Genomic DNA, 58,983 nt, shown 5'->3' with positions numbered 1-58,983 from the left:
TTGCCCTTCTGTTTTTTATAATAAAATTTTAAAGCCCTGAGGCCAACCATTGATATTACATGCTACCATTGAAAACGTGACCCGGATATAATAGGCACCACAATCTGCAGACATTATTGACAAAGTAAATACATTAATTCCTGCCCTCAGGAAGTCCACATAGAAGTGCTGTCTGTTCTCAAGGCAAAAATAGCAGAAATGGCCACGTGAGGTGTGGTAAGATAAAGCAGGGCGGGTATACACAGAACCCTACTAAAAAGTTGTAAAGGGAGAAAACCAATGAACCAGATAGCTCACTGCTAATTGCTGAAGATAAAAGCTGCTGGACTGCCAGCTGTCCTTTTTTAAAAAAACAGTGCCTACTGTTTATCAATACTGTCAAATCTTGCCTCAGTCCTGAGGAAACAGGTCTGGCTCTGAACTTCACTGAGAATCCCCCTGCCATGACAGCAGCCTCGGCCCATGCAGACTGAGTTCCTGCAGGAAAGCGAGATGTGGAGAGAAAGCATGCACAGGAGTACTGCCTAATTATTGGAAGGAGAAAGTCGTAAACATGGGAAGACTCACTGAGGAGAAACAAAAAAACCAGCAGCTGATAGGGATAAATGCCTGCAGGCAGCATTTTGAGCACATTTATAATATCCAATGTCAGAAAAGAAGCTTAGAGAGACCATAACAGTGATGTGATTAAAAATGAGGATAAAGGAGACTACTATAAGTAAAAAAAGAATTTGGGGACACCGTCTGTTTGCCATGAAGTCCTTTTTACCAGTTATTTTATCTGTGAGCACCAAGGGGATACTGCCCCACCTCTGCCCTCAGCGTAGTGAGATTCCTGTAAGGACTTCTGTGCAAGGAAGCTCAGCACTGCCAGCTGCGTGAAACACCTTGCCTTGCCCTTTTGTTTTCTTGTGGAGTTGCTGTCAGTAGTCTGAATCAGTGCAGGGCTGGTGCTGCACACTCATGCACAAACCTTTTTAAGTGACTGAGGTAAACATGAGACATAATAGCTAAATAATAGCTGATAGAGCTAAAGGCAGCGTCACTGTTTTCTGGTGCAGAACTCCACCTATTTCTGTTCAGATTTTTAAGTAAGACCACTTCTGTCACTTTATCATAGAATCATAGAATGGCCTGGATTGAAAAGGAGCACAATGATCATGTAGTTTCAACTCCCCTGCTATGTGCAGGGTCACCAATCACCAGACCAGGCTGCCCAGAGCCACATCCAGCCTGGCCTTGAATGCCTCCAGGGATGGGGCATCCACAGCCTCCTTGGGCAACCTGTTCCAGTGTGTCACCACCCTCTGCGTGGAAAACTTCCTCCTGGTATCTAACCTAAACCTCCCCTGTCTCAGTTTAAAACCATTCCACCCATTTTTCTATCACTATCCACCCTTGTAAACAGCCATTCCTCCTCCTGCTTATACATTTCCTTCAAGTACTTCTGGTTTCCTCCACTTCTACAGCACAGGTACCTGCCCTGATCCTCCAGCATGCTCCTCCTCTCCCTGCTGCCGCCTGCACACAGATGTTTGAGGGGCCCCTCCATGCAGAAGCACCATTGTGCCTGAATCGCCACCTCCTTGTGCCACACTGGGATGCACATTTTTATGACATCTGCAGTTATTTTAAATATGTCCCATTTGCTTGAAACCAAACAGAAGCCAGGAGTCGTTAGGTAAAAACAGCGTACAATAGCACAAGCCACCTTTTCTTTGGTAGTGGCTTGCCTCCAAAGTCACACTGCACTCAGCAGCTGCCAAGTGGCAGAGCCAAGGAGCTAAAAAGGAAGCTATCAGGAATTTTTTTAATCAACTATTGCACTCTGCAAGAGAAATAAGAAAAGGATATGATGGCTTTTTGGTCACTTCAGTGCTTACTCCTCTAGACTGCTGCAGCAAAGGAACTGTGGTCAGTACTCTTGTAATGCTCAGCTCCTGAAAAAGACAACACTGTGCTCATGACCTGCTAGAGGCTTGAGATCATATTTTAATTGCCTGCACTGGTCCCAGGTGTACCACATCTCTGTGTCTTTTTATTAAAAAGCAACAAAGTCTTTCTATCGACTTTGAAGACTTTTTTGAAACAGATTTTAGTGTTTTCTGCAGGTATGATCAGTAGATAACTATAAGGTCTTCCAAAAAACCCTGACGCTATAAAAAGATACATAAATACATCCTGTGAAAGATTTAGAATGGAATTCTACTTGTTCTTTCATCTTTAAAAAGTTGTCAAGTACATTCCCAGGCAAATGTAACTTATTTGGTAGGGTGCCTAAAACAAATCAATACAGGAAACACAATCTTCCCAATAAATGTCTCCATTAAATTCCCATGTAAATGCCCACTGATTTAGCTCAGCCACATCATTTAAACCTCAAGAGATGTAAACGGTAGCCAAACAATAATTCAACTGATGCAATCTTACATAGCCCCTAGCACATTCTGCCACCAAAGACAGGAACATTTATTGTTCATACTTATGCATTTAAGAGTTGTAAATGCTTTGCAGCATGCGAAAAAGGGGATTACATTTGGAAAAAATATATTGTCATTCTTGCAGGAGAACAGAAAGACATACTAGATCCTATCCTGAAGTCTGGGAATCCAAAAAACAGTGCCTCTAAGGTTAAAATCAAGTGTGAACATCTCTGAGCTCCCATTCCTGTTGTCACCTGGAGGAAGCAAGAGACACAAGTAATCAAGACAAAGCTTCAGTCTTCAAACTCCCTCTGTTCTAAGAGAAGTCAAAAACCATAAAATTTATTGGAAGCACAGCACAGGTCCTATGTTTTCTCCATAAACCAGTACAACATGAGCATTGTCAATGCCAGCATCTCCAGTAAACAGACCAAAGGGTCTTCACCTTTGGCACACACAGACAGCAGTTCAGAGTCGATGACCAGTGCAGGTTGTGGCTTCTTCACAGAAGATGGATGTCCTCTGCTCAGGAGGAGGGCAGAGTGAAATCTGTATGTTCTGCATATTTCCCCTACCCCCAAACACACAGTAATGACTTAAAGGCATCGCTTTTAAAGCCACTTTTGTATTACAAGATTCAAGCATTGACATCCATCCACTACTTGAATAGTTGTCTCAGTCTCTTAACAGTGTAATCCTTTTGGAGGACACTAGAAAAGAAGGTATTCCAGAGAAGTAATCATTTGGAAAAAAGTTCTTGCTGATAAATAAGTAATGTGAATCACATTTTTATACATCCCTGATACTTTCAGCTGAAAGTTTTGTGTTTTTCCCATTAAATAGCTTCACAGAAATTCAGTTAGGTCATCTTGGAATAGTCCATTGTCCTCTGGCTTAGAAGAAGCTTCTGCCTTATGAGGTTTCCTTGCTGTTTTTCAACAGTAAACAGTTACGTTGCACTTAAAAAATAAAAATGTCATACAAAAAATAAAAAATTTTGAAATCTTGAAAATAGTGATTGTTCTTCATATTTTCCATCCAGCTTTCACGTCAAATTGACCACAAAGTTCTTGTCTATAAGCTTCTTCAAGAATTTCTGCTCAGCACTGATGTCATGGTATTCATTCTAAAGAGATGTGAGGGAATAATCATCATTAAAAAATTAAATTCATTATATTATCCGAAATATCACCTCATTGCTCCTTCCTCCTAATTTCCCATGAAGGAAGATGCTAAGAGGCGGACAAAAGACTTCCTAGTATTGGCTGTGGTACAGTCTTCCAAGAAAACAGATGAGTGACCCTAGAGCTCAAAACTGGACTAGACTTTCTATTAGGACACAAACCAAACTGATAAGGAAATGGTCTCATGGACATCCTTCCTTTACCAGCTCTCCCACCTCATCTCTGCGCTCATAGACAACAGCTGCTTAACCACATTCGCAACATAAGCAATCAGAAAACAAGTAGTTCTCAAAGCTCAAACCCAGTTCTCAAAGAGTGCTCATTTGCAGCTTCAATGCATCCTGCCAGTCATCTTTCCAACAAGCCAAAACTAACTCATTTTTAGTGTTCTATCATGCAGGATCCTGAATACGTAAGAGATCACTGAGGTTTAGTGGAGGACAGCACAAGGAAACCCAGAAGGCATCCACTGCAGACAGCAGAGAATGCAAAGAACCTGGTACATCAGGTTAGCTTACTGGAAATCACCTGCAGAGAGGAACCTCAAATTAAAGGTGAGTTCAGTGTCAAAGAAAAATCACTTTTGAGCAGAGAGTACCTAGGACTCCTCAGAGAGATATGATGTCCTATGGACGTTGCCTTATCCTTCCTCTTCAGAAAAGGGAGGAGGAGATAAAATAGGTCCCACATGGAACCAGTGTACCACACTGGGGTGTGCATGTGTAGGAGAAAACTGCTCACACTGAGGTAAAGGGCCGAGATGAAGATGCTTGGAGTACAGAGATGAAGGCAAGAGCAGAGACAAAAAACAGAGACATAGTTGTAGCAAAGCCCTTCTTTGCAGGAGCAAGAGGCTTTGCTGATGTCTGCCAGCCTCCTGCTGCTTCTTCCTCTGGTGAGCTGTGGCTTCTCCCTCCTGGAAATGCTTTCTTCTCCTATCCCTTCTTACGAGCTGCTTTTCTGCTTTTCATTTCTGAAATTCATCTCTCTTCCTTACTGCAAGTTTATGGGTCTTTCACTGCATTCTTTATCCTTCAACTTTTTTTATTAAAGAAACTTTGTAACTATGATCACTTTTGCAAGTAGCTGCCAAAGAAAAAGAATGGAAATGTGAACAGTGCCTACTCATGTTCTAACAGTGCTAGCAAATACGCCTTTATGAACAAGAGCTGTGCAGCCATCATTAAAGGAAAACAGAACACACAAATGGACAAATTAACAGACACACTACAGAATAAAATTTAACTCGAGGGACACAAATACCATTATCCACATTTTTCAGAAGCAACAGCAGAGATTAAGAGACTTTAAGCAATAAAAACCCATGAGCAGCAGAGAAGATGGGAAGCCTTTCTAACCTGCAGTTCCTTTTATCTAACTGCACTGCCAGCTGTATTTCCCTAAGCATGCCCCTCAGCATAAACAAATGCGTGTTACCTGCATCATCTGAGACATTGTCTCGTTGCCATAGTAGTGCAAAGAACTGTTCCTGTCAGTGAAGTCATATTTGAAGCCCGCCAGGTGAACTTCATGACAAATGTGAAATGCTAGTGTAATGGCAATTAGTCCTGTTGTTGGATGCTTGGGTTTCTAAAACGAAACACAAACAACATGCATACATAAACAACCAGCAGCTTCACATGAATAGCAAAGATAAGAAAAGAAGAGCAGATACCAGGGAACCCTACCAGGGAATCCAGCTCTTCTACAGATGTTTGGCTTTATATTTGGACCCCCTCCTGCCTCCTAAGAAGCATGGTGCTGCCTGCAGCAATTCCATGGCAAGTATACTTGTCAGGTCAGCATCACATTAGCTTCTCTGGTTTCTAACAAGGGCTGAGCACACACTGTGGCCTTCCCTCAGTAGAGCAATCAGCAAAGTCTCTCCATCATTCTGCTCAGAAACCTACTTTCATGAAATTGACCTGATCTCAACACATTGCAGAACATGTCTCCTCCATTAACTTTGAATTATCAGATGCGTTTCTAGATGTTGGAGATCCAGACAAACATGATACATCTCAAATCTTCGCACTGCCAAACTAAAGAACATGAATGTTATTGCTGTATTAAGTTGGCTAAATTTCAACTTTTTCAGAGCAGTGAAATTCCTGAGGAACAGCTTTAGACCTTCCCACACTATTTCCATTAGAGGAAAGTAAACTGTAGATAAAACTGCTCGTGTTTCCCTACAGTTGATAGCTCAGAAGTAAATGCAACTTAAAACGTCAAGAGCAGGTGATAAACAAGTGATTCAACTACTGAAAAATAAAAGTATCTAACTGAAAATGTAGACTTCTTGTAAGAGAGCAGAGAACAACTCATTGCAACTGTCTTATTCTGCGATAACGTACATGATTGTTCTAGCAGTAGCTAAAATACTGAGGAATTAAATTAGGCAGGATTTTACAATGAAGTGATCTCTTTCGTTAGATCACAGCTGATGAATTTTAGAGGAGAAATTCCCCAGAAATGGACAAAATGTTCAGGCAGACATGCCTGGTCTGGCTAAAACAAAAGAGACAGTGGCACAGGCTGTCTAAGGAGATGGTGGAATCACCATCCCCAGAGGTGTTCAAGAGCTGTGTAGATGTGATACTGAGGGACATGGTTAGTGGGCATGGTGGGGATGGGCTGACGGTTGGACAAGATGAACCTTGGAGGTCTTTTCCAACCTTAATGATCCTGAATTCTGTGAATTCAGAGACCAAATGAGCTGAACAGTTCCAGTAGTTGCAGTCAAACCCCAGCTGAGAAAGGAAAAAAAAAAAAAAAAAAAAAAAAAAAAAATCACATCCTGTTTTCAACTTTTACTCAAGGCTCAGTTTATTTGCCTCTGAAAACAAAGCACACAAGCCAGAAGTAGGAAATTCTGGGTGGAGAAAGAGTAGACGTATTCTGTGACAAAAAGTATTTATTTCTGTTGTATGATATAGAAACAAAACCCTTGGGAAAAAAACACATTACTAATATCAGTTCTGCAAGCCTAATAAAAATCATAATATTGGACTACCATGTTTTATGTTATTTTGGGGGGGTGCCCTTATTATGACTTCTGGAGTATTCAAAAAACAATAACATCAAATTAAAATACACACCATTGCCCAGGGGTCCTGCCAAACAGAACAACCTTCCAAGAGGGGCCAATAGCATAACATTGTGGTGCACCTATCAGTCCCCAAAATTATCACAGGAATGTTACATGTCAGGAATACTGCTAGTTGGAAATCTTGGGAGTATCACCAGCTGCAAACTAAATCTCTTCACCTCTGGCTACCATAAGCATACAGCTCAGAGGAATATACTAATGAAAAGCAAAACTGCTTTTAAAATATACTGTCATGCTTTAAGCATGCTTTTTTGTCCAACCAAACCTCAGAGAAACCCTTGAACATGGCAAAGGAAGAAGCCTTGATCAAGCAAACTGATTTTCTGTGGATTCTGCTAAGCAGAACTGCTGCCACTTAAGCGTTCCTAGCATGCCCTGGCTTACAATGACACTTGTTCACATCTGATTTCACAGTTGTTTTTCCTGGCTCCGTTAACACCATCATAGTTACTAATAGAGAACTGCTTGCTGGACTAGGAAGAAATGCACAAACAAGGAACATAATTTTGGCTTAATGGAAAATGCAGCAACAGTAGGGAAAGTAACAACTGTTTATGGCATTTCCTCCAGGCAGAGGGGGCTGAAGCACAGGACAGCAAAAGGCAGTACCACACAGACATGCTACACAACACACCTCTGTGAAATAAGAGAATTGAGGACTTGAACTCAGCCATTGCTGCTGCCTGGGATGAGAGGCTCCAAAACCCCAAAGGATGGATCAAGGGGGCTGCGGAGGAGGCGGAAAGGGGAACTACATCCTACCATGGACATGGACTGCTCCAGCTTTGAGCAGGACAGGAGCAGAAAGCATGCCCTTCGTTCAAAGCAACAGAGCAGCCTGCACTTTGTGTTAGCTCTAGGACATTACACACATCTGCTTGGCTCACTGACAGCACCAGTCCTACTTTTACTCACACTGACAGGGGAGCTTTACATAAACTAACAGAATGGATTTCTGAAGCCATGAAAGCCATGGATGCACTGCGGCCCTTGAGGAGACCAATCGACCTCCAGCTTCTGCGTTGCCCTCTTCTTATCCTCAGCTGAAGAACTAAAATGCCAAGGAGCCCTGGCAAGCATCTGGTGGATACTCCACAAACAAGTTGTCAGAAGTTCCCACACGCGTCAGGTAATCATGATGAAGCAGCTCTGTGTAATGACCATGACCCCAGGGAATAGCACTCATACAAGCATCTGCATTACATAGTGCATGGTCAGTCATGACTGCACAAATGAGCTCTCCAACCTGAAGCCTTAACTTTCATCCAAAACACCCTTCAGCCAGATGATAAGAGTTTAAACGTATTTTTTATATCCAAATTCTTGATTTACTCATTACAGTGTTTGGCATCAAATCACTGAGTATAAGAATGCTGTTAGATATATGCCATTAACATGGGGCTGCTTCCCTGCCCACCCACAGCAGAATGAAACTGCAGCAATGTTACAATCACAGGCTCTCCGTGCCTTTTTGTTGGTGATGGTTTCATTCTGTTTTCAAATAAGAAAAACAATCCCTACATTTAGTAACTCAGAACTCTTTAATATTTCTAGAGTCTCTACAGATCCACCATGTTCCAATACCTGCCTGGTTTCCCCTATTTTGAAAAAGGAATTATCTGTCTACGATGTTGTCTCATTTAATACTAGTGACTGAATCTGTAAGAGAGTTTTAGCATACAAGACTAGCTATTTTCTCAACTCAGTCTTTCCGTCTCTGAGCATCACCTAAACCCAAGCTAATGTAATACGATCCTGAAATGATATTCTAATGGTGTGCTATAATGAAGAAATAATTACTTTTTTGGATGCATGCAACTAAAAGGCAAAACCAAAGAAAGCTTACCTCTTTTTTGGGAAATCTTGTTGGGAAACGAAGCCAATCATAAGCTGTTTTTCTGGTGATGCTAGGATCAAGAACCCTGATTTGATTAGATTTGTATATCATGTTCAGTGCTGGTTTCTTCCAAAAGCCTTTAGCACTCTGTAACAGACAAATAAATACGTGTTATTTACTGCTATTTTTAACAGTTGATTTTGTTTTTGTTGCAACTCTGATTCTAATCAAAGTAAAATCTAAAGGTAGCTGTTTGAGGAAGAAGAAAAACGTTGAACCTTCCAGAGCTCAGAGACATACACCAAAATTGCGCTCTTGCAACAGGATCACCCCCTGCAGCAGTAGAGGCTGGGCTGGTTGGCTGGCTTTGCAGAAAGGTCCATGGTGGACAACAACACACACCATCACCATGCCCTGGAGGTAATAAATGCTCTTTGTATACTTGGCTCCTTTAACAAGAGCATAGGGAGCAACTAGATAAGCAATCATTCTCAAGTACTGCACCTGCCTGTGGTCTCACAAACACCCTTTTGGACTGCCCACAGTAACAGCATAAGAGCACTGATCAGGGGCAAGCTCAGTACAGGAGGGCCAGAGTGCACGACACGCAATGCAAGAAGGGTATGAGGAGGGTAGGTTTGTTCAGCTCATCTTCCAATAACTGGTAGAGGTTTAGAAGAGGAAAAAAAAATTAAAAAAAGATAGGACCAGACAGATCCTGAGTACTCAGTGCTCAGGATAAATCCTTTCTGTGAGAGTAGTGCAGCACTGAAACAGCAGTTGTAAAAATATCCCTGGAAATAATCAAACCTTTTCTGGACAAAGCCCTCAGAAACAGGTATGGCTTTGAACTTCTTCCCATTTTACTTGAGCAGGCGTTTGGTCTAAAGACTTCCAAGAGAGGTCCCCGATAACATTATTCTGCAATTTCACCAAGTGCACAGGATAAAATAACATAGGAAACGGCTGGAGCATTTGTGTTAGGAAATGAAGCAGTGCTAGAAGAGAATTAAAAGAAATTTCCAAGAAGAAAACTGCTTTGGGGTGAAGAACGGATTAAATGTGGGAGTGAGAAAGGATAGAGGCATACGATGGAAAAGGAAACTAAGCAGAGTGACAGATGCAGTATGATCCCCAGCCAGGAGGGCTAAGGTTCAAAGCAAACCAAGTACATCTCACAGAAGAGATATGCGGCAAGCTGAGCGCAAAAATGCGTAAGTAATTAAACTCACTATTTTCTGACCGCCTAATATCTCCCAAAGCCACTTTAAGTCACGTGGTTTGAAGACAATAATAACAACAGTAGTATTAGGGTCGTAGTGGATTGGATCTGAGAATATGGATTCCGGGTAGGAAAGGCGGAAAGTCGTCCTTCTCCCAACATCCTCTTCGTACCCTATAACAGGGCCATTATTCATCCTAGAAAGAACAGAGACACAGAAATGGCAATGACTACTCCAGACACACATCCTTTCTGTGCAGTGGTTGGCACACACACGTAAGTCTACAAGGCAGGCAGCATGTCCAGGTGTGCAAGGGTTTAGTGCCCTGGCATTCACTTATCACATTACATGGCAGATGAGCAGTTATCAGGTGCCTCCTGCACTCACCTGCTAACCTAGTAGGATCAAGAACATACGGGAACCCAGCCAAGGTGGTTTAGAGTACAACTGTACGATTGCTTATCGTATGTCACTCGAACGAAAGACCTGATTTTGTCTCAAACACAGCAACTGAAGATGATCGAGGAGAATACTTGGCTTGGAGAATTACTGACCACTCCATCCATATTAGATGATTTGAGAGGCAATTCAAGAATGTTTTAATACTCTTCACTGTCTACATGGGAACAGCGATTATGACTGTATACCTGATACTCATTCATCTTTGTTTATAGCTTTTTTTCCCCCCCTCTTTAAAAAAAATACATGCACAGCTGCCACTGCTTTGAAATACAACAGATTAGTAAGCAGCAGGCAGGTGGGTAAAGTCTCTTTCGCTCTGAGGTGCCAAAGAGGCTGTGTTTAACTCTTCATCTTGCAGATTTTGCTTGGTGGCTGCATTGCATACTCTTTGGAGCACAAAGGCACAGTTTCTCTACACCCTATTCCTGCCAATATGACTGATTGCTCACAACAGGAAGTGTGCTGCTTGGGAGCAAATGTTTACAAAACAAGGCATGTAGACAAGGGAACACTTCAAAGTTTTAATCAGAACATGTTTCAAATACAGAATATAAACACCACTTTTTTGTTCATTCACAGTAAACAAATAGGTAATGTAATTCCAAAGCAGTTTTGGTTTTAGAAATAACTGCTTTAAAGCGTGTAACACTGGCATACATGGACTTCTATTTTAAGAAGAGTAGATCCATTTAAGGCGAGCTTTTGTATTGAAGAATTAAATCCAAATACTTGAAAATAAGGTCAAAATAATTAATGGATCTTCCTTGTATAACTGATGGCAAAGTAAGAAAAATGAGACTGAGACAATAGCAAAACAGAAACTGAAGTGACAGCTCAGAGGTTTTACTGAAAGAGGACACACCATCTGACAGGACAGTTGCTGGCAGAAAGACTGTTTGATTAGTTACTATCTTGGTTTCTGTTAGACATTAGCCCAACAGTCTGTTTTCAGATTGTTTGGCATTTGAATCCTCCCTTCTTGCCTGTTCCTCTCTAAGACTTCCTTTGTTTCCGTGAACCAGACAGCTCTTCTTCAGACCCAGTATCCTCTTGTATACTTCCAGTATGAGATTGCTTGTTTCTTTTCCTCAAACATATTTCAATATTATATCGTGGATGTTAGGTGGACCTCACAGCATTACTTCTAATCCACTCCAAGCAATGAATGTGCCAGCAGAAAGGGGAAGACAAGCATGGTGTGGAACGTAAGAGGCAGGGCTGGACTCTAAAGCTACTGACTTACAATTTATATATTTTTTAAAATATCTACATGTAGAAAAAATAAATAAATAAATAAATAAATATCATTTACCTTATTATCACATCATATGAGTCAATTTTCCCCCCTAACGTCTTATTTCGAAGTACTCCTCCATTACCGACCACAACACACCGTCGACAGGCAACACTGTGAAACAAACAGAACATTGATAGGCACTAAACCTCATGTTTCAATACTGTGACGAATATATTTGTCTCACGAGCACGTAGCTGATGTGTTTATCTACGCTGCATCTTGGAACACTCCTTGTCTCCTACACAGGGGTCTCAGTTCTGTTTCATACACTAAATATTTCAGAGTATCGCTGCATTATTGCAGGGGCTACAAACATCATGTACTGGCTGCTCCTCTGTAAAACAGAATTTACATGCTGTTTTCTAATGGCTTACTGAACACTCAACTAGATTGTGATGCAGGTGCAATTCAGTAAACCACCTCTCCCACAACACTTCAGATTTTTCTCCATCCTTTTGAATTCAATATATATTCACAGCTAGAAAGCGTATTTAAAAAGTTTGTAAACAGAGATGCTACACTAATGAAATTGAAGTCTAACAGTAAAATTTTCCAAGGAGTTGTCCTGCATCTTCTAATGGTACCTTTTGCTCTCTGTTGCATATTTCAGTGCTAGCAGAAGGTATGCTTTGCTTGTGAAAGAAGAGTTGACAGGCTTGGTCTTGTTTCACTCAGGAAGCCTTTACAGAATGTTTGCAGTCCTAAACATCAGATATCAATTCCTATGGTTCTTCAAACAAGAAAAAGGCTTTATGCCATTTCTTACTGACAAGGATCATGATATGAAGCCATAAAGAATACTGTAACCTGTGTAAAATACTCAGTATGGCACTTTATGCAGTCTCCTCAGAGGGTCCGACTTACTTTTCTCAGTTGAGGAAAGTACTATTAAATAGTAATGAAAACAGTCCCAGATCAGACCGACCCACACTCAATGGACAGTGTAGTTCCCTACATTTCTTACAGAACTGTTGACACAGTTAAGCTGCACTGCATACAAGCTAAGGAAAACAAACTGGATGCAAAACCAATGCTGAAAACCTAAAGCTTATTAAAAATGTCAAAAGAAAATAAATGCCTTCAGTTTAAATAGCCATACTTCAAAAGAAATGCTGAGGTGGCAGGCTCTCACTTGCTGCTCCTAGGACTGCATCTGTAGAGGGAGTTGCCTCTATTTAATTAAATATATATATACACACACATATTCACGCATACTACATGTCTATTTTATATTTGATCAGGCTGTTAAATATCTCTAAATCACTACACACATATCTAACAAAATCCAGCACTGCGAAATACAGCTCTGAGAGCGGAGCGATACCAGAAAAAGCTGGCATATCTTATCTTTCTCTAGTATCCTAAACAGCTTAGGAGGTGCCAAGTGCTTACAAAAAAAAAAAAAAAAAAAAAAAAAAAAAAAAAGAGATCTTCAGCTAATGCCACAACTTCATATGACTTGACATCTCTGAAACCAGAGGCATAGAACCTGTTGCACCCTCTTGTCCTCAGTACCACCACAAAGTCGTTCCCTCTACTTCAGGATTGCTTCACAGCTCATTCATTTTCAAAGTATTTTTTTCAATCTACTTACATTATATCTGAGAAAACATGAACTTGCAATGCACGTAGATGAACTCCTGCAATGACTGCAGTAGGAGGAAGGGAGCAGAAGTTACCCTTATAGCTTTGTTACGTGCAAGTACAGCACAGAGCTCAATGCAAGACCCTACGGCACAGAAGCAGCAGTAACAAAGAGAAATGGGAGGGGAAGAGGAAAACCTCACAGAACCCATAATCAAAGTGATTAAGGTGAAATGAGGGAAAGATGAAAAAAGCACATCTTGCTTTTCTGTCATTTACAGTATGTTTCAAAAACATTGCATTTCAGTAATCCAGGCTGCAGATGGGTAACTGTGATGTACAAACCTCACAGGTTACAAACCTAAACAGGTGACTTCTATTATTCTGACCATGGCAAAGAGACAAGAAGTTAATTGAAGCTGCACCGCTTGTTCTTTCCTCTGTAGCTGAATTTTAAATTATTCCTTAGACTAAGCACCTTCCTACTTTTGGCCGAAGTAACAATTTAAGAAGCTTCTTTGCTAATATCCATCCTACCTATAATAGAGACTTCCCAGATTTTGGATGACACCTATTGAAATAATGCCTTCCACTCGGGTGTAAAAGCAAGCAGCTCTTCAGTTTGTTCACTTTGCACTGTGCAGTTGTGATGTAGTATGGCATTCAGAGCAAGGAGGTAAAATAAAATGGAACTTCAGAGCTGGGCAACTGTTCTCAGGTCAAATCCATTTGCCTTCTCTTACTGAAAGATGTAGACCACATCTTGTTGGGGGATTTTTAATAGCTGAAATACTACTCAGACAGAGAAACAGACTGAAATGTGGCATTTGATAAAGCTTTCAGATCTCAGCACACTCAATATCATAAACACTGAAAAAAATGCTATCAGCTGCCTATACATAAATATATAAATAACCAGTCATGCATCTAGCAGTGATACCATAAATTTCTGAAACTGGTATCACAGTCAAAAAGCAGGTGATATACTCATGGTGACTTGTACACATCATTGTGGAGTGAGAGATAAACCCAAAAAAAAAAAAAAAAAAAAAAGCTCAGTGCCCAAGAAGTTAAAGGCAGCCAACTCAAACAGAAAGTTTGGCAAGAACATATATTTCTGAATTATCTTCTTTTAGCTGCCTCCTCTAAGTACTTGAGTGTCTCCAGTTATGATGATAAGCCTACACACACAGTAACAGAGCTCACCAATAAGCAGGTAACTGAATGGCTTATTCTAGAGACTAGATACACTTGATGCACATTTGTAAATGTTAAGACCAATGAAAACAGAACGTAACTGTATAGAAAACCTGTTATGAAATAGAGGTAATAAGTATGTAGCAAGCCTGGACTGTATTCAAAGATACTTGACTTAATGTGACTTCTAGTTATTGCAGATTACAGAAGTGAAATACTGATTTTCAGCGAAGTGTTACTCCCATATTTTACCCGTCTCATTTCTTAAAGTTTTTTGTGTTTTCATTTTAAGAAAATAATTTTTTCATTTTAAGAAAAAGAAAATAATGCTCATCTTTTCTCCACATTCACAAATCAATAAGAAGTAAACTTTGAAGTCCTTAGATGACATCTGGCTTGCTATGCAAGAAGTAAAATGAACTGAAATATCTAGCGATCCAGATTACAAACACAAGCACAAATACTGAAGAAAAGGAAAAGGATTAACATCTCAGGTATAGCAATGGCTTGGGTGACTAAGGGATCACATGTAGGTATTGCATATATACATGGTGTACACGTGGATCCTGATACAAATGGCACAGTAATTGATCCCTAACACCAAAATGTAATGCCTAAAACAATCACTCAAGCCCCTTTATTCACACTGCGTACAAGAGCCTCTTAACTTAAAGGTCAGGCATGAATTTGCGTATTTTGTTTACATGGTGAAGAAACATTTTCCTAGCCCCATAGAAGAAAACTACTGTTCAGTGGCAATGAAGCCTTTAAAGTGCAAATAAAGATTCCATCCTCAGCTTTCCTGTTTTTCTGGAAAGGAAAAAAAAAAAAACAATGACAACAAGAAATATCTTGACCTCAGCTGCTTTAGCACACACCCCCAGTGCCTATTGAGGAATGCAAATCATTTCCTTGGAGGTTGTTTGGTAAAAGGAGGATGCGGAGGTCACAGCTTGTTGACTCAGTATTGTGTAAGTGTATTTGTAAGAAGTTACTGCTGATGAACTTGAAGAGTGCTCAGTGACTACTTGCGAAAAAATGGGTGGAGCACACGTTTGGAAGGTGTTCTGTGGCTATACTCTTAGCACAGAAAACCCTTCTCTGGCAGGCTTCTCCACTGAAGACAATGACACTCTTACTTTCTGAACAGCTTTGCAAAGCTAGACCTTTTAAAGGCTTGCTTTAAGCAAGGTTTTGAACTAAGATTTAAAAACTGCACTGTTCAGAAAAAAAATCCTTTTGTAGCAAACTGTGTGGTTTCACTGATGTATGTACATGAGCTGTACTTGTGTGCACATTTGATGTACATATTAATACTTTATAGTAGGTTCCCATCCCCCAAAAAGTTTACAGAAGAATTTGGTTGCTATTCTGTCAAAAATAGAGAATTAAAGGACAGCAATACAGAATTGCCTAATAATTCTATTGCTGGAGAACATGGTTAGGAACAATTCCCAAAGTTTTTCCTATTCAAAAGCCACTGTATATTGGATAAATGTATACTTCTTTTCCCCTACAGTGATTCATGCTATATCAGTGCTGTACACAAAAACTGATTAAGAACAAACACATTGAATGTCGTCATTGAACACTCAATACATTTACAGCACTGCAGTTTTGCTTCAGTACCAACTCAGGTATATTACAATTAATAACATGAATCACACTTCTCAGAAATTCTAAATATACCTCTGTTTCAAATGAAGTACCTACATTCAAAGTATCACAGGGCAGATGATACAATTTAAGAGACGTCATGCTGGACTACAAGATTTGTTACAGCCCAAATTATTAGTGCTGAACTTGTGATTTCAGTAGATTTCTAATACAACCTTTGGCACTGTCATTCAAGACTAGCCTCTCTGTCACCTCTATGCAAGTTTACCCAATTATCCTACTCGTGTTAGAGCACAGGTGTTGGGTTAATGTTTTTGTAGGTTGTTTTTGCCCCACTCTTCTGAACTTGAAAGTAAATCCAAACATCCTAGAATTTGATACTTAACACAAAAGGAAGAAAGGAGAATAGTAGGTGAAGAAAATGACAAATGAGTATTAAAAAGATGATAACTTTTGGGTTTGAACACCAATTACTTTTCATATTGCACTTAGGTTTAATTAAAATGTGACCCTGGTATTTGATTTGAAGCAACAATCTTCTGTTTGATCTTCTTGATTAAAAAAAAAAAAAAAGCACAGACAAAACCAAGTACAACCAATCTCAGCACTATCTGCAACCAACCATATTAAGCATTCTGCATGTTATCCCAGTATAAGGCAGTTTCTCAGGTTTCTCAGCCAATCTCTCCCCCATTTCTCCCATAAATGAGAAGGGAGAACTGGCTACAGCAGATAAGGCTGAGATACTCAGTGCATTCTTCGCTGTCAGTCAGGCAGTCATGCTCCTCACATCCTTGAATCTTTGGGTGGTGGCTGGAGGGAACAGAGTCCCTCTCACTATAAGAGAAGAGCAAGTCCAAGACCACATCACGAGACTGAATGTGTACAAGTTTATGAGGCCAAGGACACGCAATCCGAGGGTCCTAAAGGAAGTGAGCAAAAAATAATGCGGTTGCCAGGCAACCGTCCGTCATACTTTAACAGTCATGGCTGTCAGGTGAAGCTCCCGGTGACTGTAAAAATGGAAACATCACTCATTTTTAAGAAAGGGAAAAAAGAAAACTCAAGGATCTACAGGCTAGTGAGCTTCAAGTCTGTGCCTGGGAAGATCATGGAGCAGATCTTCCTTGCAGCTATGTTATGGCACGTGGGAGATGAGGTGATTCAAGACAGCCAGCACAGTTTCACCAAGGGGAGACTGTGTCTGCCCAGGCTGCTGACCTTCTATGATGGAGTGACAGCATCAATGGGTCAGAGAAGGACAACAGATGTCATGAACCTAGACTTCTGCAAGACCCTTGACATGGTCTCACACTACATCCCTAAACTGGAGAGATATAGATTTGAAGGGTGGACTAGTCAATAGGTAAAGAATTGATTGGATGGTCTTAGCAACAGGGTTGTGGTCCACAACTCTATGTTCAGGTGGAAACCAGTGATGAGTGGTGTCCCCCAAGGGACCAGTACTCCTTAATATCTTTATCAGTGACATAGTGGGATGAAACACACTCTCAGCAAGGCTGTGGACAACACCAAGCTGAGTGGTGCAGTTGATACAAGATAAGTAAAAGATGCCATCCAAATGGACCTGATCAAGCATGAAACATGGGTCCATGTGAGTCTAAGGAGATTAAAAGAGGCCAAGTGCAAGATATTGCACACGGGCTGGGGAAATCCTACCAGCTGCTATGTATACAGATGGAGAAGAATGTACTGAGAGCGTTCCTGCAGAGAAGGACTTGGGGTCCTGGTGAATGAAAAACTGGACATGAGCCAGCAGCACGCACCTGCAGCCCAGAAGTCGAACAGTATCTTGGGCTGCATCAAAAGAGAGGTGGCCAGCAGGAAGATAGAGGTGATTGTCTCCTTTACTCTACCTTCGCAAGGCCCCATATTGAGTACAGTGTCCAGGCCTGGAGCCCCCAGCACAGGAAAAATGTGGAGATTTTGGAACAGGTCAAGAGGGGGGCCACAGAGGTGATCAGAGTGCTGGAGCACCTCTCTTACTAGGACAAGCTGAGGAAGCTGGGCTTGTTTAGCTTGGAGGAAGCTCCAGGGAGACCTCATTGTAGCATTTCAGTATCTAAAAGGAGCTTATAAGGAGGGAGACTAAATTTTTACATGGTTTGATAGCGATAGGACAAGGGGGAACAATTTTAAACCAGAACAGGAGAAATTTATATTAGATAATAGTGGAAAATATTTCATTTAGGGAGTGGTATGGCATTGGAACAGGCTGCCCAGAGAAGCTGCAGATTCCCCATCCCTGGAGGTGTTCAAGGTCAAGTTGTATGGGTTTCTGGTCAGCCCAATGTAGCTGTTAGCAACTCTGTCCACAGCAGGGAGGGGCTGGAACTAAATGATCTTTAAGGTCCCTTCCAACCCAAGTCATTCTATGATCTGCTTGACTGCAAGTCTAAGAAATCATTTGCGTCACTTGGTAAACATATGATTTTAGTAGACTTGCCAACCCTATCACCTTATCTCAAAAAAAAAAAAAAAAAAAAAAATCAAAAAGAGAAAACATACATATACACAAAAAAAGACAACCTTCAAAAAAAAAAAAAAAAAAAGAACCAAACAAAAAGAATCTTAGCAGAAGTGGCTTCTATCCAAGACTCAAACAAGACAATCTAACAAACGGAAAATGAGTTATCAAGGGCATGCTCCACTCTGTGAAGCCAAATTCTGGTTACTCCTAAACTGCCAGGAAAGATCTTTCCTGGCTGCATAAGTCTCCTTTGGGAATACAATGAAGTCATTTATGGGAAAAGGAAGCTGAACATACATATGAGTAACTGTTTGCACCAGGACACCAGATGCAGTAACATGGGGATTTAAGTAAGATTTCTTGTTTAGAAACAGTCAATCTCCAGTCTTCTGAAAATATTTAAGTTATGCAAAGATAGTACAACTAATCTACTTACACCAGTAATGACTTCAAAAGAGATCATACACAATTTTTAAGGGTGTAAGTTTCACTTTTCTTGAATATAGAAAGACTAGAAAAAGCTCAAACTGGGTTCAGATAGCAATATCCTAAAGCATTTAGGAAAAAAAGATCCAGAATTTTAAGTTCCCTCACTAAAAATATTGTTCTCAAATACTGGCACTGTAATTGTTTACAACTGAACTTATTTAAACCTTGAAATCAGTTACAACTGCTTGGACACTCTGGTTACATTCACATCATGCCAAACTTAAACAAATTCAGGATAACATCACTGACACTTTTCAGATAAATACCAAATATTGAAAATGCAAGGAACAAAACCAGTAGAAAAAGAATATCTCACCTGTCATCTTCGTTGGACAGTCCACAGTTTTGCAGTTTCGAAAGGGCTAAACGAAAAAATTGTTCTAGAAAGCAAATATAGAGAAAATTTTAAAATATTCAGTGCTTTGCAGTAAAAAAGTAAGTATGTCAACATGACTACAGCCTTTTCAGACACAATAGTTTTTATGCACTATTCAAAAGAACTCAAAACCTCCTCAAAAATTCAAAGTTTATCAGAGCTGCTCTCTTGGAAACTTTTCCTGACTCCGCACTCCACTGCTGGAAGACAGCATAGGATTTGCACCCAAAACAATTCTAGTTATGAGTAAGCAAGCACTGGAAGAGATTTCATGACCTTTTTTATTCCTCCCACCTTCAGCTGAAGCAGATGCAGCCTTGACCACTCAGCTAAGGACAGGAACTATAGTACACATTCTGGGAGAAGATATCAAACCAGTCTGTACTCACTAAGAAATACAGGCAGAAGCACCTCTCCAGCCCAACCCCATAGGCACATGCCTGCTGGACACTCACATGCTCCTCACTGTCAGAGTTTGAGCAACTCTCAATCTCAAATGTATTTTTCCTCATCACAATTCCAGAGGAGCAGGAAAATGCACTATCATTGTTACGCTGATGGAGGGCAAAGAAATAGGCTTAAGACCAAATTTGCATGGGTACTAGGACAGTACACTGATCAACATTAAACTCTGAGGCTACTTGAGATTTACAGCCCTTTCCAAAAAGATACCTAATGTTCTCCAACCCAATCTACTCTATCACAACCAACACAGACATGGGTAAGCAAATGCTGCATGGATGCAGCAGCCACAAAATGGTGGAACTACCCTCTGCAGTCCCAGTGACACCCCTCAGTGGAAGAAACCAGTCCTGTAAAAGGAAAACACTGCCGATAGCTGCCTCAAGTGGGAGAGCATTTACCTCAGTAGGACTCTGGACCTTGATTAGCTTTGGTGTTCTGACTGAACCTTCACTCTCATTCAGCTGAAGTTTTCCCTAACAAAGCACTAGCTAATTATCTTCACCATTTCAGCCCACCTACCAAGGAAAGGAAGTTGAATAAACTCCACCCTCCCTCACTCCCACCTTTTTGAAGCTTCTCTCACAAGAACTCTCTTCCCTACAGCACTTCATTCATTAAGACCCAGAAGGTGTGAGGTCAGAGAAATGAAGCAAAACCATTAGGTGACATAGGTGTCCCAAAAGCACTAACATCAGTGAGAAGTAAACACCAGGCCCAGATGCTGGGATGGCCTTACATGACATGTAGATGTTTCCATTAAAAAAAAAAAAAAAAAAAAAAAAAAGACAGCTACACAAGGAACACAAACCTGCTCTCTTTATTCCATAAGGTAGCTCGAACTTATCACTTCCATGGAACTCTGCTACTCTGATAAAATCATTGGCACACAGGAACGGGTATATTTTGTCAACACTAGTGAAGAGAAAAAAAAACACAGGAAGTTTCAAAATGCCACATGCTGTATTTGAATAAGCTAATAATTCCTGCAGTTGCTTTTAAAAATACTTTCTTCTCCTACTTGAAACAGATAAGTATAATCAAGTTTTAAACAAAAGCTCATGATCACAGGGAAAGAAAACAGATGACAGAAAAGGGGAAGATTTTATGATGAAAAATTCTGTAGGGAAGTGAGATAAAAGGCCCTCTCTGCTAGTATAAGTTACGTAAATTCATTAAAATTCTGTGCAGTGAAAGAGCTCACATCATGAGACAGTGTATTTGATAGAAACTGTAATCCAGTAAAACAATGAGTTACTTCTCATGTAAGAAGTAAATAATCACGCTGAGGAAAAAAAGCAATAGAGACGGCAAGAAAAAAAATGAAAATTATTATTATATACAACAGTTAAATAAGAAAGGACAGGACTTAAGGTCACTCCAAAAGTAATGCCTCCTGATAATTCCCATGGAAACTACAATAGATACAAGGAGCACAATAACACTACTTTATAGAAACGTTTCTCAGCTACAGAACAGTATTTTTCAAGTCATCACCATTAGTTATCTATTTTCACCAGTGACGAACACAAGCCTGCATATGCTGCACTTGTCAAAATCGCCACTTGTGGAGGTGACCACTGTTGCTGTCACCAGTGCTGAAATGCACCACCCACTGCCTTGCTGAGCTCAGTGGCAATCCACTGTTTGTCTCCAAAAACGTTCATCAAGTGTCAGTGAAGGTCAAGGGGAGACATTTTTTCCCAGATGGAGGAATTCAATTCTACACCTTTGCTTCATCTACACTCCCGTGTCAGATGCCATTCTGTCAGACTGCCCCTCTGCTGCCATCTGTCACATGACAACTACATGTAAGGGAATATTGGTGGGAAGGCTCAGCCTCTACTCCCATCCCACCAACATCGCGGGCCAACATAACAAAACAGGAGACATTATTTTTAGAGCAGTTTCCATACTATAACTTGAAAATATTATCTCAAATAAGCTGGTTTCTTGACGAGAACTGCACCCATTTCAAATAAAGGTCACTTTATGGCTGCATTGACATTATTAAGTAGTTGGGGGGCAATAGGAGTAGATCCACACAGCAAAAAGGTATGAAGTTTCCACTTTGGTTTGGGTTAACATTAGGAGAGTCCCACCTACATATGGTACGTTCCTGCAGCACACCTTGTGACACAGCACTGTCTGAAAGGAGACCATTTCATGTGTGCCACAATTGTTCTGCAATGGGAAGCACAGTGCATGGGAATCACAAGATTTCCCTCAAAAAACACATTCATCCTGCAAACTGGAACAGGAAGGCATCAAGATGTATGCAAGATCAAGAAAAGGTCACTTCTTCAAAAGGCAATAGCCACAGCCAAAGGTTATTTTACAGCAGGGAAGGGACTCTATTATTCTATCTGCCAAATATTGAGACGAATGAATGAATCAATCCAAATCCTGCCGCATGCTACCATGCCCTCAGATTCACCTCGTAGTTAAGTCAACTTCTGCTCATCAAACTAGCTGAGTTTTCAATGATCCTGCATTCTAGGTCTTAAAAAATGTATTAAAATGTAAACATAAGTATGCAGCTACAGGGAGAAAAATGGAGTGCTGCCACAACCAGTACATGACTTGCTACTCCATTAAGAATATTAACAGTTGTATACACACAAACACACACACACACACACACACACACACACACACACACACACACCTCCCTCTAACTGCCTCATAAATCAAGTGTTTCATTCTTTAAAGTTCCACATATTCAGAAGGTACACAAGAATAAAAACAACAAAAACGATACATACCAAAAACTGGGCTATAGGTTAACCAAGCAGATCAGCTAACTTTGAGACATTATGTACTAAATGTCCATACTAAATTAGCAACTTGCCTTGCTGTTCAAAAGCAGCTGGTAAGCTTAGCCATAATGAATAATTTACCTACTGCAAAGGGATTCTTAATTCTAGCTCTTCTAGCACTGGTTCTTTTCCAACAATTTAGCCAGGTTAGACATCCCCTGAGCATCCTCAGGCTATTACTATTAAAGTGCACAGACCAGATCTTCAGCTCACAGAAGCTATTCCTGTAAAGGAGTTATGGAAACATCCAAGATACTCAGTTCTCACTCTGAATCTCCCTCCAGAAATGAAATATGCATTTCCAAGTCCTTCCCTGCCTCTTTGATCAGGAGCTGATCTACCCTGTTGTGCCTGTCACCAGGACAGCCTGGGAACGCAGTAGGCAAGGAACCTCAAAAAGTCTCTGAGCCAAGCAGCTAACCAAGACCCACAGACTAAGGGATAACAAGCTCTGAGAAGGAGAAAGTTCAAGATCCTTGAGTGTTCTTTGATTCAGTGCTATTATTATTTTAAAGTCCTGTTTTCTTATACACAAAAAGGAGCTTAAAAGGAGAAAAAAAAAAAAGAAAAAAAAAGTAAAAATGGCATATTTTAAGAGTCCTTTGGCCAGGACTTGATCTAAACATCTTCCCAAGCTTTTCTCGGGTCACACACAATGCTTGCTCAGATAAAACACAAAGTCAAAGCCAACAATATGCCTTGTCTGCTTCTGCTCCTGCAGTGCTTCTTTGATCTTTAAGACACACTTCTAATAACAAAAGCTACCAGTATTTCCTCACAGACATCTTGGATGCACTTCTGCGATCAGACATCTCCTATGTTTTGGGTAGAAGCTCTCCTTTTCAGTTGAATGCTTCTTACTCAAGCGAAGTTTCTCCTGTTATCTTAAAGCAAAGGACAGCTACATGCAATTCAACAGCACCCATCAGAGGAACAAAGCTGCAAACTACTCCAAGCTTTATGAAAACTGAATTCCATTAAAATTAAAAATCCATTAAAAGTTAGGGGGGAAAAAGAATCCTATTTCATTAAAGACTCATTGAATTTTTTGCATATTTCATACTCTTCTCTTTGGGGGAGGAAAAAAAGAAATAAAAGGAAAAGACTTTCAAAACTTCTCTGGCTCCTGACTGCTAAAGAAGTGCTTAGCTACCAAAAAAACCTTAATTTTAATTCAAAGCTCGTAACAGCAAAATAACTGAGTCTTACTCTTGGATGCAAAGGTTTCTTCTATGAGAAAAGCATGAACAGGGAAGAAAAAATAAGAGCTTGTCTTTTGATCAAGGAAGTAGCTTTACCGTTACTAGCTGCAATACATGAAATGGTATTTATTTATGCAATATATACGAGAGCAAATTGAGTTATTTGTGCTGTATCACTCTGAAGTTGAACAATGACAACCTAAACAATGTGTTGCCACAGCCTGAAAAAAAACAAAATAAATGAATACAAACTCAGAAGATGTACTTACAAAAATCAAAATGTGAAACAGTCCAGAACACGTAAATTACAAATATTTCTACCTAAGTCAGTACCACCTTTCCATCTCTCCTCTCCTTCTCACAGAGTACTCACTCCAGTAAAGATTCAAATGCTGGTTTCAGGAGACAAGTGTCTAGTGCGTTCCTTCTCTCCACAGCTGTAGGTGGCAGCCTACAAGAGAAGAATTTCAAAGACATAACAAAAAGAGTAACAGATTGTGACAACAAGATAGGGAAACTTGGACAACCAAAACTACGAAGCTGATTACTCAGTTAACACTGTGCAAATGGGAAAACTTGGCCTTTGCTGGCATCACAAAGATGGGTCCTCCTGATTGTGATACGGTTATTGTCACTAGTAAGGCTTTTATTGTACAGTGCTGCTCGAAGGGCCCACAGCTTCCCTTGATAGGCAGCACCTAAAGTAGCCATAAGCAGAGGTTCTCAGGATCTCAGACCTACCTGGAGAGAAGCAGCACACCTCAGTTGAACCACCCCTGCAGCCTACAAGATAGCTGCCCCAGCACTCCTCAGAGGGGAGAGGGGAACCATGTAGGGTGCTTCAAGGAAAATTAAGTTACATGAATGTAAGTCATTCCCTCATAGTGAGGGTAGAAAGCCAAGACTTATATTTCTAGACACATTCCCAGCTCAGCGCTTTAGCTTCTTCAAGAAGAACATGAAGCTCAGAAGGGAGGGTAAAGTTCAGTGAGAGCAAAGCCTGCGTCTGAGTTGCATTAGGAACAGAAGGATGAAAACACCACATTAGAGCCACAAGTCATACAGAACATTAATTGCTTTCAATAACCTCAAGTTGTCATGTGAATACCGACACCAAGAAAGTATCCTGTGAAATGGATCAGCTGGTCAGCTCTTTGCTTTCCAGCACCAACCTCACAGACAGCATCTTGCAAGATAGCTTCAGAGGTAACGGAGGCCTTCTTTCAAGTTTTAGCGCAGGCTCTCATTCGACTCATAAACCTAATTGCAGGAATTTACCAGCACAGGATTTGCTTATACGAGGACTTGCATATCACACAAATGAACTACACCTCTGATTTCCTAAAATTAAACACATACATTGCTCTCACTGCTGTAATTTTAACTTATATTTAACTCTGTATTGCGCAAGTCTGGAAGCTGTAATCAAACATCCTTTCAACAATTCTCTGCTTTCTACAGATAGCCACAGTTAAGTGGCCATAAATATTAAACAAACACTGGAAATATGAGCAAATTCCTTTGAGCAACCTGATCTAGCTGTAGAAGTCCCTGCTCACTGCAGAGGAGTTGGACAAGATGACCATTAAAGGTGCCTTCCTACTCAAAATGATTCTAGGATCCCTTCTGCCAGTCATGCTACAATTATGTTCATAATACTCCATGGGCACAGTTATACAAAGATATATTTGAACTGAGGCAATGGATTTTAGACTCACTCCCTCCCACTTGCCCAAAAAACAGAAGGAATAAAAAAAAAAAAAAAACCCACAAAAACAAAAACAAGACCACACACAAAAAACACTCAGCTGCTGAACTTACTGGGTAACTCCACTAGCCTCACTGGAAGAAGGACCCCTCACAGAAGAAGTCTGTCCATAAAAGCTAATCCTGCAAAACGGGAAATGGTGTATCACTGAGGTTTGCTATATACAGAAACCACAACAGAGAGCCATTCATATCAATTGTATGCTCTAAATAAGATAAACACAAGTAAGCTTTTAACAGTACTGTTTGGCTATCACAATAGTCTTCATAACACAATCAAGCCTTGGTCACACCAGTGCAAATTCCAATGGAAACTCAACTTCTGCAATAAGTTGAAGTCCCAGGCCACCTGTCCTGTGTGCCCTGGAGACAGCAAGGGCTCACCTTCCAGAATTTTGCCTATGGGACGTGGTAAACTTCAGTTTTGCAAGAAGGTGGTCATTCTACATGCAGATACTCATTCTCATGTGTGGGGCAGGTCACTCCCATGTCATTTATCTCTGGTTGCAAGCTAATGCTAAACATGCAAGGCAGGAGTGGACACAGCGCAGACACATGGCGCATAGATGAGACCTTTCTCATCACAGGAGCACCTATTTGCATGGAACTCAGTCTGGCTTCCTATCTTTGAGGACTTTAACTCTCCATAAATCTAGCTGTACGTCATCTGCTAGGCTTAAAAATGATATGAGAGGAAGGGTGACAGGACAGAGCAATCAATTCATTCCCTCATTGTACCCACAAAAAAGCAAAACCAAAAACAAAGAATACATAACAGAAAAAAACAGAAACACACATACACCCACACTAATCATACTTTCTATCTATTACTCATAGAAACTGTTCAGCAACATATTACTAACAGCCACATATCTCAGACAGCCATGAGGGTATTTGCACTATAAGTGAACAAAGTGTCACCATACCAGTAGAAGTTATTTCTCCACAGATTTCCATGCAATATACCATACATAACAGCAGCAGCCAGGATGAAAAACAGAAGAATTCGTTTCATGACTGGTAGACCTGAAATAAGAAAGAAAACAAGAAACTTAAATCCAAGTTACAATATCAAAATGAACTTTCATGCAACATTTTGCAACCTATAGAAGGAAACCACTATTATTACAGCCATTCTCCATCATCACAAATTTGACAGTTTCTCAAACTGAGAATTTGATTTCTCAAACTGAGTCCCAATGACAGGAGTTGAATGCTGCTCTGCATCTAACCCACAAACTTACTCTGCACAGCAACACAAACACTGAGAAAGGCTCACTTTAGGTTCACTCTGAAGACTGCAGAAAGACAGGTTCTTCCAGAGGTGTGTCAGAGCCGGAGCTCCATTTTTCCCACTGGCATCCCAAAGAAATCAGCCTCATAGGACAGAAGATAGCCTTCGTAGGTACCTCTTCTTCTCTTCCTTCTTACCCCTCCCACTGTCTTTTTCATAATTACACAGTCAAACCAGCATGCAAACTCCACAGGATGCAGATAGGCTGACACTGATGAATCTGCCACAAATTGCTGCTGGCTTCTAAAGGACTACTGAATATTCTGGTTTTGGTCATTTAAAGCTGCACTGAAGCTGCCTGTTCAAACCCTCATACCCTGCTTATTCTCCAGCTCCTGACACAGGCCAGGCTTCACTGCTTAATAAAAGAAGAATGCTACATTTATGCATAGTACAGGGAGGGAGAGAAATTAGGGCCCAATCAGTGGAAAGCACTTAAGAACTGGTAAGTTTGGGAGAAACAGCAGAGAAAATGTTTGCTTTTCAAGTCAAGTTTTCACCTCATTGCACAGAAAAAACAGAAGATATAGTAGAAATACCAGAAGCTTGTGCTCCTACAGACACGCAGGGGAAAAGTTCTGCATTGCTCACATCTTAACAGACTGAGCTGCCCCTTCAGGAGCTATGAATGAATCGTTGTTGCTTAACCCTCTTGAAAGTCCAAAATAGACATTCTGGCCACAAATTACTGTGGAAATTTACTTGAGAGGTATATTCTTCTATTATTTTGACCACTCCCCCCGTCACAGTAAGGGAAAGCAGGTTCAGTGCATACAATGCATAAACACCTACTTGCACATTTATGTATTTTAAGGTAACAAATAGCTCTCCAACAGAAGCAAGCCATATCCAAACAACTACACTGCTGTGCTTTCCAAAACAAACCCTTTGGGTTTCTGATGTGGATTTCAGGGGCATTTTTACTTATTTATTTATTTAATTCCTTATTCCTTCATGGAATATTTAGAGCTGCTGTTATTTTAAGCTTGCCCTTAAGAGCATGAAGACAACAAATGCTGAGGTATGAACAATCGAAGCAATCTATAGCAATATGTTTAAAAAGCAAACTAACTGCCACTCACAGATTCCACCCTGAAGAAATACCTATCAGTGACCCATTTGTCACAGTGAGTGCAGAAAACCAATAACTTTCTTTTCATTTCTACATTCTTTGCAGAGATTGAATTGTAGGGTCAGAGACAAGGTTTTATGACCTTGCATCCACCAGCAACAAAGTCATTCAATGAGCAAGCTATAATCTATCAATCTCAAGTATACTTCCCAAGACTGTCCTGCTCTCCTCTGGATGGAATACCATAGGAGGTAGCTATTACTATTTTAACCTTTTTTAGTCAAGTCTTATTAACAGCACAAAGTGGCTCATTTACTTGGAAAATATACTGTTCTGTTTTGTTGTTTGTGTGTTGTTGTTGTCGTTTTTTTTCATAAAATTGTTGGTATTCTTGCATCCTCCTACTCTGCAAATAATTGCTAAAATATACCACTAAGGTGGAAATCAACAGTTTACATTTTACCCCCTAATTCAATCAGTTCAATTGATTGTATCACTGATTTCACCAATCGGTGTAAATTGATAAAGCTCCATTAACAGAGAACCTTGCTGATAGGTCAGACCAAGTTGCATGTAACAGAGACAAAGCAAAGCTAGCCAGTAAAGGAGCACCTAGCATCAAAAATATTGTTCGTAACAGTATTATTCACAGAAAGGAAAAAAAAAAAAAAATTGTCCTGTAAAGTATTTACAAAAATACTGACAGAGCCTGCAAAGCATTAGTGAAAATAAGTCGTCATGGTTTTTCGAACAAGATTATAAGGAATCTGTAACAACTTTCAGCATCTTATGTAGGACATTCATTCTGTCACATGCACACAACTGTAGCATCATTCAGGGTGTTTCTAACTCAGCTCTTAGGAACACAGGATGGTCTTTAATTATGTAAGTGCCTCCTCACCAACCCATCCCCCCATGCCTGGCTTCACTCAGGGCTTTGAGGAGACAGCTCTGTAATCAAGGAAACCCTTATTTAAGTGAAGGCTTTCTTAACCTGGTTTAGTAAATAAAAATGCTGCCGTATTTGCTGAAGAAATTATGAGTTTATTTTTAAATGGTGACAGTGTTTTCCCTTCCCCTTTTTAAAATAGATGACTGTTAGAGAAAGTTAGTCAAGGGAAAACAAACTTCTGTGATGCAAATATTGCACTAGAAAATTCCCATAGTGAGAGATGCGAGAAAATATGGAATTGGAACAATATGCTTTGGTTGTAAAATGCAGTCTTGTTCCAGCTTACTCATTACAAGACTAGGCATCTAGATTTAAGTTCATCTATCTAATTGACAGAGCTCATGGCGCCTTTAGGTCAAGGTTGACCAAGGTTAAGTAAAGCAAGAAGGGCAAATCTGGAACTCTACTATTCAATTCTCTCTTCTTTCTAAAAAGCCTCCAATAGCATACGGTGAAAGACGTGTGGAAGCCTACATATCAGCAAGCACCTGACATGCACAATGCTAGTTTTCTGAAAGCAAGCAAGCAACTGGATGCAGTTGCTTTAAAAAAAAAAAGAATAATGATCGTTTTTTAACAGGAATCTAAACTAACTTCTGCTGCTCAACTTCCCACCCTGGCCAAGGCAGAATGGCACTAATAGAATTAGGCATGACCAACAGCTACAGAATAACGAGATCTCCAGGATCAGCCCACACCTCCTTGGAACAGGAGGGTGCTTTCTCCAGCTCCCCAGCAAACCACCATGGGGTGCACTGGATATATGATACATCAGCTCTATAAGAAGGCATCTTTTTCTTCCCGTTGGTGGAGGCAGGGAACTAGCATCCTTGCTAGAAGTGCATCCTTATTTACACTACTATTCAATCTGCTACTTCAGTAAGTGCTGTGTCTGATAGCCCGTATTTCATAGCCTATTTCATAGTACAGTTACACATGCAATTGATGGAGCTGCACGGTAGGGTAAGAACAATCATGCAGGCAGCTACAGAATCATAGAATTGTAGAATGGCCTGTGTTGAAAAGGACCACAATGATCATCTGGTTTCAACCCCCCTGCTATGTGCAGAGTCGCCAGCACCAGACCAGGCTGCCCAGAGCCACATCCAGCCTGGCCTTGAATGCCTCCAGGGATGGGGCATCCACAGCCTCCTTGGGCAACCTGTTCCAGTGTGTCACCACCCTCTGCGTGGAAAACTTCCTCCTGGTATCTAACCTAAACCTCCCCTGTCTCAGTTTAAGACCATTCCACCCATTTTCTATCACTATCCACCCTCGTAAACAGAGGGTGGTTTGTTTTTGTTTTTTTACAGCTGATTGGTCAGACAACCACAGGATCACATTATGATCGCCTTCCTTCATAACTCCTGTAAAGCCTTCTTTTTGTTTTCATGCTTAATACTAAACTGGCAGCAATATAATGCTGGAAGTTTTGCCATCCATCCTTGGCAATTAATTTACTAAGGACCCTGGAGGATTAGTAAAGTAAACCATTAATAAATATTTAACTAAAAAATGGTTGCTACTAAATTAAGTACTACTCATCAAACAGTCTTTGCTCCATACTCACTCTTGTGATAGTTTAACTTCTTGCTGCTGTAATTAACTGACAGCATAAAAAATCTCAGCTCACTCAGGCCTCACATTCCTACCCTTGTAGCTGTGGGGGAGGAAGGGCAGCAAGCTTCAAAACCTGCGAGTGGACCTTGCAATTTAAAGAGACAGTGGGGGGAAAAAGAAAAAGAAAGAAGTGCTTGTGATTGCCAGTCCTGCAGTACTGTTTCCTTTTGGTCAGCAGTTACAGGTGATGAAACAGTCCCACAGCAGAATGACAAACAAGACACCGCTCACACATGATCATCTTTCTCAACTTAAGTTGCCAAAATGTGGGCATATTATAACACATCTATATATTTCTACTGCTACATCTGTAACCATTCACTATTAACTCTTCCAGCTCTTGCCCTTAGCACATGCAGTATAGTTCATTATTTCCCTTATTTTCCAGGAAATACTATAACAGGCAATAAAGTAGCACTGCAGTAGTCTTAAACGTACTGAGGTGGCTGAGTAAGTCTAGTGTCTTCCCTTACACACTTTCAAAAAGAAGTTTCTCAATTTCCAGCGCTCCCTTTCAATGTTAGATTATTATAAAACAGGATTCCTCAAAAATATTAGTTTAAATTAGAAAAGCAGATTCTATCCTAACAAAGTGACTATGAATTAAAAATACATTTTTAAGCCTGTAGCAATAATTTGGTTTTGGAGTGCTGAGTTTAACAGTACCCTAACTGGAAAAGACTTCTGTCTAGTCTGCCGCTCCTAACACAAAAATAAAGCTTGTTATTCTTCCTCTTGCAGTTCTGCAAAATCACAACACCATAAGGTTTTTCTCTGACAAAATGGCACTGGGGACTTCCAACATCACATCGCATGTAGCAATTGAAAATTCCACCTGTTCCAGAAGATAAGGCATTTTCATACTCCTTCTGCCCTAATCTCTCTGACTGATGGTCTAAGCAGTAGAAGCAGCACAGAAAAGACTTTTCTGACTCTGGAATCTACAGTCTTCTTCCACACTCCAACATCACACAGAACTCGCCATTTACTTCCATAGCATCCCAATTATTTTGGGAAGAGATGGTCACCTCCCAAGGGAAGAATGGGTTTTGGAGCTACCAGTAAAGCTTTCTATTTTCCAGCAACAGCAGAAGATCTGTAAAGAAGTATCAAGATGGTCTTTTCTCTAAGGACTCAGCTGCAGTCAATGGTGTCCAGTAGATTCAGTAGCACAGATGTAGTAACATTTCATAGATTCAGCAGTTCAGTAGATACAGTCAGCCTTTACTTTTTACCAGCTACTACAGCCTGAAACATAGCTTTTGCTGACTTTACCCGGGAGAGGTGCAGACTGGAACTATATCCTCCTTGGATCTTCTTCATGGCTGCATAGTGCTTCAGAACAGAATGCAAGAGTTAATAGATTGGTTTAAGTGCTTTCCTCCTGCTCTTTCATCATCCCACTAATGATGGGCCCTACTCTGTACTATGAGGGACAGCAATAAGTTTATCATTTTATTTCATTTTTGTCTTTTAACTGCAGACATAAGTACTTTTGTTCCTCACCAAAGCATGTCTGCCAGCTGGATCAAACAACAGGGAACAGCAGCTTCAGCTGTATCTTTCATAGTCAAGTGCCATTTCAGTTCACTTCTCTTGAAAATCTTCAAGATTTCTGCATCACTTTTGCTCTAACGTGATTCTCCAGTCCTACTTATATGCCAAGCACCTTTCCCAAGCAAGAATATCCTTCAGCTAAAATGTGTTGATCAGGAATTCAGGCCCAGTCAACATCTATTGTATTCTCACCCAGCAATCTTCATTGACTTACGTGGGACAGCTGGAAGAGTGAGAGGGTGGCTTCCTTCTAGAAATCTCAGGCAGTTCTTCCTACCAGGTAGGCCAAGGAAAGGGCATAGTTTATGGACATAGCAGACAACACAGCACCCACATCCCACCCAAACCATCATCTCCAGCCTCTCTCACTCAATTCATCCCTACTAGCACCTTCAAATACAAGAAAGCAAGTATGGTGGCATGATCCAGCCAAACACAAGCCCTTGTTCATTTCAGACAAGACCTGTAACACATGAATTTGTAGCTTCTCTTTCTCTCACACGCAAGAGAGACACAAGCCATAAGTTATGTTATCAACAGGGAAAATTCAGCAAAATGTTCCAAAGGCATGCATAATCTGATTCACTCTTGGCCATATCACTAAGGCCCAGCTCCTGCTCTTCCCTCCTGTTTCTCCAAAACCTGTTCAGTGGTATCAGCCCTTGTCTACTCCTCCTCTGTCTGCCTGGGCACTCAGCAGCATTCTTAGGTGCCCTGCTGCAGGCATAGGAGCAGAAACAATGAACAGGAACAGGACAGAGAAAAAAAAAAAAAAAAAAAAAAGTTTGCTTTCACTCTTTGGATTGTTTCTTGGAAAGCAAGAAGGCACAAGTACAAGACTTAGGTCAGTTATTATAAGTGTGAGGGTTTTTTAGGCCTATTCAAAAAAGAACATGCCTCTCAGGCTGCTGTGATCCTGTGCTCAGAGGTACCACAGCAATCAGTTATTCACACTGGTTCACAGACGTATCACTTCGGGGTCTAACTGTATTGAATTCACTGCCACTGAGACCAAATACCTGCTTTGCAGAGAAAAATAGCAGTGCAGAGCACGAGCCAGAGTATCCTGCCAGAAAACCCTGATGTACGAAATACAACAGAACACAGGCATCAGCTACCACTGAACGTGCCCTTAAACAATAACAGCATTTGGTGCAATGGTTCGATGACAAGCTAATTAGCCCTGCTGAGAGACAGAAAATGTTACCTCCAGCTTGAAACTACAGTAGGGCTGGTAGATGACCCTTGACATCTGAGCTAATATTTTGACTCAGGTTGACACAGTGCAACGTAGATCCATGTCTGCAGCACAGTGTAGACATAATCAAAACTGAAAGCATTAAAGAGTCAGTTGGTTTGCTGTGTTCAAATTATTTTTCCCATCCAAGAAAGAAAACAATATTCCATAGTGTTCTAAAACGGTTTAGGGCTCATTCCAACAAGTAACATATCTTCTGCAGCACAGCTGAACATCGCTAACTTGGGGTTACAGGGCAGCCCTGCGGAGATCCAAATCCAACCAGTGGCTTTGGAGGGGAGGAAGAGAAACAGTAACTCGTGGATTCTCATCTAATTGGTACTTCGTAAGTATCACATATTTCATATATTTTCTAAACCTTGCCTATAGTCACAATCAAGAATAAGATCAAGTCCACTGTCTCAGTTTCTTTGCCTATGTTTATGCCTCTACATGAGGTCTAGCAGGACAAGCTGAGTTTCTGCAAAAAAAAAAAAACAAAACACATCAACTGGAAACAGATTTTCATACACTTATACACTCTGCCTGTTCTGCCCCTCTACAGGCCTTTCCCCAAAATTTCTCTTTATTATTTTTAAGTTCTTCCTGTGCATTTGAACGCTGAAAAGAACTCATCTCCATGCCCAGCAGCAATGGAGCTCCAGTGCAGCACAAAAACCTCTGAGTTCTATCAAAAGCTAACCTATAACCTATGTAAAATCCAAAGCACAGATTAGCTGAGCAGAAATAGCTCTGCTTCCTCAACTCTCAAAGCTTTAAGCAAAGCAAATGCTATAAATCCAGTTCTAGCAGCATCGAAAATTAAAATAATAAAACACACATTAGATAACACAGTCTTGATGGAAAGATCATAGAATGGCCCAGGGTTGAAAAGGACCTTAATGATGATCCAGTTCCAACCCCTCTGCCAAAATCCAACCCACCAGATCAGGCTGCCCAGTGCCCCATCCAGGCTTAATGAACACATCCAGGGATGAAGCATCCACAGTGTCCCTGCGCAGCCTGTTCCAGAGCCTCATCACTCCCTGAATAAATAGTTTCTTCCTAATATCTAATCTAAATTTTTCCTCTTTTAGTTTAAAGCCATTCCCCCTTGTCCTATCATCATTATTAGGCTGCAATTTCCCCAGCTCTGTTATACTCTCTTGGATTTAATACCTAAGGCTTTAGCCAGCCTTCAGATGGACTCCTATTTATACATTACACACTCTAATTGTCAACCCGTACCCAATAGAACAAAACACAAAGGGTATGGGAGGTCTGAGTCCATGCAGGCTCCTCCCACACTCTGCAGGGCCAACACGGCTCCTTTTCAGACCATTTTTTCCCTTTTCCTTCAGATCTTCTTCCAGAAAGACGAATACGAACAAGTCAGAAATACAGGAATACAAACAAGTCTTGTAACGTGCTCTGGGGGCTGGAGTTCAAGTCCTTTTCTCCTTATACCTCAGTATGCAAAACTGAAAAGGTTTCTGTTGCTTAGGACAGCTGCTCCTCCTGAAGAAATAAAGCATGATAGTTTTGCCTCTCCAGGTCCTTTTAAGTGAGCAAACAGACAAAAGAAAAAACACATATACTATACAAAGCTTGAGAAAACAGAAAACTGTTAACAAGACAAACCCAACCATAACATCACTTGCGCATTCACAGCCAGCGGTGTTATCTCAGGAGTGCCTGCAGAATCAGAGGCTCAAGGTCAAGTCCTTTGGCTACCCAGATAAAAAAGGTGGGAAGAGATAGAAGGAAAAAAAAAAAAAAAAAAAAGCTGAAAATAGCCAAATGAGGCAGGTCTCAAAATGGTTCAGTTACAAACCATATCAGATCACCAGATTTTCCCCAGAGACCACAATCGATCTTGATAAAGAAGGAACAATCAGAGAACTTTACCATCTGTATGATACACGCACATTCAGGTACACCTGTCTTGTAACAATACTAGAGTGTTCAAAACACCCAGCTCTGGTTGATTTAGAGCTAGGGACTTAATCCTAGCTCTCACAAAAGTGACTGGGAACCACGCAACTGAATCTACCAGTCAGTTTGTGGAGATTACATTATACAGATTCGCATGGAATAAATAGGCAAGCAATGAGGTGTGAGCATGCTTGTGCTAGCATACAGAATGGAAGTTTTATCTTCACTGAAATAATGCACAAAACATACATGCAGCCATAGCTCCAAGAAAACTGTGGTCACTGTTTTTCACTGTGCTGCCTTTAATCTTGCCTCAGCTGCTTAAAAATAACAATATCAGCAAACATCATGCACACCCCCACAACCGAAAACTAGCTTTTTGGGATGGTATCTTCCCCTAACAGCAGAGCTGGCACGTCTGTCTGCTGTGGCACATATGTGCCAATGGAGAGCTTGAGAATGTAGAAGCAGGAATGTAGCAAAACAAGTCAGTGAAAAGCATAAAGCTAAATTAATTGAGAGAGTGGGGGAATGGAGGCAAGTGGTAGCACTTACCCCACACTGCTAGCAGAGTCTTGGAAGCTTCCCAGGGCAGTGATCCTGACAGATCAGAAGTAGGCAAGCTTCGGGACATCAACAGTTTCAGCAGCTTATTTGATAACATGCATGCCTAACATTTCCAGTAATCTCAATTCAGCACTGCAATGAATATATTAATGTTGCCTTTGGGTCATGAAAGTTAATCAGAAAACTCACCCTACCTGCTAACTACTAAAAACTAAATCAAAAGAGACACTGTGAAATTGGAGAAGTTCAAATATTGCAGGTATTAGGGTTTTTTTTTCCCCAAGAGCTTTCTTTACACATGGCTTCATTTTCTTGCCACTAAAGCTCAAAAATATTTCCAACAACACCACACATGGTAAGAAAAGCTCAAACAGCAACCTCATGGCTGAGAGTGCTTTGTGGGTGTAAAGTGTTTTTGAGCTAACAAAGAACGGTTGTACAGGTAGCAGCAGAGTGCCTGCGGGCTTTCAGTGCTTTGTTTCATTTCTTAAATGTGTGCATAGGAAAAGCCACCAAATACAATTCTCAAACAGTACTTAACCTGAGCATTTCCACTGCTACAAGATTCATACCATAGTTGAAAGACACAGTACTAAAGAACACGTAATGCAGAACGTGAAATCTTACTGATGTTTGCTGAATGGGAAAAGTTACTTAAAAGTCTACATTTCAGAATAAAATCAGTTCGTATCACAATGCATTCTTCACTCATTAAGATATTAAAAGTAAAAAAGGATGTTCTTCAAAACTCATGAGCTTTCACTGATGTAGCTGTAGCTGACTTCAGCATTAGGAGTACCACTAATTGCATGTTTCCTTAGACAATACTGAAGCCAAATTCACAATAAGAACTGAGGGCAAAGATGTGGGCAAAAAGACAAATTCAGAACCGGAATTGTTCACAGCACAGCTGTGTTGGTTGTTACACAGGAGCTCAGCTCTTAAAGAATACTTCACACGAGTTTATTTACATGTTTCTGTGTCATAGTTACAGTGACATGGTGCTATAAAGTGACACTACACCACCCCATGCTGCAGTGCTGACTATTAGGGGCAGTCAGCCTGCGCTGGCTTTCTGTGCCCTGATTTATGCACCTTTGTTTCCTTGCCTGTACATAAGGAAAGCTAATTACCTCTGATGGTAATCTTCAGTTGCCATCTGTCTGAGAGGAAAGCTGCCTAAATCAGTCAGTAGGGAATGCTGGGAAGGCTTATATGCTTTTCTCAGTGCTACACAGATCCCTTCATCCCCCAAAACATGAATATTTATGTATCAGCATTTGGGACGTTTGCTTCTGAAGAGGAGAGTCACCCCTAAAATCACAGCGGCCCAGAGGAGTGTTTCACCCTACCACACACTCTCACGTCCTCACAGTCCTCCTACTCCTGCCATAGCTTCAACACCTACCACCCCTGCTGAGAGCCCTCAGGCACAAAATGCATGCAGGCCAGCTCTCTTGGTGGGATGGCCGCAGGCACACAGTCCTGTCCTTCCCACAGCACCCTACCTCCACACCCCGTGCTCACTGCCAGTCATCAGCTCCTGGCATAGCTTTCGCTTGTTACTTTCTCAGCCAGTTCTGGTCTGCTGGAAGTGAAACAGCACCTATTACTGCTGTATGATTCTCAGTTTCCACAGCTGTTCAAAGCTACAACAAAACAAGCAGGATCTTTCTCAGGGCTGTGATATTTTTAAACATGTTAGCTATCCTTCCCTACCCGATCTTTGCTAAGCATCACATTTTACAAGGGCTATATGTGTACAGAAGATAAGAGCAGCAGGTGAGCCAGCCCCATGACAGCACACAGCTCACCTCCCTGCCAGTCACAGCAGCACCACGGACTTCCCACAGCACGGATCTGCTCCCCTGTAACCAAACCTGAACTTCATGGCATATTCCCACAGCAGTGTAGTCTGATGTTTATTTCAGCATACAGCTAGAAATCCCCAGAGCAAGGTATGCTGTATGCAGGAACAACTGCATCATTTATCTATGTCATTTCCTTGCTGCTCTTAGCACATGGAACCCAGCTCAGCTTCCAGCATCACCAAGACCTATCACACTGCTATTCATGCACTGCGCAGAACGCCATTAGAGCATGAAATGCAGTACAGTAATAGGCGCTTTGTGCTGCTACACCACAAACGTTTGGAGCACGAAATGAAATTTATGCAATCATATTCTGCATGCATATGCACCTATCCTTGCTTTCCTTATAGAGCTTTGGAGCCCCTTTGGCTAATTTCAGACAAATCTGCCAGGAGATCATAGGATCATAGAATCATTAAGGTTGACAAAGACCTCCAAGATTATTTAGTCCAACCATCAGCCCATCATCACCATGGCCACATCTCTCAGTGCCACAGAACTTCACATATTTGAGACCTCCACAAGTTTTGTGGAAGTTACCAAGCAGCTCTGTAGAACAAAGAAACCCTCTAAGCTTTTCTTCCATTAAAGATCAAAAATTCTACCTGCAAAAATACATCAGAAACTCAACTATTTCTGCTTGCCACATAATTGCGTTGCAGAAAAGTCCATATTTCCTCAATACTGTTGCCTGAATTTAAGCATTTTAAATGCCACTTTTAGACACTTACTAAGTGGCATTAGTTGAGTTCAGTCATTCAACTTAAAAAATAATAAGAAGACACCAACCATTTGTAATAAGAAATAAGTCCTGTGAAATCCAAAGAATAAGATGTATGTTCTATTTTACTTCAGTGCCCTTTGCAAGGAAGCTCTGAGCAGCATTCCTCATTTAAATCAGAAATCTTTAAAGACAAAAACATCTATGTCCCAAGTTGAAAACAATAAACGGCATGTCTTCAACACAGAAGGAATGAAAACAGCTATTCCACTTAAATTGCTCCAATTAAGATCACAGAATCAAAGAATGGCTTGGGTGATGAAGTAACAGTATTATGTTAACACGTTTTGCAAGAAAAAAAAGTCAGTCTTCAGAAACTGTATTCACTGTTATTTCTGTATTTACTGTAGTTCAGAAACTGTAAAAATGTTATTTGTATTGCCAGTATCTGAACCAGCTGTCTAGGTCACAACTCAGCGTACACATCTGGCCTGTGCTCCGCAACACAAGCTGAGCAGCATGGGCAGGAGAAACACACAGCTACGTCAGACCTGCCTGCCTCCAGTAGCAGCAGCAGGAGATGCTATTTAGGGAGAGCACACAGCAGACACTTTGCGGTCCATTCCCTTCCTACACATAGAGGATTTACAACTGCTCTGCAGAGGAGCTGGAGGATACATCCTTGCCCACCCATTTTAGCATCCTTTTGTGAACCTGCCAACATCTACAGTTGGGAATTGCACAGAAAAAGGAGAGGACAACCACCAAAGGAGACTGCAGAGATACTGCAACATCAGAGCCGCTGAATCACGTGGCAGATCACTACCAAGTTCCTCTGAGAACTGGGGATTAAAATCATCACAGGCAGTTACAAAACTAGTGGATGTGGGTGGGAAGGACAGCCTACACACCCTTCCAGATCTTCAGCCGAGGCAAAAATTGTCTCCTTGTCTCATTAAATATTGCAAAACGTCTGGGCAAGTAGAGCAAGCTGTAGTTTTCCCTTAACTCTTTTCAGTGAAAAACAGGCTTTTCTCAGTTAACTGAACGAGAAAGCAGTAACTTGTCTGCACACGGGGCATGACCAAGACTAGCAACCACATGCTAGCAAGCCTTGTGCACGTTCACCATATGGACAAATCCTAACTTGCTCTGGTGTTTCATTAAGTGGATTTAATATCGTGTTTCCACTTAATCTTGTGCAAATTTTATGTTCAAACAAACCCTACAGGGTATCTCTCATCTACACCACTAACCCTGCTCCTGGTTTCAACTCCACACATCAGCTGCAGACTATCTGAAGCACTATGGAGATTGAGCTGATAGCGTTTCCAAGGAGCTCAAACATGACATTGATGGAGGACATAGACAGGCAGGTTCAAGAACTTCAGAGAGACAGGAAATATCTATTTTAATTACCACAAGATGAGTAAGGTCATGGTTTTATTCAGCAACAGCAGCTCTTAAGCTGTCACATACCCTCCTCTCTTCCCATTATAGAACAAAAATCTGCAAGTTCCTTCCCTTTTGTGTCCCTCGCTTCATGCTGGGGTGCTGGCAGGACTCTTCCCCTAAGATCATTTCTCCCACACAGGTCATCACGTAGCCAAAAAAACTGCATCAGCACAACACAGAGCAGCAAAATGAGTCTGCACAGAAAGGAGCTGCATAAGTCAACAACTACAGTGGAAAGGAGGAAAAAAAAGATGTATCAGAGGCACAACCTCCATTCCTTTCTCACCCTGGGAAAAGGGACTCCTCCTCCCCTGCCTCCTGTATGATACTTTACACAGGCACACACACATCATTTACCATTAAACAGCCACTCTGTATGCATATTTCCACTGCCTACCTCTGTCAGGGCTCTGCCTGAGCTGATGATATGCCCCTCACACCATTCTCATTTCACTGCTGGCCAGAGGGCTTTGAGAAAAGTGGTAGTGCAAGCAAGCAGCACCAAGCTACTGCTGTGCAAGAGAAACACCAGCCTGCAGATCCAGCTTAACAAAAAGCTGCTCTGAGCTCTGCAGCAGCTGATCTTCATTTTCACATTTCCATCTCATACTCTCAAGGGTGAGAAAACATTGTTTTAAAAGAGAGTTGAAGGGCCTATGGAAATCTAAGACTGCTAGTCACCCATTTCCCAAACAGCTTTCTGTTGGCCAGTGTCCCAAAAGAAAGCAATACTGCTAAGAAAATGGTAACTTGCACTCTGAACCAACAGATGTTAAGGAGAGCTTCACTGATGTAGTCAGAACTTCATTTAATTCCTGCCTGGTCTTACAACCAGCTCCTTGGTTACTCCATCCCTCCTCCTAAAGGAGGGAGGATCAGCTTTGTGGCTTCTTAAGTTTTCCAGCTCTTCCTCCCCAGCCAGGCACATGGGGGCTATTCAATTTTTTGCCTTGCTCCTCCTGGCTCCCCACGGATGCTGGAATGTAAAGAATAGCTCCAGTACAATGCACTCGGGTTTTACTGCTGCTGCCAGGGCTGGGAGTGGAACAACACAAACAGTTACACAGAGACTTCAGTTATTATTCAGGGGACGCTTCAAATTCACCCATTCTGTAGCAGTGCTGTAAAGGATCTTCCTGTTGAGATACCAACGTTTCAGTTTTGCCCTCAAGAGTAAGTTATGAATGTATTCAGAACACTGAGGAGCTACTTCACCCCAACAAAATGAATTTTAAGGACGTGATGTTTTAAAGGTGATAAACACTGAACACGGCATTACTGAAGAGTCTTGCCACAATCTGCATGTACATTTATTCAAAAGGCAGCAATACCACAAGCAAGCTCTGTGTTTCTATTTTTATTTAACAGCACACACACCAGTGAACGCTGCCTATCACTCCTCAGCCCTTCAAGCTTTCTGCACAAAGACCAGGTACTGATAGCAGTGATTGAAACACCGAACCACAAAGTGCAGCAGATTAATTTCAATGCACTGCGGAAAGGTGACCTGCAAAGGCAACAGCAGCTTGCACGTGGTGTTTCCCTCCAACCTCAGCAACCACCGTGAAAAGCTGAGGGTTCAGATTCTTCTGTAGGATGAGAATAAAAGGCAGATAGGAAGATTTAACACTTACAGAAGTTCACACACCATTAAGGGGGAAGGGAAAGAAGAAAAAAAGTTGTATTTCATTTCTCCCTGAAGATTACAAATAGTAGAGAGTTAGTAATATGTAATATTGCAGAAGTAGAAGCAGAAAGAAAACTGGATTAATGAGAAAGTTGAGGGTTTTTCTTGTTCTGCTGCTAAGCTCTTGTGCTTTTTTGCAAACAGATAGCAGAAAATAGAAATTCTGAAATAGACCAAAAAACCCTCTATACTCAGTTACCTCAGATTAATTTCCCAGTATTTTTCACCACCTTCTTTGTAAGGCTAGCACAAATAAAGAACATATTACTTAAATGAATGACAGCTGAGCTGTCACAATCTCAGTAAATTAAACTCTTAAAAACACAATGCATATTTCCATTTGTTATGCTATAATACTGTAAGCTTCTGTAAGAAAAGATATCTGAAGAAGCATTTCAAGTTATCCGGAATCTGTTCCTAAAACAGCCTTAACATGTGGGGCCAGAGTAGAGTATCTCATTCTCTTACATTAATTAAAAAATAAAATAAATCAGGCTTGTAGTTAAAATAACCTGGATCTTCAGGCACAAAGATTAACAAAACAATATCCTGTGCTACACCGCAAGACATACTGTGGAAAATAAAGAGTTTTTCCTTACAGACCCCTTTGAGGCAATGGTGCGGACAGCCTCGTGGAGACTCACAGCAGTCTTCAAGTTACATCTGTAAGGGATCCATTGGATTTGTATCCTCTTCCAGACAAAGCACCTGAACCAGAATGCCCAGCAACACGTGAAGGTACACACAGAAGGTAGAAAACCACAAACCAGCCAAGGCAGACTTGGGAGAGCTCTTCCTTCTGGTTTGGAAGGACAGATCAGTCTTTTATTGAGAGATATTTATCAGAACACCTGGAAACCATCACCAAAAATGGGAGCAGGATAAAAAGACACTCATGGTACACGGAAGGCATCACAAAGACAACTGTTCTTCCTGACAAAAATGAGCACACGAAGAAAGCTATCACGCGAAACCCTCTAAGACCATCTCTGCTTGTAACTTTTCAAAAGTCTGAGGAGAAAGTAAAGGAGAAGGACCTTGAGTGCTTGGCTCTCTGTGAATGGGATCATTCACTATGTGGGCCACTGCATTTTCCTTTTGAGGGAGGCAACACCCATATGTAATTTCTAAAGCCTCTATTTAGCAGCGCACATGGTAGATATCAAAGCAATGCCTTGCCCACCTCCTTGTCTAACCAAAACATCATAACTCACCTATTTCCTTCCACCTTTACAGTTCGTGCCCTTGTGATCCCACAGACAGCTCTGGGGTCTCGCTGCCCTGCCCTGTCCCACCCTGCAGCCACTCCATGGGCACTGCCCCAGAGCAGCTGTCCTGCTTCGGGCAGAGGAGTGCCTGGATACTGGGAGCCTCAGGGGGTGGCTCATACATTCCACATGCAGAAAGGGTCTCTCACAGCCAGAAAGACCCTCGGGGAGATCATGGGACCTATCCCGTGGTCCTTATTGCTGCTGGTTTTTTTTTCATAGGCAGTTATCATAGGCCTGAAGAGTGACCTTACTGACTGCTTCAGCTCAGCAGACGCAGATGCAAGCACCTCACCAGGCCAGACAGAAAGATCCATGGATTTATTTCACGTAGGTGGGAAGAAAAACAAAGCTATCGCTGGTGCAATCTTACATACATATAGACATATTTTTCCTTCAAAAACATCACATCTGTGACCTAATCAGGTAGGAATATTTTCTTCTCCTGAAATGGGTTGGTAAGAAGCCGCGCTCATGCACATTTCCTCTGTCTCCATGCCCTCCTTGAACTTAGTTTTCAAAATTTTGGACTGACAGGTCTGGTACAACCACATTCTCTACATTAGAAACTGTGTATGTTGTTACACACGTTGAATTTTATACCATCCAGCAGCAGGAGTTGCCGGGTTACACCAAGTAATCTCATCCCATTGCACAGCCCTTCTGACATAGCTCTGCAGCCACGTTGTTCCTATGAATAGCTCTGCATAGGGTCAGTAAAGGAGGAGACACCAAACAAACGAGGTTTCAGCAGGGTAACAGGATCTCAACGTGCACACAAAGCAACAGATAACTCCCAGCAGCCTTGACTCCAACTGCGGATCAGGAAGAATTCCTGCTCCTCTCTATGGAAATTTAAAGTCGAGGAAGAGCAGCGGAGCTGAGCACACGGTTTTCAGCAGCTGAAATAGAAACATCGACCCCACTGCTGAATAATAACTCAGCACAATAACCCGGAGACTCTGAAAAGCAGGCAGCACGAAGCTCCCACGGCACGTTCCCTCCACCACAAGCACACACACACACAGCACTAACTAATGGCTTCGCGCAGCTCAAGGCAGAGGCACCTACACAGCCATTGTTTCTCCCCCCGCCGGGCCTCCGGCCGCTCGCACAGCCGCCGCCTCCCTCCCGGCGCCCCGCGACAGCCCCGCTCCCGGCGGCATTACCGGCACAAGCGGCTTAGCGGCAGCAGCGGCGGATCTCCCTTCTCGGCTCCGAACGGAGCCCGCCGTCGTCGCCCGCCGCACCCGGCCCGTTACCCGCCCGCCGCGGGCACTCACCGCCCGCCGGGGGTGCCCCGAGGCGGCGGGGGCTGACGGTACCCGGGACTCCGCCCGCCGCCCCGGCCCCGCCGCGGGGCCGCCGCGGGGGAGCCGCGTTCCGCCGCTCCGCCGTCGGGCGGGGCTACGGGGCCGCCCCCGGGCCCCCCGCCGCTCGCCGCTGCCCCACCTGGTTGGGGGCCCCGCAGCCGCCGGGCGTTCCGTCACCGCCGCTCGGCGCCGGCGCTCATCCCTGCGGCAGCCCCACGGCGTGGTCGAGCGCGCGGAGCTCGGCTTTGCCAGGAAGTTTCCGAGGACCTCTGGGAAAGGTCTGGGACATCTCATCCCGGCAGCTCGAGCCAATTACGAGTGCAGCTCGCCTTCGAGACTGCTTGCGGAGGCAGGCTCCGTCCCTCTGGCAGAGCGTTCAGTTCCCGGAGTGCTTTCGGCGAAGGACGCGCGGAGCGGCGCCAGCCCATACGGCTCTGCCTCTGAACGCCGGGTGATTTACATGGAGCAGTAGCGGCTGTCGCTTTTGGTGCGTACTTGGAGGAGGCTCTAAAGCTGTAAACTTATTTGAGGGTAGCTGGGAGCTTCCCCAGCTGACATAACAAAAGAGCGAAGAGATGTCCCATCGGGAAACGAGCGCTCTGTTCGCCAGCCGCTGTGGGTGCAACACCCTCCGAGCCTACGCAGCAGAGCACAAAGCTAGACGGGCTCCGTACAGCAAATGCATCCACTTACCAATTGCCAACAGGAAAGGGACTTCGGATCAGATCAAAACACGCAGCTTCTTATCGCGGCCGTACCGGCCGCAAACAGCTCCAGCCCGACTTCCGCACGCTTACGGTAATGATGAGAAAGAAGAGCGGGGCTTCGTTCAGCTGAGCCCCACCTGCAAAAGAAAACGTGGAAGGAAGCATGCTGTGCGTTAGGATGAAGGTGGTGTTTAACTCGCGTCTGCTGAAGCTCCTCCTCAGCTTATATCGAAGCCTTCCAGGGGAGGAGAGCCTCGTGTGAGGGAAGGCACCGCGCTGCTCCATCCCCCGCGCGTCCTCCCTCACCGACTGCGGTTACAGCGACTGCTGTTTCCTTCTGCCCGCCCGCGCAGCCGCCTGTGGAAAGCACTGACCCAAGCCTGGGCAGCGAGGGGAAACAGGGCACCCGCTCGAGAAGTGAAAACTGAAAAGCCAAGCAAGCTGAGGGGCACAGGGTTCTCCCTCTCCATGCCGATTGCCAATCACGCGAAAGCCCACAGGGCACCGGGGGAGGAACTGGTTCTAGAAATCTGCTGCAGAACAGGGCTGCACCTGTGCCACCCTGCGTTACCGGCCCGGAGACAGCCGGGGGTTCCTGGAAAGTCTCTGCTCGCCACGAGGCTCGCATTGATATAAAACTCAATGGCTCTGTGAATGATAAAACAACGACAAAAATCATCTTGTTTTGAAAGCACGTGCTGCATCCGTGTTGCATTTTTTGTGATGGGGGCTGTGCCGCGCTACAGGAAAGCGGAGGGGTTGCTAATATTTTAATTGTCCTTTCCTGTCATTGACATTTCCTGCCTCAAACATCACAATCCTCAGCACTGCTAATCTGTATTTTTTTTCTACGCGGTGCATCAGGAGTGTGCTGTAGCGATATGAGAGAACATTGCTTCCTTCACTGGAAGTGAAGCTTCTGGGTATTTTTGGTGGTTACCATTGCCACTGCTGTGGTCAGCCTCAGAAAGTACAGAGAATGCCCAGGGGTGGAGTCTGGGAAGCAGAACTTCAGTATGGTCTAGATGTACGCGCAGTGACATCACAGCTAAAAGATGGGAAATTCAGTCTGTTCTTAAGAGACTCTCCAACCCTGCAGCCAAACGAGGTGGCTTCAAGCGTGTTCTGGGCTGTGAACCAAAGTTCAGGCTGTTGTAATTTGTCTTGCCTTGAGCTGAAAATACCTTCATACTTTTGATCCCTTCTCTTGAGAGGATCCTCAGGTCTTCACCCTTTGCACCTTGACACTTACAAAACAATGCTACTTCAAAGCATCTAGTTAAAATATCTGCCTTCTAACATTATTTATTAATGCTGCTGTTATATTTTTCCTTTCACCTCTCATCTTTTCTGTCCATACCTTTCAATTCACCCCAATGGGCACAAAAACAATTGAATAAAAAAACCATTATGGTTGCACAATGAAGGAGTCAGAAGTTAGGAAATAGCAAAGAACTGGCTATATTACTTCACCTCAATCCCCTTGCATGTGTGTGCTTCATGACAGGCTCAAATTACACAGTCCTGCACTATGTCTCTTTGGCCTTACTTCACTTGGTGAGGCACATCCTTTGTTCAAGACACAGGACGGGCCAGCTTAGGGATGTGCCAGGTTTCTACAGCACAAGATAGTGGGACAATTCACTGCAGAGGAGCATAGGAAACCTTGAGGAAATGAATACTATTCCTGTCTCTGTTCCAGACAGGATGCTTATGCTGCAGCTGCATCTTTTGCACATGAGTTCATGAGCATGAACTAACTTCACACCAGCTAGCCTGGGTATTAATAACAGCACAGTGTGGGTCTCTGGGCAGGGAGACGGCAGCTGGCTTGTGGATTCTGTGGGAGTCTTGCACAATGTGTGTAAGTCTAGGAAGAGCAAAGAATTCACAGTTGCAGGAGACGAAGGGAGTGGTTTTAAACTCAGGGGGGATCAAGGGGGAATGGTTTTAAACTGAGACAGGGGAGGTTTAGGTTAGATATCAGGAGGAAGTTTTTCACACAGAGGGTGGAGACACACTGGAACAGGTTGCCCAAGGAGGCTGTGGATGCCCCATCCCTGGAGGCATTCAAGGCCAGGCTGGATGTGGCTCTGGGCAGCCTGGTCTGGTGGTTGGAGACCCTGCACAGAGCAGGGGGGTTGAAACTACATGATCATTGTGCTCCTTTTCAACCCAGGCCATTCTATGATTCTGAAGTCTACTGGCTATATAGAGAATCCAAGAGAAGACCTGTTGCTACGGTCTGATTCTCTTGCATTGAAGCTCTGTGTGTAATAAATGAAGAGAAATGTATGTAAGACACCTGAAAACTTGTCTCCCTGGGAAAAGAAGAAAGAAGAAAGAAAGAAAGAAAGAAAGAAAGAAAGAAAGAAAGAAAGAAAGAAAAGAAAGAAAGAAAGAAAGAAAGAAAGAAAGAAAGAAAGAAAGAAAGAAAGAAAGAAAGAAAGAAAGAAAGAAAAAAGAAAGAAAGAAAGAAAGAAAGAAAGAAAGAAAGAAAGAAAGAAAGAAAGAAAGAAAGAAAGAAAGAAAGAAAGAAAGAAAGAAAGAAAGAAAGAAAGAAAGAAAGAAAGAAAGAAAGAAAGAAAGAAAGAAGAGAAAGAAAGAAGAAAGAAAGAAAGAAAGAAAGAGAGAGAGAGAGAAAGAGAAAAGAAAAAAAGGAAAATCTGTGAAATCCCAAATTCTACCACAATGGTTAAACCATGTAATTACATAGTTGCTTAACAGATCTTTCACTTCAGTTTCTTCTGGCAACTGTACCTAACCAAGGCCAGCAGCAGAAAGGAAACTGCTGCTCGTTGTAATCTAAATAATACCTCTGACTGAATTCAAGGATTTAAGTGCCAATTTGAACAATGGTTGTGGTGCAAAAAATTGCAGCGTTTGGTTCCTAGCCTTTTTCAAAAGGATCTGCACAATCCAGAAGTTAATAACTGAACTGTAGCACTGACAGATTTATTTGGAAGAAAGCACAAGAAATCACTTCTCTGGGATATATTCCATTGCACACAAAGAGTATCAGCAGTGATTTGACAATGAGTAGCCTACAAAATACTTTGTGAAAGGATGACAAGCAGGAAGTCAAATGAATGCCCCTGCAAGCAAAAACAATGCATATGACCAAAGTCAACAGTTTTTTTTTTTGCTTTTTCTGTTCAAAATTGAACTCCCTTGAGACACAAGCTTTCCCCAAACCAATCTTAAAAGCCACACAAGCCTCTAAATGCAAAGCAATAACTAAAATAAAATGGAGTCACGTTTATGTGCCAGAGGAAACTTTGTGAAAGACAAAACTTTTTTTGACTCAAAACTTGCTTTGTGAGGCCTTTTTGGTGATAAGACTCTAACTGACAACTGCGAATTCTATAGGGGCGAGTAGAGGGTGTCACTAAGCTAAGGACTTTGGAGGAAAAACTCCCAAAGAAACCTTTGATGGAGAATTCCCTGAGGGGAAAAACCTCTTTGGAAGAACCTCCCCCCTCTACCCCCCAGGGCCCACTTGCTGTGAAGCTTCCTGGCTTTCTCCCATCCCCATCAGTGACTGATCAAGTTCCTGAGATCAACGGACCTACTACAAACCTCGCTGGACCCACACGGTGATGACTATCTCTCTCTTGCTCTCCACAAAGACTCCTTGCTTTTATTTCCTATCTCTTTTCTATCGCCCATCTTCCCTTCCCCACATCCCTAAGTGACTAGGATTTTAATAAACTGCTAACGTTTGAACCTTTGTGTCTTAATCTCACTGTCAGGTATACATATTATAAAAGAATCTCTTCTCCTTCCTAGAAAGTGGAGACACTCCCGAGTCACTGCTAAGCTGAGAAAAAGTTACAGCCAGATTCTACCCCAGCTTGCAAAATGAGAGAAAAACAAAGAGAAAAATTACAGGAAATGAAAGGAAAACCTGTTGGACATGGGAAAAGCAAAGCTGTACATAGTACGGAATAAACAGAATGGAAAGCTGCAGCATTATGAAAGTGATTTCCTTTGCTGCAATTCAGTGAGACGATTTGGTAATCTGGCACTGTGCACATCCTACCATAAACCCCTGACCCTATAATTAAAATGCAGTTGAGCTTATAATGACTCTAAGAGACGAACACAGAAATACAGACTATCACAACACCCCTTTCTCACTCATTTTCTAGCCTGACTGCCTACCATCAATCTGAATCTAATCTCCTTTTTATCATAACATGAGGACAGCCCTGAGTCCCACACATGCCCAATCTCTGTTATGGAGCTCCAAAACCTAACTCAGCACAACCCTGTTTCACAGAGTTTCTCTTACTCCCATTGCCCCAAGTGCTAGGGAACTGCTAATCACCACTCTGAGTGCATAAGCTGTGCTAAGCACCAGTCCTCAAGTAGTTTGTCACTCACTGATAAGTGGTTGCAAGATATTTCTCCCAGAGACTTTCTGCAAGGAGACAACTTGACAAAGCCCACCTCAGGAGCCAAGTAGCCTCGGCCAGCCTCCCCACCAGCCAGTTCAGTGCCACCTGAAGTGGTGAGGAAACCAGAAAGCACTATCTGCCAAGAAAAAAAAAAGACCTCAAGGTATGCACCTACACATAAGACCGTCTGCAAAGCCTATAAAGAAATATATCATCCAGTAAGGATTAAGTATCCTTGCTGTGCTTCACTGAGAGTGTGCTGATGCAAAAATAGGTCAAACACACCCACCTGAACAGCAGTGTAAGCAAAACTAAAGGAAGAAGGAGAGCGAGTTCACAAAATTATGGAGAATGGATTGTGAGCAGCTAGTGTTCTTCACAAGGTGAAGAATAACATTAAACCACAGATTCCTCCCTCCAGTTTGTTATCTCATGCCTGCTAAACTACACTGTCTATGGAACTCAAGATTTAAGTTTCACATTTATATCTGCCAACCTTCCTTGTTGCTTGTATTACCAGTGTGGCTCCACCTCTGCGTATTCAAGGCTAACACAGACCAAAGCTTCACAGTGCCGAGAACAATCTTTCTCTCAGGGACAGGGGACAAGGGCTGACATTTCTTCCCCTTGCAGGAAACAGACCTTTCAAGATCCTCTTTTCCCACATGTCTAACAGAGATGTAGCAGTCATACCTAGACTGTTGTTCACAGAGAATGCTGGCTATGGTGTCTAGCATGGGTTAGACTTGGGGGGAAGGAGAAAAGTGATGCAGTGCACAGGAGAGAGCAACCAGCCAAGGGGGTGGCAGGGTGCTGGCAGACATTCATTTGTAGTCTGTTGCTATGTCATAGCCACAGCATTGAGTGCAACAGGGCCCTGGGCTCAGAGGAAGCAAGGAGTCCTTGTTCCTGTGGCTTTGGGTTCCTACCTACTCAGCATCATGTGCTCGGCTCACAGACATAAGCTCCTTTTGGAAGATGAAATACATGGCCTTTTGCGTAGCTTTGTCATTCTTACAGTAACACTGTGCCCTGCAGGACTCACTGCTCCCTGTCTGCCATTTCAAGAGCAAGACAGCATGTGAGATGCCTTTTCCATTTTAAGCACAGCTTAATGCATAGATTCTTCTTCTGTGCATTTTATGAAAAAGTTTCCCTGTTTTTCTCTCTGACTCCTCACTGCACAGCCTATTCCATCCTCCAGCCCACCAAGTTTCTCTACTGTGTCATGCAGACTTCAGCTACACAGTGAAGCCATTACTGCAAGAACTACTGCAGCTCTCATGTAAATATCATCCCATCTTCACATTTTTGGCACATTTCTTTGGCTGACATTAACCAGCCTGCACTTCTTTACTGGCTTCTAAGAGCTAAAAAACTGGGAACAGGTGCATGTTTTTCCTCCAAGTATTCTTCAGATTGGAGCTATGCACAAAGACATGATGATAATGTAGCAATAAGAGACAGGAATATAGAAGTGATACAAACAATCATGATAATAGCCCAAGAAAAAGGTTAAGAATGCTAAGGGAACCTATATAAATCAAGAATGCTGGAAGCTTCACAGTATGTAAGCAGCAGGCTAAATGCAATGAAAGAAGGATGTGGGCAAAGAAGAAGAAGACTTTGCATGTTTCTTACACTTAGAAGCTCAAGATGTACTCAAATTCTTGGCAAAGCAGCTGGGAAATTTTAAAATGTATTTCGTTCCATGATTGACTTAGCTTGCAGCTTCTGCCACATAATGACTATTTCTTTGGGCCAAATGGTCTCTTCTTACAACAGGTCAGAAGACTCCAATAAGTACTTGTAGGAAATAGGGCTGGCAGCATGGGAGAGGGAATCCTGTCATCATGGCACTCCAGGCTGAGGAGGGCAGCCTTAGAGCAGAAAAGGTGGTGTGGTCTCCTCAATGCACAAGAGCCCATGGAGGGGACATTCCTTCTACTGCTCCCCTCCTCTTCCAAACAGGAGCCAGACCTGACCCATGTGAATATGATCCATAGGCCAATGTCCAAAACATCTGTAATCTTAAATACAACATTCTTCTGTTTCAGTGTTTAGACATTTCACCCAGCCAAGAGGAAAACACCAAATGATCTTTGCAATTTATTTAAAAATAAGCCATCTGTCAGTCAGCTCATCACCATTCAATTCATCATAAAATTCTCCATTGTATATGAACAGGAAGAGCCACTTCCAGCAGCCCAGGCCACCTGTTTGTAGCCTTTGTTTTTTGAGGAGTGGTTGGTTCTGCTTTGCACACCTCATTTAAACCTGGCCTTTCTTATCTGATGTCAAAATACCAAGGTGCAAGAAGAGGTCTATCATTGAAGTGTTATTATAGAAACATTACTGGGAATTATGCCATGGTCAACTTTAACTTCCCCAATACCACTTGGGAAACAAATGCTTCTAATAATAAATTTGGGCCCAGCTAACCATGGGTATGATAGCTGCCAGATTTCTTCAGCTGACTGTAGTCGCTGAGACAAGACACAGCCTCAACTTACTAAGTATGGAAGACGTTCAAAAAAGCTGATAGAAAATTGGGCTGAGTATTCAGCAACTGTTTCCATTTACTTTAAACAGAGTAACAAACAGCAGTAGGTTAGTAATGACTTATATCAACTTCAGAAGGGCAAACTTGGTCAAATTAAGGAAATTTAGTAGTGAATTTATCTGGACTGAAGAACCAAAAGACTTGAAGGTGGAGGGAGCTTGGAAAATATCTAGTTAAAGGTATAAAAACTATCCTATATATATATATATATACACTGATATATCTATATCTATATCTATATCTATATCTATATCTATATCTATATCTATATCTATATACTAATATATATATATATATATATATATATATATATATACTGAAAGCAAGAGAAAAAAATCTTGGGAAGCAATCTAGGCCTGAGTAAGTAGGGAAATAAATCAGCAGAGAAGTTCTTAAGAGTCACAAATCGCAAACGGTGCTGGGCAGCAAAGATAGGTGTGCTGTAGAGATCAAGGTGTGTAGGATTAAGACCAGATTTGCCAAAGTCAGTGAGATGGGTTATCAAACAGGCTATTGAAATAAACAATAAGTAAATCTTCAGCCATTTGCAGGAAAGGAGAACATGCCTCAGAAAAGACACTATTTACTAAAGGTAGAGAAGCCCTGATGTAGTTGTACAAAATTTTGTTGTTTCCTTCAGGACATATTATATGACATAGACTCTCACACTCAAGAAGAAAACAGCGCTGGAAAAGATGCAGAGAAAGGTTCAATGGAGAACGTCTTGTGAGAGGAGCTAAACAATGCTGGCATGAGAACAAAGCAGTACAAACTGGCTGTGAATGTAATGAATTCCTTGCCATAGCACAAACTTGTTGATGCCCTTGCTTTGCTTTCTGCCTCTCTGTCTGTGGCACATTATCCTTTGCCTTTTTTTCTATAAGCCTCAAGTTTGTCGTAAAGCACTGAAAGAACTGGCACAATGTGGATTGGTGATGAATAAAGGAAATACTTTATGGACATTTTTGAACAAAATCTCACCATGCAAACCAGCTTGGCCATGGTTCAGACCCTCTTCTGGGGCAAAATCTCTCTTTCTGCTCTCTGTGTTCATTTTCATGAAAAGCTCCACCTCATTAGTATCACCTTCAGATCTGGTTGCCATTGCCATAAGTTTTGCTACAGAAAACACCCCTTGGTTCTTAGGAACACACTCATGCTCTCTCTTTTTGGGAGTTCCCCAAACTAGCCTGTGCTAGAGGCACTGGTGTACCTCTTGCCTTTTTCTGCTTTGTTGGATAAAGCCTACTTAAGCCTGAGAGCCAGGAGTCAGAGCGTAGGGCTAATTTCCTTTCTTGCACTATCCTAACCCAAACAGCTGCCCTTTCAAGTACCTAAAATGTCCACATGTCTGCTACATGTCATTGTGTATAGCTGTGAGATGACTAGATCTGATGACTGATGATCTTTTCAGCCTGAGAACAATCATTCACATAGAGAGGCTGGAAATTAAAGAAATTCTAAGGACAGTCATAAGCAGGGTTCAGGTGATCCCCCTTGCAGAAGCCCATCTCATTTCCTATTAATTGGCATACCTGTGCTTTTGGTAGAAGGGATTCAGGACAATTCTCCTTTTCTCTTTGTCTCTGTGGTATTTTTGTCCTCGTTCTGGATCTGTAATGCAAACAAAAATGAGGATGATCCACTTGTGAAGGAAAACAAAGAGTACATATAATTGAAAGGCAATGTCCTCAGCCCAGACTCTCAGTGATGCTTAGGCAAATTGCGCTGTACAAGTACTTCTAGCCAGCCTTTAGGCCAGCTGAGGAGTCTCACTTTTTTAGTCAGCTCTTACTGCACAAAGTCTGAAAGCACTGCCAGCAGTTTTCAAGCAGTTCACACACTCTCTTCGTCCTATGCTGACCTTAGCACAGGCTTGAACTACACTCTACCATAACTAATGACACTGCAGAAATATTTAACCTTGACCCTCGACTAAAAATGTGCTCTTTCAGCAGTGAAGGTGGACCCAGAACACTCAGAGCTGGATTCCAGTCTCCATGGAGCTGCCAGTTTAGAAAGCACAATGGGATTAGACCTGAGATCACTGTTGTATCATTAACGGTCATCTCCTTGAATTAACCAAATAATATGCAGCCTGCAGCTCTCCTCCTCTGCAGCCAGCTCTGCTATAGGGTTAGATTAAATCTTCCTTAGGAGCTCTCTGGGAGCCAGCCTCTCTACTGTATGTTTGATTCCAGCACAGTGATGCCACTGAAGTTTTACAGTCTTACTGGAAAAACCCATTGTTTGCTACTAGCTTTTCTTTAACTGGAAAACAGATTTAGAAAGCAGACATGTTTGTCTGACTCAGCACGCTATGTAAGTGTACAGGCAAGAGGGTGAAAACTCATTAATATGAAACATTCCCCACATAATGTCCATGATTTAAAGCCCTGTTGGATAAATCTATTTCTTGCCACAAAAGTATAGGTGATCTATGGTTTTTAGCTGGCTGGTTTTTATTGTGACCTAGCAGAAAAAAGGCTGCAAAATCATCTTTTCTTACAGAAGTGTGACCAGATTAAGTTATTTCCTGTTATGATACACTCTCCCTGGCACAGGGAGAGGTTTACATCTACATTTCTGCTTTTGAGAGAGCCGTTACTCTTGGTAAGAGTACGTAGAAGTGTCTGTTATCCTGGGAGTGCACAAACAACTTTTGTTGAAATCAGTACCACCAAAAGCAGTTCCATCTCATTGCCTGTTTTAATAAATATTTTCTAAATTCTTTCCCCAAGATTCTTTTCTCCACTTTTTTCTTCTTCTTTTTTTTTTTTAATTTTTATTTTTTCTATTTTAGAAAATGGGAGGTTCAGCTTTCCAAAAGGCCCATTCATAACTTTCTTGTGAACATAGGTGAACCAGAGCCGATTCTTGCCCTGCAGGTATGTGAAAAGCACAGGAAAGCTAATTACAGAATTAAATCACCTGAGACAGCCTCATTTTGCTAGGTTAGCCAACTATTCCATAAGCTTGAGCAATTTGTGTAACTCAGTATCTGGAAGTCTCTGTTCAAACCAACTCTTCTACAGACATAGATAACAGTTTTTCAAAATAATTCTATCTAAAGGAATAGTTCTGTTAAGGATTTCCCAATATACCACTTGGAAGGAGGTCATAAGAAGCAGCTCTGTATACCCACAACAAACATAAAGACAGTCTTGCAGGACAGTTGCCTTTAAGTTTTGCTTGTAGTAACAAGCTGAATACAGAGGATACTTTATAAAGTGTACAGTTAGCTTTAAGTGACAGAAAGGTTGACCTGAAATCAATGTAAAGGTTCACATGCTGTAGGTGGAAATAGAATTTTGTAACTCTTTTGTAACTCTTCTGATCTTCAGTGTCCTGAAAATGTGGAACAAATACAGAACTACCCCAATGCTACTGCTGCTGACAAGCAATCGTGAACAATGTTTTACAATAGAAAACAACAGATAAACTACAATAGAGAAATTTAAGGGAACAATATGAAACATTGATCCTGCAAGCCAAAAGGTCCACTTAGTTGGAAAGAAGACTCCTGTAATCTTTCCAGAAGAGGCAAACGGCATAAGATGTAGATAGTTGTGGTTACATGCACTCATCTCTTAGAAGAAGAAACGATTCTTAAAGAAGTCACACCAAGAAGTAAAGATATATTTTTTGAAAGAACTCACAAGACTTTACCTTTCCAGATGCAATTTCTTGCCTTTATTCTGTCCAGCATTTCTGGTTTCCAGCTTTCTTCTCTAAGCTGATGTTATTCTTCCAAAAGGAACTGATCAGCTGCTGTGTCTAATTGTGAAGAGTCAGCGTGTAGAGCAGGTAACTCAATCTGCTTTCTGAACAGCATATATAAAATATATAAAATGCCTGCCGAGAGAATGATTACTAAAACCCTCGTACCAAATTATCACATGCTAGCAGAACCTAACTGATATTTTTAGAGCTCTCTTAAAACATTTCAAGGTGCCTTTAAATGTTTCTTCAGCAAAATAGATGCAGGTGAGTCTTGCAATACACTGCTCTTCAAGGGGAAACATTTAGCTTCCTAAGAACAACAACAAAAAAAAGACATTCATTTCACTATCCAACACATATGCACAACTGCACCTTGAGGAAAAACACCAAACTGCTGCCACATGGTGACACATATCTTGATTTTTCAGTTCTTTGAGACCAGTTGGCAAAGAAGGTGGCTTTAAAAAAAGAAAAAGAAAAAGTTGAGAAGTTTTCTTGACATTGCACAGGCTTTTTGGTTAAATATTTCTTCAACAGATATTACTTGTTTCCTATGTTGATGCTATTTATAAGTGAGAATTTGAGCCAGTGCTTCAGTTCAGACACATCTTGGTTCAGATCTATTTTCAGTTTTTGGTATCTGTGGGTTCTGTGAACAACTCCCAGATGACTCACAAAGCATTTCAGAGCTTAGGAACAGATAAAGGTCCACTGCAGCTACGAAACTGGACCAGAGGATCGGTTTTGTTTTAAGCCAGTGTTCAGCCATCATTATCTAGTCCACCTTTTTGCTTGCTTTTCCTCATCTACAATTACAGTTGTATATTTTCAATCAAAGACAAGAGGCACTTTTCCTTCAGAATTCCATACGAATTTTTGCTGTTTTACTCATTCCATTCTTTAGAAGTTCAGCAGACAGACTGTGGGGACTGCTTCTGGTATCTTGGCCTCCTGACAGCCCTATTAAGCATTTATTTTTTTCCAGGAATTTTCTTACTATTTCTAGGAATACAAAGAGTCTTCTAGATACTGGCAGCACTCTTGAGAAAGAGACTCCAGGATTTTTTTTATTTCTTGCACCACTAGAAATAAGAAAATCACAGACGAACCCCACCTTACCCCTTGAGTATCCCAATACATGAGCAAAAAAGAAGCAAACATGCCTCAGGTTCTATGGCAAACCCAGAAGTTTTTGAAACTGGAAGCCTGCACTTCCTGTGTTTGTTGAAATCAGCAAGCCAACATTTTTCACATTTCTGTTCTGTGGAGAGCTTAGCAATTATGTTCTACTGTAGTTCGCAATTTAAACAAAATTGCTGATTTTCAAAGCCCTCTGCAATGTGAATTTACTGTTCTGTCTCCTTGTCTCTGGTTTGAGAGGGTGTCAGAATACCTTGGGAGAGACAGATGGGAGAATATAGGTCTGAACAACCAGTGATTAATAACTGTCTCTAGATATTATGGTTGATAGTTTGAAGAAGGAAAACTTCTGACAAATCATCAAATATGCATTCAAAAACATCTTTTAAAATTAAAGTGTAAAAAAACCACCACCAGCAACAAAAAAATGACAACATATGTGGAGATTTGCAAAAGCCTATCTAGAATGCAATGGAATGGATCATAGAATGGAACTGCTTGGTTTCGAAAGGACTTTTAAGATCATCTAGTTCCAAGCTCCCCCATCCAGCCTGGCCTTGAATGCTTCCAGGGAGGGGGCATTCACAATCTCACTGGGCAACCTATTCTAGTGTCTCACCACCCACATAGTGAAGAATTTCTTCCTAATATTTAGTCTAAACCTGCCCTCTTCCAGTTTAAAACTATTTCCCCTTGTTCTGTTATTACATGCTTTTCTAAAAAGTGCCTCCCCAGCTTTCCTGCAGGCTCCCTTCAGGAACTGGAAGGCCACTGTAATGTCCCCGCAGAGCCTTCTCTTCTCTAGGCTGAAGAGCCCCAGCTCTCTCAGCCTGTCCTCACAGGGGAAGTGCTTCAGCACTCTGATCGTCTTTGTGGTCCTCCTCTGCTCCAATAACTCCATGTCCTTCTTGTGTTTGGAGCCCCAGAACTGGACATAGTACTCCAGGTGGGGTCTCATGAGAGCAGAGTAGAGGGGCAGAATCATCTCCCTCTACCTGCTGGTCACACTTCTGTTGATGCAATCCAGGATACAGTTGGCCTTCTGGGCAGCAAGCGCAAATTGCTGGCTCATGTTGAATCTTCCATCAACCAACACCCCTAAATCATTCTCCTCAGAGCTGCTCTTAAGCCATTCTCCACCCAACCTGTATTTATGCTTGGAATTGCCCCGACTCAGATGCAGGACTTTGCACTTGGCTTTGTTGAACTCCCTGAGGTTGGCATGGGCCCACCTCTCAAGCCTGTCCAGGTCCCTCCGGATGGCATTCCTTCCCTCTAGCATGTCAACTGCACCACTCAGTTTCATGTCGTCTGCAAACTTGCTGAGGGTGCACTCGATCCCACTCTCCATGTCACCTACAAAGGTGTTAAGTAACACTGGTCCCAGCACCAGTCCGAGGAAATACCACTCATCACAGGTTTCCACTAGGACATTGAGCCATTGACCACAGCTCTCTGAGTGTGTCCATCCAGCCAATTCCTTATCCAGCAAGTGGTCCATCCATCAGATCCATTTTTCTCCAGTTTGGTGACCAGGATGTCACATGGGACAGTGCCAAACGCTTTGCACAAGTCCAGGTAGATGACATCAGTTGCTCTTCCTTTATCTACTGATGCTGTAACTCCATTATAAAAGGCCACCAAGTTTGACAAGCAAGACTTGCCCTTGGTGAAGCCATGCTGGTTACCACATATTACCTCATCTTTATTTTCCATGTACCATGTATAGTATGACTACTACTGTAGCTGGTTTTACCTTACCTCTTTAGGACACCATTAGGATTGATTCATTCAAATTGATGGAGATGTAGTGTTTTTGACTGCTGATTAAATGGAGCAAAAGCAGTTTCTGGCTCTTCCACCCCACAACTTCTGCCTCCCCAAACAACAGGGGAAAAAAACCCTTTGAGTAGGAAATAACTTAGATACAAATACTCAGATTCTTAAATCAGAATTCAACAGAGCCCAAATTACATTGTTTTATTTACCACTAATATTAAAACAAACTGTATCTTTAGTACTCAAAGATAATAAAGAGACAGCCATACTGATTTAAGTGCTGGACAGAGTGCAGATCTGATCTTTCTGATGTTTGGGGTCCAAAACAATTCTACACCCACATCTGTGTTTAAATTCTATACTGCAAAATTTAAAAACTCTTTTTCTTTTTATTAAAGAAAAAAAAAATAAGATAAAAGATGCTCTACAAATAAGTAAACACTCATTTGACTGGTATAATTTGAAGTCATGCCTGCTACAGAAGACCAGAAAATGGAACTGCCAGTAGAAATAGAGAAACAATTATTGGAATCCAACTCATGGACATTTTTTTCTCATAGCTGATCAAGCAATTTTGATAGTT

General features: G+C 41.8%; 1 protein-coding gene across 10 annotated transcripts; it reads right to left on the bottom strand.

Moving 5' to 3' along the window:
• Positions 1-2,715: 2,715 nt before the first annotated feature.
• ST3GAL6 (ST3 beta-galactoside alpha-2,3-sialyltransferase 6) lies at positions 2,716-45,248 on the bottom strand. 10 transcript variants are annotated; one of them, XM_010719973.4, is made up of 11 exons: positions 44,782-45,242; positions 26,466-26,565; positions 25,594-25,662; positions 24,146-24,223; positions 20,563-20,666; positions 19,230-19,293; positions 11,551-11,646; positions 9,786-9,972; positions 8,563-8,700; positions 5,045-5,197; positions 2,716-3,549 (listed from the first exon to the last, which is right to left on the bottom strand). In XM_010719973.4, exons 2-11 carry the CDS (start codon positions 26,552-26,554, stop codon positions 3,469-3,471), a joined length of 1,059 nt encoding a protein of 352 aa, XP_010718275.1. In that variant the 5' UTR covers positions 26,555-26,565; positions 44,782-45,242; the 3' UTR covers positions 2,716-3,468. The 10 variants fall into 10 exon arrangements, with proteins under 10 accessions (XP_010718275.1, XP_085094513.1, XP_085094524.1 ...); XM_085238387.1 differs by lacking the exon at positions 44,782-45,242 and adding an exon at positions 44,228-44,363; XM_085238398.1 differs by lacking the exon at positions 44,782-45,242 and adding an exon at positions 44,059-44,198.
• Between the last annotated feature and the right edge of the window lie 13,735 nt (positions 45,249-58,983).

The sequence above is a fragment of the Meleagris gallopavo genome, chromosome 1 (assembly GCF_905368555.1).
Source record: "Meleagris gallopavo chromosome 1, MGAL_WU_HG_1.1, whole genome shotgun sequence".
Taxonomy (NCBI): Eukaryota; Metazoa; Chordata; class Aves; order Galliformes; family Phasianidae; genus Meleagris; species Meleagris gallopavo.
Note: the sequence above shows the minus strand (reverse complement) of the source record. Positions and strands in the feature narration are given on the sequence as shown.

Coding starts and splice junctions, on each gene's coding strand:
- ST3GAL6 (XM_010719973.4), bottom strand. CDS start 26,554: ATGAAACGAATTCTTCTGTTTTTCATCCTGGCTGCTGCTGTTATGTAT. Junction 9,973..11,550: donor TCATATGATGTGATAATAAG/GTAAATGATATT, acceptor TGTTCTTTCTAG/GATGAATAATGGCCCTGTTA. Junction 8,701..9,785: donor TATTAGGCGGTCAGAAAATA/GTGAGTTTAATT, acceptor TGTCTGTTACAG/AGTGCTAAAGGCTTTTGGAA.